This window comes from Mobula hypostoma, chromosome 5 (assembly GCF_963921235.1).
Source record: "Mobula hypostoma chromosome 5, sMobHyp1.1, whole genome shotgun sequence".
Lineage (NCBI taxonomy): Eukaryota > Metazoa > Chordata > Chondrichthyes > Myliobatiformes > Myliobatidae > Mobula > Mobula hypostoma.
The window spans coordinates 5,806,258-5,878,346 of record NC_086101.1 but is presented as its reverse complement, the minus strand read 5'-3'; the positions used below and the strand labels follow the sequence as shown (position 1 = coordinate 5,878,346).

The window sequence follows — 72,089 nt, the reverse complement described above, 5'->3', positions numbered from 1 at the left end:
TATAACTTTTTGAGTAGCGATTGCCTTTGTGTTTAGCATATAAATATCGAGCCCACATTGGGCTCGCAGACCTTTCTACCAAAAGCGTCTCTGTCCGTATGATACCTGCTGTACCTTGTTGTGTTGAATAAAGAAGCTGCTTTGTATCTACCAGTGACTCTGTCTCTCCGGTGATTTCATCCACACTACAACATTTGGTGTCATGAATGAGATACTTCGTGACCCGTCGTGTGGCCAGCGTTCCTAGCAGTCTTAAGCTGGTGACGATTTTTCTAAAATAATACTTACACTTGGATCTGTTCGGTCGGGGGTACACGGGAACACGAGGTATCACGATCGCGGAGAGCTGAACTGGTAGATATAAAAGTAGTGTGTGCGTGTGCATGTGTGTTTATGTAAGTGAGTAATCTTTGCATGTTAACTTGGTTAACTAGGTGAGACTTGGACCACCAGTTGCAAAAGGTGGTAATCGACGGTACAGTTCGAGATGCCAGAAGTTGCATTTTAGTGTATGCGTTTGCAAGTGTGATGCAAGGGAATACAGCAGGCATCATGAGTTCGGGCACTCAAAAGTGGCAGATTGTAGAATACATACTCTGTGGTGTTACCTATGTACTGTTTAACTGCTACCCGTCTTTTATATTTTGCGTAGCGTGGGAATTAGTGCGGGGATATCTCAAGGAGAGGTTTTACCCAGATAGATCTACCAGAATAGCACCTATTGAGGTCAAGCAACGTCAGGTTGAGAACCCTGATGATCCGAGCCTGCCCTTGACCTTGATTACGACTAAGCCCTTCAACCCCGGGGAGAAACAGAACATCTTCTCTGCGTTGCTCTCACTTAAAGTCGCCTGTGGGATTTCATAGAAACATAGAAACATAGAAAATAGGTGCAGGAGTAGGCCATTCGGCCCTTCGAGCCTGCACCGCCATTTATTATGATCATGGCTGATCATCCAACTCAGAACCCCGCCCCAGCCTTCCCTCCATACCCCCTGACCCCCGTAGCCACAAGGGCATATCTAACTCCCTCTTAAATATAGCCAATGAACTGGCCTCAACTGTTTCCTGTGGCAGAGAATTCCACAGATTCACCACTCTCTGTGTGAAGAAGTTTTTCCTAATCTCAGTCCTAAAAGGCTTCGCCTTTATCCTCAAACCGTGACCCCTCGTTCTGGATTTCCCCAACATCGGGAACAATCTTCCTGCATCTAGCCTGTCCAATCCCTTTAGAATTTTATACGTTTCAATCAGGTCCCCCCTCAATCTTCTAAATTCCAACGAATACAAGCCTAGTTGATCCAGTCTTTCTTCATATGAAAGTCCTGCCATCCCTGGAATCAATCTGGTGAACCTTCTTTGTACTCCCTCTATGGCAAGGATGTCTTTCCTCAGATTAGGGGACCAAAACTGCACACAATACTCCAGGTGTGGTCTCACCAAGGCCTTGTACAATTGCAGTAGTACCTCCCTGCTCCTGTACTCGAATCCACTTGCTATAAATGCCAGCATACCATTCGCCTTTTTCACCGCCTGCTGTACCTGCATGCCCACTTTCAATGACTGGTGTATAATGACACCCAGGTCTCGTTCCACCTCCTCTTTTCCTAATCGGCCACCATTCAGATAATAATCTGTTTTCCTATTTTTGCCACCAAAGTGGATAACTTCACATTTATCCACATTAAATTGCATCTGCCATGAATTTGCCCACTCACCCAACCTATCCAAGTCACCCTGCATCCTCCTCACAGCTAAGACTGCCGCCCAGCTTCGTGTCATCTGCAAACTTGGAGATGCTGCATTTAATTCCCTCATCCAAGTCACTAATATATATTGTAAACAACTGGGGTCCCAGCATTGAGCCTTGCGGTACCCCACTAGTCACTGCCTGCCATTCTGAAAAGGTCCCGTTTATTCCCACTCTTTGCTTCCTGTCTGCTAACCAATTCTCTACCCACATCAATACCTTACCCCCAATACCATGTGCTTTAAGTTTGCACACTAATCTCCTGTGTGGGACCTTGTCAAAAGCCTTTTGAAAATCCAAATATACCCCATCCACTGGTTCTCCCCTATCCACTCTACTAGTTACATCCTCAAAAAGTTCTATGAGATTCGTCAGACATGATTTTCCTTTCACAAATCCATGCTGACTTTGTCCGATGATTTCACCGCTTTCCAAATGTGCTGTTATCACATCTTTGATAACTGACTCCAGCAGTTTCCCCACCACCGACATTAGGCTAACCAGTCTATAATTCCCCGGTTTCTCTCTCCCTCCTTTTTTAAAAAGTGGGGTTACATTAGCCACCCTCCAATCCTCAGGAACTAGTCCAGAATCTAACGAGTTTTGAAAAATTATCACTAATGCATCCATTATTTCTTGGGCTACTTCCTTTAGCACTCTGGGATGCAGACCATCTGGCCCTGGGGATTTATCTGCCTTCAATCCCTTCAATTTACCTAACACCACTTCCCTACTAACATGTATTTCACTCAGTTCCTCCATCTCACTGGACCCTCTGTCCCCTACTATTTCTGGAAGATTATTTTTGTCCTCCTTAGTAAAGACAGAACCAAAGTAATTATATAAACCATATAACCATATAACAATTACAGCATGGAAACAGGCCATCTCGGCCATTCTAGTCCGTGCCAAACTCTTACTCTTACCTAATCCCACCGACCTGCTCTCAGCCCATAACCATACATTCCTTTCCTGTCCATATAGCGATCCAATTTGACTTTAAACGACAACATCGAACCTGCCTCAACCACTTCTGCTGGAAGCTCGTTCCACATAGCTACCACTCTCTGAGTAAAGAAGTTCCCCCTCATGTTACCCCTGAACTTTTGCCCTTTAACTCTCAACTCACGTCCTCTTGTTTGAATCTCCCCCGCTCTCAATGGAAAAAAGCCTATTCACGTCAACTCTATCTTTCCCCTCATAATTTTAAATACCTCTATCAAGTTCCCCCACCCCCAACCTTCTACGTTCCAAAGAATAAAGACCCAACTTGTTCAACCTTTCTCTGTAACTTAGGTGATGAAACCCAGGTAACATTCTAGTAAATCTTCTCTGTACTCTCTCTATTTTGTTGACATCTTTCCTATAATTCGGTGACCAATACTGTACACAATACTCCAAATTTGGCCTCACTAATACCTTGTACAATTTCAACATTACATCCCAACTTCGATACTCAATGCTCTGATTAATAAAGGACAGTGTAAGAGCATGTGGAGCACTTGTTCCGCTTACAAGGATAAGTGCAAGGAGGGAGATCAGTGGAGAGGGATGGGGGGGACGAATGGACATGGGAGTCGCTTAGGGAGCAATCCCTGGGGAAAGCAGAGTGGGGAGGGAAAAATGTGCTTAGTGGTGGGATCCCGTTGGAGGTGGCGGAAATTACGGAGAATAATATGTTGTACCTGGAGGCTGGTGGGGTGGTAGGTGAGGACAAGGGGAACCCTATTCCTAGTGGGGTGGCAGGAGGATGGAGTGAGAGCAGATGTCGGATCTACTTTTCTTTTGCTTCAAACGGATGCTCGGAGAACTAAAAATAAACGGAACATTCCTGAAATCCGCAACAGCTATGAATCAGTTCGGTGAGGTGTCATCGACGTGTATCGCCAACTCCGTTACTCCTTCCACTGATCCTGACTGACCTGCAAATTTCCAGCAGGTCCTGGGGGTAAATGTGTCCAAAACAGAATAACTGATTCCACGTGGGAATCTCCCAGGATCCCAACTCCATGTTCCGCCTGTACAGCCGGCAGTCTTGCGGTGTGAACATCAAATTCGCAAACAGTCGACTGTTACTCCCCTTCTGTCACTTTTCCTCTCTCCTCGTGACATATTACCTCCATCGTATGTCCCGCCTCCCCAAGATTCACTTTCACTTCGCTAACCAGTACAACTTGTAGCACTCGTTCTGCTTACAAGCATGCCCTTACACTTCCTCCCTTACCACCATTCAGGGCCCCAGACAGTCCTTCCAGGTGAGGCAACACTTCACCTGTGAGTCGGCTGGGCTGATATACTGCGTCCAGTGCTCCCGATGTGGCCTTCTATATATTGGTGAGACCCGACGCAGACTGGGAGATCGTTTCGCTGACCACCTACGCTCTGTCCGCCAGAGAAAGCAGGATCTCCCAGTAGCCACACATTTTAGTTCCACATCCCATTCCCATTCGGATATGTCTATCCACGGCCTCCTCTGCTATAAAGATGAAGCCACACTCAGGTTGGAGGAAGAACACTTTATATTCCGTCTGGGTAGCCTCCAACCTGATGGCATGAACACTAACTTCTCTAACTTCCACTAATGCCCCACCTCCCCCTCGTACCCCATCCATTATTTATTTATATACACACATTCTTTTTCTCTCTCTCCTTTTTCTCCCTCTGTCCCTCTGACTATACCCCCTTGCCCATCCTCTGGGTTCCCCCCCCCTCCCCTTTTCCTTCTTCCTGGGCCCCCTGACCATGATCCTCTCATATCCCTTTTGCCAATCAACTGTCCAGCTCTTGGCTCCATCCCTCCCTCTCCTGTCTTCTCCTATCATTTTGGATCTCCCCCTCCCCCTTCCACTTTCAAATCTCTTACTAGCTCTTCCTTCAGTTAGTCCTGACGAAGGGACTCGGCCCGAAACATCGACTGTACTTCTTCCTGGAGATGCTGCCTGGCCTGCTGCGTACGCCAGCAATTTGATGTGTGTTGGTTGAATTTCCAGCATCTGCAGAATTCCTCGCGTTAACAATTATTTCGTTGTCGTTTACACTTCTGTACTGAAAATGACATTACTCTACATAGTTTTCAATATCAAATGATGGATGTTTGGAAGTTCAGTTTATTGCGGTGCCGCATTCAACCATAGGGTGGCAACAGCGAGTGGTCCAGAGATCTGCTCAGTTTCACGGTGCCGGACCCCCACCTGCTGGCGGGTAACGGTACAGCAGGAGGAGCGGAAAGAAAATGAGGCAAGAATTTATTGTTTGTGGAATGTGTTACGAGAATACACATAAAATTAAGATGTTTGCTGGCCTGGGCTAGCATCAGTGGCATCAGCAGTTGGTCTGCCACCTGCCCTCAGGGGAAGGAGAGATAAGGAACAATGGAACAGCGTCTGGAGATGTGTAATGAAGGGATGTGGGAGAGAGAGCTGTCTGGAGCGGCTCCCCCCTTTGAACCCTGAACTGTTTGAAGTGATGGACAGGCGATACCCCAGCAGGGGGATAAAAAGGGACAGGTTCGCTAAGACAGACACACACGCCACCCGAGGTAACGAGACCCTGGAAGCGGTGCGCCTCTCACGAGTGGGTGAGAAGTGCCAGACAACGACAAGGGTGGAAAGGTACGATCAGCGGGAACCCGGTGTGTGTCCGCCCTTGCCTGGGTGCCGGGTTCACTGCAGAGGATCGACCGCATCTGGAGGAGGGGTCACAGTCGGTGACCTCAGGTGACATCACCAAGGACCCGCCCAAAAGTTGCTTGTGAGCCATCCCGCTGGTCTGTGAGTGAAGCCGTTCTGAATGATCAGTTGTTCCTATTCTATGTCTCTCTTCCCCCACCTTGTCCATCGCCATGGCAACGATTACTGCGAACTGAACTACTAATTGGACTGAACTTTGAGTAATTTTGAAATTGGTCATTTACCCCTAGACAACAATAGAGCTTGATTGATGCTGTTATCTTAATTCTGTGCACATGTGTGGTTATCATTGTTGAATTGTTGCATTTATTATCCTTTCGATTACTGTGTTGCTTGTTTCTTTAATAAAACTTTCTTAGTTCTAGTACTCCAGACTCCAACTGAGTGATCCCTTTCTGCTGGTTTGGCAACCCAGTTACGGGGTACGTAACATAAGTCGGGGCTCGTCCGGGATTTTGAACGCTAAATTTGGGACGGAGTAAATTGATTGGGTTAAAATTCCCGAAAGAAAGAAAAGACAAACAGCAGAAATGGAGGTTGAGGAATTTATAAAGGCGCCGACCTTGGAGGCATTAGAGGATGCCAGGAAATCGGAATTGATAGCTGTGGCCAAACGGGTGAATCTTGCTAAGGTGAAGTCGACAATGAGGAGAGAGGAGATACACAGAGCTATTGTAGAGCACTATGTATCTAAAGGTGTGTTTCCCCAAGGTGAGCTGGGGGAGGTGTCTATTGAAAAACCTGCTGGAGACGCGGTACAGGTACAGCTTGAAAAACTGAGACTCGAGCACGAGTTCCGGGTACGGCAGTTAGAACACGAAGAGAAGCAGTTAGAAAGGCAGGAGAGAGAGTTAGAAAGGCGGGAGAAAGAGAGAGAGTTAGAAAGGCGGGAGAGAGAGAAAGAGTTAGAAAGGCAAGAGAGAGAAAGACAGTTGGAGAGAGAAGAGAGAGAGAGGGACAGACAGTTGGAGAGAGAGGAGAAACAGAGGGAAAGGGAATTTGAGCTGGAGAAGTTAAAGATAAGGGCCGAGCAGGGGCTCGTGCCGAACCAAGGTGGAGGGTTCCGGGCGACCCAGGAGGTAAGGCTGGTTCCCCCTTTTGACGATACCGATGTGGATCGGTACTTTCTCCATTTCGAAAAAGTGGCCATAAGTCAGGACTGGCCAAGGGATAAGTGGGTTGTTTTACTTCAGAGTGTACTGAAAGGGAAAGCCCAACAAGCTTACTCCGCTTTATCCGCGGAAGATGCCCAGAAGTATGAGGTGGTGAAGGAGGCCATCCTCAGGATTTATGAGTTGGTCCCGGAGGCATACCGGCAGAGGTTCCGGAATGCGAGGAAGCAGTGGGACCGCACGTATTTGGAGTTTGCTCGCGAAATGCAAACATATTGTGAGCGTTGGTGCGCCTCGAAGGGGGTAGAGGGGGATTATGACAGACTGCTGCAGCTGATTCTGATTGAGCAGTTTAAAGGTTGTGTCCCTGAGGGTATGAGACCCTACCTCGATGAGAAAGAGGCAGCCACGTTAGCCGCAACTGCTAAGTTAGCGGATGAGTATGCGTTGACGCATAAAATGAAGTTTGCCCCGAGTAAAGGCTACCAGAAGGGTAGTCAGGACGGAGGGGAGAGTCCGCCGGAAAAGTCAGAAAGTAAGCCGGGGACTAGTGAAAAGGATAAGGTAGACCGGGAGCAGTCTGGTAGGAAGTCTCCTGGGGTCGTCTGTTATAATTGTGGGAAAGTCGGACACTTTGCGTCCAGGTGCTTTGCCCCAAGGAAGGAGACGGGGAAAGGAAAAGCGGAAATTTTGAATGGCTGTATTGAGCTGTTAAGCGAACCGCTAGGGAAGGACAGGTCTGAAAAAGTCCAGGAAGGGCGCGAGAGGTAACCCGGCCGGACTGGTGTCAGTGAAGGAGGGGTTAAAACCAGTTCCAGTGCGGATCTGGAGAGACACGGGAGCGTGTCAGTCACTAATACTGAAGAGTGTATTAGAGTTTAGCTCAGAGACCCAGACTGGGGAGGTAGAGGTCAAAGGTGTTGGGGAAGGGACAGAGTCAGTCCCTTTGCACCAGATACATTTACAGAGCAACCTGGTCTCTGGACTAGTCACGATCGGGGTGAGGCCCGAATTACCGATGAAAGACGTGGAAGTCTTGCTCGGTAATGACATCGCCGGAGGAATCGTGTTCCCAGTCGTGAGATTGACGGGTCAGCCTGCCAGCATGGAGGCCCCGCCCGCGATGGTGAATTTGGCTGAAACATTTCTGCCAACCTTGTATGAGACAGGGTGTAGTGAGATAAGAGGTAGTGAGGGAGCTGGGACGGACGTAGCAGTAGCCAGGAAAGAATTTGTGCAGACGCAGGAGCGAGACGAGGGGCTGATGGTTTTTGCCGAGACCGCTCTCTCTGACACAGCCTTGACAAGCTATTGTGCGGATGAGGAAGTGCTAAGGAAGAAAGGGAAATCAAGTACAGTATCCGCAGATGAGGAGTGGGGGGTGGTGCAAAAGAGTTATGGGGATGAGGTTTTTAACATGGCCCACGAGGTACCCCCCGGTGGACATTTTGCGGTGCTGGAGGAAACAGTTGGTGGAATCATGAAAGAGATTTACCGGCTGCCCAGGGGGAAAAATGTTATTGATCATGACCGACGCGAACTGAGACGGTCACCGGCTTTTGATATGCTAACAAACCTAGTCGGTGTTAGCGTGGAAATCAATGAAGCTAGGGGCCCCCTGCTAAGAGGAAAAAACCATTTTGAAAAGATTAGGATGGGATCGGTCAGATGGGAGAAGGCTATTGTTTTGGCCAGGTCTACTGATAAGGTCTCTCCCTTAATCCCCGAAGGAGTAATTAAACGACTCGCACCCATGTGTTTGATTGTCCCGAGGAAATGCAAAGAACTGGGACGTTGGGTGATTGTGGTTACAATAGGGCAGCCAAGTAAACAACACCCATATTTTTTGAGTAATTCAGTGACTAAAGGGCTGATGAACACAGAGGTGTGTATTGGCAATTTAACACGGCTGTCTGAAGCCAGCTTGATAGTGAACCTTGAAAAAAATGAATTCGGCCACACGAAGGTCACTTACCTGGGAATTGTGGTGACACAGGGGCAGCTGGCAGTGATGCAAGCTACAGTGCAGGCTATCGCTGACCCCCCAACCCCGACAGACAAGAGGGCCCTCAGAAGGCTCTTGGAGATGGTGGGGTACTGCAGGAAGTTTTGCAATAACTCTGCGGTCAATACCCGTCCCCCTCCTACTAAGCCCTTGCGAGAGAAAACTGAGCCGGAATGGGACGACCCTTGTTGTTGTGGTCCGGGACAAAACCAAATGAGAGGTTACATTGGTCGCAATTCATCAGTGTTTTTGGCCACTATGAAGTTTGCTGAGTTGGAGCCTGGTCTAAGGGATTATTAATAACACGTGTAAAAGGAACAGAAAATGTGATGACTGTCTGTCAAGGTGTTGACAGCTTCAAATTCTCTGTATTAGCTAAATAACTGTTAAAGATGTATATTGTGTATGTATCAGATAATGTAGTCATGTTTGTAATTTTTACCTCCCGGTAAAAATCCTTAAAGGGGGGAAGTGTTACGAGAATACACATAAAATTAAGATGTTTGCTGGCCTGGGCTAGCATCAGTGGCATCAGCAGTTGGTCTGCCACCTGCCCTCAGGGGAAGGAGAGATAAGGAACAATGGAGCAGCGTCTGGAGATGTGTAATGAAGGGATGTGGGGGAGAGAGAGCTGTCTGGAGCGGCTCCCCCCTTTGAACCCTGAACTGTTTGAAGTGATGGACAGGCGATACCCCAGCAGGGGGATAAAAAGGGACAGGTTCGCTAAGACAGACACACACGCCACCCGAGGTAACGAGACCCTGGAAGCGGTGCGCCTCTCACGAGTGGGTGAGAAGTGCCAGACAACGACAAGGGTGGAAAGGTACGATCAGCGGGAACCCGGTGTGTGTCCGCCCTTGCCTGGGTGCCGGGTTCACTGCAGAGGATCGACCGCATCTGGAGGAGGGGTCACAGTCGGTGACCTCAGGTGACATCACCAAGGACCCGCCCAAAAGTTGCTTGTGAGCCATCCCGCTGGTCTGTGAGTGAAGCCGTTCTGAATGATCAGTTGTTCCTATTCTATGTCTCTCTTCCCCCACCTTGTCCATCGCCATGGCAACGATTACTGCGAACTGAACTACTAATTGGACTGAACTTTGAGTAATTTTGAAATTGGTCATTTACCCCTAGACAACGATAGAGCTTGATTGATGCTGTTATCTTAATTCTGTGCACATGTGTGGTTATCATTGTTGAATTGTTGCATTTATTATCCTTTCGATTACTGTGTTGCTTGTTTCTTTAATAAAACTTTCTTAGTTCTAGTACTCCAGACTCCAACTGAGTGATCCATTTCTGCTGGTTTGGCAACCCAGTTACGGGGTACATAACAAATGTCATAGTCATAGTCATACTTTATTGATCTCGGGGGAATTTGGTTTTCGTTACAGTTCAACCATAAATAATAAATAGTAATAGAACCATAAATAGTTAAATAGTAATATCTAAATTATGCCAGTAAATTATGAAAAAAGTCGAGGACCAGCCTATTGGCTCAGGGTGTCTGACCCTTCAAGGGAGGAGTTCTAAAGTTTGATGGCCACAGGCAGGAATGGCTTCCTATGACGCTCTGTGTTGCATCTTGGAGGAATGAGTCTCTGGCTGAATGTACTCCTGTGCCCACCCAGTACATTATGTAGTGGATGGGAGACATTGTCCAAGATGGCATGCAAATTAGACAGCATCCTCTTTTCAGACACCACTGTGAGAGAGTCCAGTTCCGTCCCCACAACATCACTGGCCTTACGAATGAGGTTGTTGATTCTGTCGATGTCTGCTACCCTCAGCCTGCTGCCCCAGCACACAACAGCAAACATGATAGCACTGACCACCACAGACTCGTAGAACATCCTCAGTATCATCTGGAAGATGTTAAAGGACCTCAGTCTCCTCGGGAAATAGAGACGGCTCTGTCCCTTCTTGTAGACAGCCTCAGTGTTCTTTGACCAGTCCAGTTTATTGTCAATTCGTATCCCCAGGTATTTGTAATCCTCCATGTCCACCCTCAGCCCCTGGATGGAAACAGGAGTCACCGGTACCTTAGCTCTCCTCAGGTCTACCACCAGCTCCTTAGTCTTTTTCACATTAAGCTGCAGATAATTCTGCTCACACCATGTGACAAAGTTTCCTACCATAGCCCTGTACTCAGCCTCATCTCCCTTGCTGATGCATCCAACTACGGCAGAGTCATCTGAAAACTTCTGAAGATGACAAGACTCTGTGCAGTAGTTGACGTCCGAGGTGTAAATGGTGAAGAGAAAGGGAGACAAGACAGTCTCCTGTGGAGCCCCAGTGCTGCTGATCACTCTGTCAGACATACACAATGTTGCAAGCACACATACTGTGGTCTGCCAGTCAGGTAATCAAGAATCCATGACACCAGGGAAGCATCCACCTGCATCGCTGTCAGCTTCTCCCCCAGCAGAGCAGGGCGAATGGTGTTGAACGCACTGGAGAAGTCAAAAAGCACGACCCTCACAGTGCTCGCTGGCTTGTCCAGGTGGGCATAGACACGGTTCAGCAGGTAGACGATGGCATCCTCAACTCCTAGTCGGGGCTGGTAGATGAACTGGAGGGGATCCAAGTGTGGCCTGACCATAGGCCAGAGCAGCTCCAGAACAAGTCTCTCCAGGGTCTTCATGATGTGGGAGGTCAATGTCACCGGTCTGTAGTCATTGAGGCCGCTGGGGCACGGCGTCTTCGGCACAGGGACGAGGCAGAACGTCTTCCACAGCACAGGAACCCTCCGGAGACTCAGGCTCAGGTTGAATACATGGCGAAGTACTCCACATAGCTGAGGGGCACAGGCTTTGAGCACCCTGGTACTGACACCATCCAGTCCTGCAGCCTTGCTTGGGTTGAGACGTTTCAGCTGTCTTCTCACCTGTTCAGCCATGAAGCCCACCGTGGTGGTTTTGTGTGGGGAAGGGGTATAGTCATGAGAGCAGGGTGGGGGACTGTGAGGAGGGATAGGAGGGGAGAGTGGAATATGTGTTGGTTGGGGGCCGACAACAGATGGCTCATGTGGGGAATTGGCAGGGGCCACAATGTCAAATCTGTTACAGAACAGGTTAAGTTCGTTGGCCCTGTCCACACTGCCTTCAGCTTCTCTGTTGCTAGTTTGCCGGAACCCACTGATGGTCCTCATCCCCCTCCAGACCTCCCTCATTTTGTTCTGCTGGAGTTTCCACTCAAGCTTCCTCCTGTACCTGTCTTTAGCTCCCCTGATCCTGGCTTTCAGGTCCCTGGGCTTCAACAGCAGGACCAACATTTACTGCCACTAAATGTCCTTGAAAAATGAGTGACATAAGCCACTACATTCCGTGTGGTGTCATCCACATGGACTCCTCCGTAGAGATCATAAAGCATACCAAATTTCTTGTTTTCACCTGGCAAAGAATCTCACCTGGTCCCTCAACAAAGCAAAGAAATCCCAGCTGTATCACCGCCTGGTTCGGAAATTGCACCATCTCGGATCGCAAGTCCCTGCAGTGGATAGTGAGGTCAGCTGAGAAGATCATCGGGGTCTCTCTTCCCACCATCACAGACATTTACACCACACGCTGCATCCGTAAAGCAAACAGCATTATGAAGGACCCCACGCACCCCTCATACAAACTCTTCTCCCTCCTGCCATCTGGCAAAAGGCACCGAAGCATCCGGGCTCTGACGACCAGAATATGTAACAGTTTCTTCCCCCAGGTCATCAGACTCCTCAATACCCAGAGCCTGGACTGACACCAACCTACTGCCCTCTACTGTGCCTATTGTCTTGTTTATTATTTATTGTAATGCCTGCATTGTTTTGTGCACTTTATGCAGTCCTGGGTAGGTCTGTAGTCCAGTGTACTTTTGTGTTATTATACATAGTTCAGTGTTGTTTTTGTATTGTTCATGTAGCACCATGGTCCTGAAAAATGTTGTCTCGTTTTGACTGTGTACTGTACCAGCAGTTATGGTCGAAATGTCTTGCCTTGACTTGATAAATCAGTTCCTTAACAATAAGGTTAGCAGTGTTTATTAAGGTTATAAATCTATTACCAGGTGAAGTTATTGGATAATTAATATCCCTCTCTCTCTCTCTCAATTCAAATGGGTGGCCACTGGGAGATGATGTACTGGAATGGGAATGGGAAGTGAAATTAAAATGGGTGACACTTCTGTTGGGGTCATTTACTGTGTTCTGTGCTCCCAGTGTGGCCTCCTGTATATCTGTGAGACCCGACGTAGATTGGGAGACCACTTCACCGAGCACCTACACTCCGTCCACCAGAACAAGCGGTATCACCCAGTGGCCACTCATTTTAATTCCACTTCCCATTCCCATTCCGATACGTGCACCAATGGCCTCCTCTACTGTCGTGATGAGGCCACACTTAGGTTAGAGAAACAACACATTATATTCCATTTGGGTAGGCTCCAACCTGATGGCATGAATATCGATTTCTCCAACTTCCAGTAATGCCCCTCCCCCAACACTTCCTCCTTCACCATTCTCCCTCCCTCAGCTGATCTCCTTGCCCAACCATCGCCTCCCTCCTCCCCCTTTTTCTTTCTTCCATGGCCTTCTGTCTCTTTAACCAATCTCTTCCCAGCTCTTTACTTCATCCCTCTCCCTGCAGGTTTCACCTGTCACCTGGTGTTTCTCTCTCCCCTCCACCCAAACTTTTATATCTAGTCCTCAGCTTTGTTTTTTCTCCAGTCCTGCTGAACGGTCTCGGCCCAAAACCTTGACTGTGCTTTTTTCCATCAATGCTGCCTGGGCTGCTGAGTTCCTCCAGCATTTTGTGTGGGGAAGTCAGCAGGTCATGCGGCATTTATGGAAAGGATTACAGTCAGTGTTTCAGGCTGAAACCCTTCAGCAGGATTGGAAAGAGAGGGGAGAAGTCAGAGTGAGAAGGTGGGGGAATGTGAGGAAGATGAACAAGGTGGCAGGTGATAGGTGGAGATTCCAGGAGAGGGAATTGGCATGGAATACGAACTCCAGGGATTCGGACTGATGTGATGCACGTTTTCTGTATTTCCTCAAACAAAAATAGGTTCGAAACCAACTACCTGATTCCACGTGGGAACCTGCTGGGATCCCGGTTCTATTTGTCTCATTCATCTGGGCAGCCTGCAACCTAGCGGCACGAATATCAAATTCCCAATCTTCCCGTATTTACTCCCTCACCCTCTCTCTCACTTTTCCTTTTTAATTCTCTCTGCCCTCCTGATCCACCAACCCCCATCACCCTGTCTCTTCCCCCTCCTCCCCACACTACCCATCTGCCCATCCCCCAAACACTCCCCCCAACTCCTTCCCTTTATTCTGGGCTCTGCTTTCCTCTCCTAACAGATTCCATCATCTTTGTCACTGCCGCCTCTCACCTCCCAGCTTCTGACACTTGTCCACCCTCTACCCCTCCCTCATCTGACTCACATGGATCCACCCACCACCTGCCAGCTCTTACCCCACCCCTCTCTTCATCATTCCCACCGGTCACCTCTCCTTTTCTTTTCAGCCCAACTGAAGGGCAAAGACCCAAAATGTCAATTATCCATTTCCCTCTATAGATGCTGCCTGACACGCTGAGATTCTCCAGCCTGTTACCATCACATGTCCAGGCTCCCCAAGAGTCACCGTGACCTCCCTCTCCCAGTCAGCACCACCACCACTTGTGCCACTTCACCTGTCCCGGTGCGAGTGGACTTTAGCACCCGGGGGAGCCGGGGAGCTCAGGACCCGCCACCCGCGGCTGCTGCTGAATCCGCGGTGTTTCTGTTCCGTTGACGGATGCGGTGAACGAATTAAAATTAATGGATCGATAATTCTCACATCGTGTTTATTTCACACTCTGCACATTTATATTTACACTGACTTACTCCTGACGCCGGTCCCGGACCCGACCCGTTTACAGACCCGGAGTGGAACCGGAGCAGATTCTAGCCACTGGTTTACATCCCAAGTCCAGAAGAAAGGATAAAGTTTCTCCGTGAATTTATTCCCAGTGAAGGTGTGGAGATGGGACTTGGTCTCCGCGTTGTAAAATGAAACTGTCCCGGACTCGTAACTGAGATAAACTCCCACCCTCCCGGGGATGGGACCGGCAGGGAGACGGGACTCAGGGGAGGTGAGAACCCACATCTCGTCATCATCCCGCCTGATGATCCAGAATCCGGTCTCCGGACTCTGTCTGACCCATCGCTTCCTCTCCACAGACTCTGCGGCGACTCCCAGACCCCAGCCCCGATTCCCCGTCACCTCCACCTCCCAGTAATGTCTCCCCGATGTGAATCTTTCCGATCCCAGCACACATTCCCAGTCTGTGAACCTCTTCCCGGTGTCAGGGAGATCCCTCCGGGTCCTGGTACATCTCACACTCTTCCGATCCTCAGACACCTCGAGCCGCGGACTCGCCGTTTCCACATCCAGGGTGACAGAGACTGGGGGGAGAAGCAGAGAATTTCAGAGTCCCCGGAGATCAGGGGGAGACTTGGGCAGCGCGGTCCCAGAACCAGGGGAGAGGCCGCTTGGCCTCAGGGACAGTCATGTGGCCGATAGGACCCTTTCCCAGGGTTTAACAAAACAAAGCGGATGGACAACCAACATCTTCCCAAGGTTTTTCCTTGACATGGAGAGCGAATTTTTCCTGATCAACACACACAAAATTCTGGAGGATCTCAGCGGGTCAAGCAGCATGTGTTAAGGGAGATGTACAGTTGATGCTTCAGCCGAGACCTTACCTCAAGATTGGAAAGAAAGACGGGAGATAGCAGTGGAAATGGGTATGAGGAAGGGGTGGAACAACAACTGGATCCAGATGAGGATGGGGTGAGTAAACACTAGAGACATTTAAAGAGGAAGTAAGGCAAAATTCATTCCTGCTGACCAACTCACTTTAATGAACTAGTTCCATTTGCCTGTATTTGTCCATTATTCCTCTAAACTTTTCCTACCCACGTACCCGTCCAGATGCCTTTTAAATCATTGTAACTGTTCCCACCTCTACAGTTTCCTTTGGCAGCCTCCCGAGCGCCAGGAAAAAGTCCCAAAATATGCAGCCTCTCCTTATATCCCAAAGTAACATCCTTGTAAATCCGTTTTATTACCCTCTCAGTTAAATGACATTCTTCCTGCAGAAAGAAAACCAGAACTCTACAGTTTTTGTTATGATCCAAATCATAAAGACAAGAAAGTCTGCGAATGCTGGAAATCCAAAGCAACACACACAAAAACTTGGCCCTGAACATCAACTGTTTATTAACTGTTTGTCAACTGACTGGGGACGCCCACGGTGACCGGGTCTCTGGCACTGAGCCTGGCGCTGTTGTGCAGGAGAGAAGGAGGGAGAAGAGGAATGCAGTAGTCATAGAGGATTCCATAGTCAGGGGAATGGACAGGAGATTCTGTGAGCCTGATAGAGATACCCGCATGGTGTGTTGCCTCCCAGGTGCCAGGGTACGGATTGTCTCGGATCGGGTCCAGAATATTCTGAAGGGGGAGGGTGAGCAGCCAGTTGTCTTGGTACATGTTGGTACCAATGACATAGATAGGACAAAGGAGGAGGTCCTGAAGAGAGATTTCCAGGAGTTAGGAAAGAAGCTGAGAAGCAGGACCTCCAGGGTAGTAATCTCAGGATTGTTACCTGTGCCACGTGCTAGCGAGGGCAAGAATAGTAGGATCAGGCAGATGAATGCGTGGCTGAGAGACTGGTGCAGGGGGCAGGGCTTCAGATTCTTGGATCATTGGGATCTCTTCTGCGGGAGGTATGACCTGTTCAAGAAGGACAGGTTACACCTGAACCCGAAGGGGACCAATATCCTGGCGGGAAAGTTTAATAGAGCTGTTAGGGAGGGTTTAAACTAATTTGGCAGGGGGATGGGAACCGGAATGACAGAGCGGAGGAAGGGGAAAACAGAAATAAATGTAAGATAGTGAGCAGTAAAGATGTCAGGAAAGGCAGGCAGGTGATGGGGCAAATTTGTAGCCATTGGGATGAGTTGCAGTGAAATCAAAGCGAAAAGTACCAAATACTGGTCTTAAGGTGTTATACTTAAATGCACGTAGCATAAGGAATAAGGTGGATGATCTTGTCGTACAGCTACAGATTGGCAGGTATGATATTGTGGCCATCACTGAGACGTGGCTAAAGGATGCATGTCTCTGGGAGCTGAACGTCCAAGGATACACAGTGTATCGGAAGGATAGGAAGGTAGGCAGTGGGGGAGGCGTGGCTTTATTGGTAAGAAATTATATTAAATCATTAGAAAGAGGTGATATAGGATTGGAAGGTGCAGAATCTTTATGGGTTGAGCTAAGAAATCGCAGGGGTAAAAGGACCCTGATGGCAGTTATTTATAGGCCTCCAAACAGCTGCAGGGATGTGGACTACAAATTACAACTGGAAATAGAAAAGGCTTGTCAGAAGTGCAGTGTTATGATAATTGTGGGGGATTTTAACAAGCGAGTGGATTGTGAAAATCAGGTCGGCACTGGATCTAAAGAGAGAGAATTTGTAGAATCTCTGCGAGATGGCTTTTTAGAACAGCTTGTTGTTGAGCCCACTAGGGGATTGGCTGTACTGGATTGGGTATTGTGTAATGAACCGGAGATGATTGGAGAGATTGAGGTGAAGGAACCCTTAGGAGGCAGTGATCATAACACGATTGAGTTCACTGTGAAATTTGAAAAAGGGAAGCCAAAATCTGATGTGTCAGTATTTCAGTGGAGTAAAGGAAATTACAGTGGCATGAGAGAAGAACTGGCCAAAGTTGACTGGAAAGAGACACTGGTGGGAAAGACGGCAGAGCAGCAGTGGCTGTAGTTTATGCGAGAAGTGAGGAAGGTGCAAGACAGATATATTCCAAAAAAGAGGAAATTTTCGTATGGATAAAGGATGCAACCGTGGTTGACAAGAGAAGTCAAAGCCAAAGTTAAAGCAAAAGAGAGAGCATACAAGGAAGCAAAAATTAGTGGGAAGAGAGAGGATTGGGAAGTTTTTAAAACCTTACAAAAGGAAACCAAGAAGGTCATTAAGAGGGAAAAGATTAACTATGAAAGGAAGCTAGCAAATAATATCAAAGAGGATACTAAAAGCTTTTTCAAGTATATAAAGAGTAAAAGACAGGAGAGAGTAGATATAGGACCGATAGAAAATGATGCTGGAGAAATTGTAATGGGAGATAAGGAGATGGCAGAGGAACTGAACGAGTATTTTGCATCAGTCTTCACTGAGGAAGACATCAGCAGTGTACCGGACACTCAAGGGTGGCAGGGAAGAGAAGTGCGTGCAGTCACAATTACGACAGAGAAAGTACTCAGGAAGCTGAATAGTATAAAGGTAGATAAATCTCCCGGACCAGATGGAATGCACCCGCGTGTTCTGAAGGAAGTAGCTATGGAGATTGCGAAGGCATTAGCGATGATCTTTCAAAAGTCGATAGATTCTGGCATGGTTCCGGAGGACTGGAAGATTGCAAATGTCACCCCGCTATTTAAGAAGGGGGCAAGGAAGCAAAAAGAAAATTATAGACCTGTTAGCTTGACATTGGTGGTTGGGAAGTTGTTGGAGTCGATTGTCAAGGATAAGGTTACAGAGTACTTGGAGGCATATGACAAGATAGGCAGAACTCAGCATGGATTCCTTAAAGGAAAATCCTGCCTGACAAACCTATTACAATTTTTTGAGGAAATTATCAGTAGGCTAGACAAGGGAGATGCAGTGGATGTTGTATATTTGGATTTTCAGAAGGCCTTTGACAAGGTGCCACACATGAGACTACTTAACAAGATAGGAGCCCATGGAATTACGGGAAAGCTACATACATGGATAGAGCGTTGGCTGATTGGCAGGAAACAGAGAGTGGGAATAAAGGGAGCCTACTCTGGTTGGCTGCCGGTTACCAGTGGTGTTCCGCAGGATCAGTGTTGGGGCTGCTTCTTTTTACATTGTACGTCAACGATTTAGATTATGGAATAGATGGCTTTGTGGCTAAGTTTGCTGATGATACGAAGATAGGTGGAGGGGCCGGTAGGGCTGAGGAAACGGAGAGTCTGCGGAAAGACTTGGATAGATTGGAAGAATGGGCAGAGAAGTGGCAAATGAAATACAATGTTGGAAAGTGTATGGTTGTGCACTTTGGCAGAAATAATAAACGGGCAGACTATTATTTAAATGGAAAAGAATTCAAAGTTCAGAGATGCAAGGGGACTTGGGAGTCCTCGTACAGGATACCCTTAAGGTTAACCTCCAGGTTGAGTCAGTAGTGAAGAAGGCGAATGCAATGTTGGCATTCATTTCCAGAGGAATAGTGTATAGGAGCAGGGATGTGATGTTGAGGCTCTATAAGGCGCTGGTGAGACCTCACTTGGAGTACTGTGGGCAGTTTTGGTCTCCTTGTTTAAGAAAGGATGTGCTGACGTTGGAGAGGGTACAGAGAAGATTCACTAGAATGGTTCCGGGAATGAGAGGGTTAACATATGAGGAACGTTTGTCTGCTCTTGGACTGTATTCTTTGGAGCTTAGAAGAATGACCGGAGACTTCATAAAAACATTTCAAATGTTGAAAGGCATGGACAGAGTGGATGTGGCAAAGTTGTTTCCCATGATGGGGGAGTCTAGTACAAGAGGGCATGACTTCAGGATTGAAGGGGTGCCCATTCAGAACAAAAATGCGAAGAAATTTTTTTAGTCAGAGGGTGGTGAATCTATGGACTTTGTTACCATGGGCAGCAGTGGTGGCCAAGTCATTGGGTGTATTTAAGGCAGAAATTGACAGGTATCTGAGTAGCCAGGGCATCAAAGGTTATGGTGAGAAGGCGGGGGAGTGGGACTAAATGGGAGAATGGATCAGCTCATGATAAAATGGCGGAGCAGACTCGACGGGCCGAAAGGCCGACTTCTGCTCCATTGTCTTATGGTCTTATTCATTTCCACAGATGCTGCCTGACCTGCTGAGTTCATCCAGCAGTTTGTGTGTGTTACTCTGCTCCAAATGTGGCCATCCCAATGTCTTGTACACTCATAACGTGACGTCCCAGCTCCTGTACTCAGTATTCTGACCTCTCGCTGTCTCTGTTCTCCAGGGCCCCACCAATTGCTGTGTAAATTCTGTCCTGGTTTACCTTCCAAAATGCAACACCCATATCTCTCTGAATTTAATTCAATTTCCATCCAATGGCCCAGAGACCCAATCAATCAAGGTCTCGTGGTAATCTTGGATAAACCATGAGCAACGGGTTATGTAGTGAATAACACAATACTATTCCACCTCGGGGCGTTCCAGAGTTCAGAGTTCAATTCTGACACCATCTGTAAAGAGCTTGTACAGCCTCCCCGAGACCTCGTGCATTTCCTCCAGGTGATCCTGATTCATCCCTCAGATTGGGGAGGAGTGGACAGCGAGGAAGACCATCATTACTTGCAGTGGGATCTGGAGCAGCTGGAAAAATGGGCTGAAAAGTGTCAGTTGGAATTTAATGCAGACAAGTGTGAGCTGTTGCACTTTGGTAGGACCCCAGTGTAGGTCTTACACAGTGAATGGCCGGGCACTGAGGACTCTGTTCTGCAGCAGATCTGGGAACACAGGTCCATAATTCATCGAATGTAGATAGGATCATTAAAAAAAGCTTTTCTTTGGCCTTCATAAATCAAAGTATTGAGTACCGGAAATGGGATGTTATGTTGAAGTTGTATGAGATGCTGGTGAGGCCTAATTTGGAATATTGTGTGCACTTTCAGTCATCTACCTACAGGAAAGATGTAAACAAATTTGAAAGAGTACAGAGAAAATTTACAGGGATGTAGCTGGGACTCGAGGAGCTGAGTCATAAGGAAAGATTGAATAGTTTAGGACTTTATTCCTGTAACATAGAAGACTGAGGGGAGATTTGATAGAGGTGGACAAAATTATGAGGGTATAGATAGGGTAAATGCAAACAGGCTTTTTCCACGGAGGTTGGGTGGGAATACAACTAGAGGTCATGGGTTAAAGGTGAAAGATAAAAAGTTTAAGGGAAACATGAGGGGAAACTTCTTTATTCAGAGGGTTGTGAGAATGTGGAACGAGCTGCCAGTGCAAGTGGTACATGCAAGCTCGATTTAAACATTTGAGAGAAGTTTGGACAGGTTCATGGATGGTAGGAGTTGGAGGATGATAGTCCCGGTGCAGGTCGATGGGAGCAGGTAGTTTAAATGTTTCAGTACAGACCAGGTGGGCTGAAGGGCCTGTGCTGTTAGCTTCTATCACTCTGTGACGCTTGTACAAAGACATAATGGTTTGTAGGTTAAATGGTCATTGTCCATTGCCTCATGATTAGGCTAGTTTTTAAATAGTTGGGTTGCTGGGTGGAGCAGGTCATTGGTCTGGGACGGCCTGTTTCACACTGTATCTAAATAAATAAATAACCTCTTCACTGTCCGTGAAACCACCAATTTTAGAGTCCTTCACAAATCTACTAAACATGTCACCTACATTCTCTCCGAATCATTCATATGAATGATGAAAAACAGTGGACCCAGCACCGATCCCTGCAGCACAACCGCTGGTCACAGGACTCCACCCAGACAATTCTGTATCCTATTCCAGATCGTACTGTATCCCATGTGATCTAACTCTCTGCTACCTTGTCAAATCCCTCGCTAAACTCCATGGAGACGATGTCTACTGCACTTTCATCAGCTGTAATTTATTTATTGAGATACAGCACGGAATAGGCCCTTCCGGTCCTTTGACCCCCAGCACCCAGAAACCCCTGATTTAATCCGAGCCTGACCATGGGACAAGTTACAATGACCCCACCACCCAGAAACCCCTGATTTAATCCGAGCCTGACCATGGGACAAGTTACAATGACCCCCACCACCCAGAAACCCCTGATTTAATCCGAGCCTGACCATGGGACAAGTTACAATGAATTGAGGGCCCTGTGGAACAGGCACAGAAGAGGAGTTGAGGCCTGCGACAGAGAAATGATGACAGGGAAGGTTTAGAAGGGTACGAGCTAAATGCAGGTAGATGGGCCGAGGGGTGATCTGACACAAATATATAATGTAATGAAGGGTGCAGATTGAGCAGATGGCAGATCACATGCTCTGAGGTGGGAGGAAGGAGTTTAAAGGTGAGTATTTGAACAGTGAGTGGTTGATGTTGGAACTTGCTGCCAGAGGAGGTGATGGAATCAGATACAATCACTGTGTTTACGAGACACTCAGACAGACACTTCAATAAACAAGGCACAGAAGGAGACTGACCTAAATAGGTCAGAACAGAGGTGATGGGCCAAAGGGCCCATTTCAATACTGTACAACAATAACCCTGTGACTTCAAATGAACTGAATGATTGAGTCCCCACAGCCTCCGGTGCAGAGAATTCCAGACACACCATCCTCTGAGGGTCCATCCCATCCTGAGACAGAGACCCCTGACCCTCGACTCCTCAGACAGGGGAAACATCCTCCCTGCATCCTGCCTGCTGCATTTGGAAAGACAAGGGACAGTCAGCACGGCGTTGTGCATGGAAAATCACGCCTCACAAATTCCAGTTTGTTGAAGAGGTGACAGAGAGGATTGACCAGGACAGGGTGGTAGATACGGGAAGGATGTCATTACACTGGTCAGGAAGCTTCAGGAGGCTGTAACAATGGCTGGAGGGCTGCGGTTAAAAGGAGAGACTGGATAAACTGGGGACATTTCCCTGGAGTGATGGATGTTGAGGGATGACCCCTTACCGAGGAATATAAAATCAGGGTCATGGTCTTTTTCCCCAGAAAGAGGGAGTCCAAAACCAGAGGGCAGAGAGGGAAGGTGAGAGGGGAAAGTTTTTTAAGGGAGCTGCAGGGCAACCAGTGACCGATCGGCATCTGGGATTGATTAGGAAGAGCAAATTAAAGGAAGACGGGCAAACACAGCAGCCATCGTCTGAGTGGACATCGTCAGAGTGGTGATCTTCAGGCTTCAGCTCTTCGAGGCTTCAGTGAAAAGAGACTTCGCACAGATAAAGCAAAGGAAAGAAAAGCTCCAATCTTTTCCTTCTCTTCTTTTTATCTGCTCAGCTAGGACGGTAGAGATGCCAGGCAGGATAGTCAAATACTCCTCTTGCAGTATGTGGGAAGGCAGGGAGACCTCCAGTGTCCCTGATGACTACAACTGTGAGATGTACATCCAGCTGCAGCTTCTAACAAACCACGTTAAGGAGTTATAGCTGGAACTGGATGAACTCTGGATCATTCGGGAGGCTGAACGAATGAGAGACGGGACATACAGAGAGGTAGTTACACCCAAGGTGCAGGACACGGAAACTGAGTGACAGTCAGGAAGGGAAAGGGGGTTAAGGAGCCAGCGAAGAGTACCCCTGTGGCCATCCCCCTCAACAACAGGCATATGAACCAACATGTCGAGGAACCAACCAGAGAGCAGGCTATTCTGGACTGGGTTTTGAGCAATGAGGAAGGGTTAATTAGCGATCTTGTTGTGAGAGGCCCCTTGGGTAAGAGTGACCATAATATGGTGGAATTCTTCATTAAGATGGAGAGTAACATAGTTAATTCAGAAACAAAGGTTCTGAACTTAAAGAGGGGTGACTTTGAAGGTATGAGACGTGAATTAGCTAAGATAGACTGGCAAATGACACTTAAAGGATTGACGGTGGATATGCAATGGCAAGCATTTAAAGGTTGCATGGATGAACTACAACAATTGTTCATCCCAGTTTGGCAAAAGAATAAATCAAGGAAGGTAGTGCACCCGTGGCTGACAAGAGAAATTAGGGATAGTATCAATTCCAAAGAAGTAGCATACAAATTAGCCAGAGAAAGTGGCTCACCTGAGGACTGGGAGAAATTCAGAGTTCAGCAGAGGAGGACAAAGGGCTTAATTAAGAAGGGGAAAAAAGATTATGAGAGAAAACTGGCAGGGAACATAAAAACGGACTGTAAAAGCTTTTATAGATATGTAAAAAGGAAAAGACTGGTAAAGACAAATGTAGGTCCCCTGCAGACAGAAACAGGTGAATTGATTATGGGGAGCAAGGACATGGCAGACCAATTGAATAATTACTTTGGTTCTGTCTTCATTAAGGAGGACATAAATAATCTTTCAGAAATAGTAAGGGACAGAGAGTCCAGTGAGATGGAGGAACTGAGCGAAATACATGTTAGTAGGGAAGTGGTGTTAGGTAAATTGAAGGGATTGAAGGCAGATAAATCCCCAGGGCCAGATGATTTGCATCCTAGAGTGCTTAAGGAAGTAGTCCAAGAAATAGTGGATGCATTAGTGATAATTTTTCAAAACTCGTTAGATTCTGGACTAGTTCCTGAGGATTGGAGGGTGGCTAATGTAACCCCACTTTTTAAAAAAGGAGGGAGAGAGAAACCGGGGAATTATACACCGGATAGCCTAACGTCGGTGGTGGGGAAATTGTTGGAGTCAGTTATCAAGGATGTGATAACAGCACATTTGGAAAGCGGTGAAATGATCGGACAAAGTCAGCATGGATTTGTGAAAGGAAAATCATGTCTGACGAATCTCATAGAATTTTTTGAGGATGTAACTAGTAGAGTGGATAGGGGAGAACCAGTGGATGTGGTATATTTGGATTTTCAAAAGGCTTTTGACAAGGTCCCACACAGGAGATTAGTGTGCAAACTTAAAGCACACGGTATTGGGGGTAAGGTATTGGTGTGGGTGGAGAATTGGTTAGCAGACAGGAAGCAAAGAGTGGGAATAAACGAGACCTTTTCAGAATGGCAGGCGGTGACTAGTGGGGTACTGCAAGGCTCAGTGCTGGGACCCCTGTTGTTTACAATATATATTAATGACTTGGATGAGGGAATTAAATGCAGCATCTCCAAGTTTGCGGATGACACGAAGCTGGGTAGCAGTGCTAGCAGTGAGGAGGATGCTAAGAGGATGCAGGGTGACTTGGATAGGTTGGGTGAGTGGGCAAACTCATGGCAGATGCAATTTAATGTGGATAAATGTGAAGTTATCCACTTTGGTGGCAAAAATAGGAAAACAGATTATTATCTGAATGGTGGCCGATTAGGAAAAGGGGAGGTGCAACGAGACCTGGGTGTCATTATACACCAGTCATTGAAAGTGGGCATGCAGGTACAGCAGGCGGTGAAAAAGGCGAATGGTATGCTGGCATCTATAGCGAGAGGATTCGAGTACAGGGGCAGGGAGGTACTACTGCAGTTGTACAAGGCCTTGGTGAGACCACACCTGGAGTATTGTGTGCAGCTTTGGTCCCCTAATCTGAGGAAAGACATCTTTGCCATAGAGGGAGTACAAAGAAGGTTCACCAGATTGATTCCTGGGATGGCAGGACTTTCATATGAAGAAAGACTGGATGAACTGGGCTTGTACTCGTTGGAATTTAGAAGATTGAGGAGGGATCTGATTGAAACGTATAAGATCCTAAAGGGATTGGACAGGCTAGATGCAGGAAGATTGTTCCCGATGTTGGGGAAGTCCAGAACGAGGGGTCACAGTTTGAGGATAGAGGGGAAGCCTTTTAGGACCGAGATTAGGAAAAACTTCTTCACACAGAGAGTGGTGAATCTGTGGAATTCTCTGCCACAGGAAACTGTTGAGGCCAGTTCATTGGCTATATTTAAGAGGGAGTTAGATATGCCCTTGTAGCTACGGGGGTCAGGGGGTATGGAGGGAAGGCTGGGGCGGGGTTCTGAGTTGGATGATCAGCCATGATCATAATAAATGGCGGTGCAGGCTCGAAGGGCCGAATGGCCTACTCCTGCACCTATTTTCTATGTTTCTATGTTTCTATATCATTTTGGATACTGTCTGAGGGGAATGACCTAACAGAGGAAAGTCACTGTGGTCGGGTCCCTGGTACTGAGTCTGCCTCTGTGACTCAGAAGGGAAGGGGGAGAAGAGGGATGCTGTGGTGACAGGGGATTTGTTAGTTGGGGAAAAGGACAGGAGGCTCTGTGGGCGAGAACGAGATTCCCGGATGAGATGTTGCCTCCCGGGTGCCAGGGTCTGGGATATCTCGGATTGAGTCCTCAGCATTCTTAAGTGTGAGGGTGAACAGCCAGAAGTCGTGCTCCATATTGATACCAGAGACATGGGTAGGATGAGTGACGAGGATCTGCAAAGGGAGTTCAAGGCGTTAGGTGCTGAGTTAAAGGGCAGGACCTCCAGGGTTGTGATCTCAGGATTGCTCTCTGTGCCACGTGCTGGTGAGGCTTGAACAAGCAAGATTATACAGTTTAATATGAGACTAAGGAGTTGGTGTAGGAGGGAGGGCATAAAAATTTTGGATCATTAGGCTCCTTCCAGGGAAGGTGGGACCTGTACAGAAGGGACAGTTTGCACCTGAACTGGAGGGGATTAATATCCTAGTGGGAAGGTTTGTTAATGCTGCACGCTGGAGTTTAAACTGGAGTTGTAGGGGGATGGGAACCAGAGTGTCAGAACAGTTAGTTGAGAGGTTGTGGAGATAAGACCTCAGACAAAGTTAGGAATCAAAAGGTTGAGCATGGTGCAACTAGTGTCCTGAGCTGCGTATATTTCAATGCAAGAAGTATCGTGGGAAAGGTGGATAATAGTGTTGAAGATGAGGGAGCTGGTTTACAAACAGAGGCAATGTGTTGTGAGGAGAGGCTATTGATAGGGCAAAATTGTATTCAACAGGATGATTTGCAACGTAAAATTGAAAAAGGACTGAAGGTGTTGCATCTGAATGCACACAGTATACGGAACACGGTAGGTGAACTTGCAGCTGAGTTGCAGATTGGCAGGTATGATGTTGTAGGCATCACTGAATCATGGCTGAAAGATTACAGCAAGAAGGTTAATGTCCAAGGATAAACATTGTATCCACAGGACAGGCAGGAAGGGAGATGGGGTGCCATTGCTCTGTTGGTAAAAATGAAATCAAATCATTAGAAAGAGGTGACATTGGGTCAGAAGGTGTTGAATCATTGTGGATAAAGCTAAGGAACTGCAGGGGTAAAAAGATCCTGATAGGAGTTGTATACAGACCCCCTAAACAGTAGTAAGGACTTGGCCTACAAATTACAATGGGAGATAGAAAATGCATGCCGGAAGGGCAATGTTACCATGGTCATGGGGGACTTCAATATGCAGGTAGATTGGGAAAATTAGGCTGGTGCTGGATGACAGGAGGGAGAACTCCGAGAGTGCCTATGAGATGGCTTTTTAGAGCAGCTCGTGGTTGAGCCCACAAGAGGATCAGCTACTTTGGATTGGGTGTTGATTAGATTTAATTAGATAACAAGATAAAAGACACAGGGACAATATGATCAAATTCACCCTGAAATTTGCAGGGAAGATAAAGTCAGATACTATACATCAGGATGACAGTGTAGTAAAGGGAACTACAGAGGCATGAGAGAGGAGTTGGCCAGAATTGATTGGAAAAGAACACTGGCAGGGACATCGGCAGAGCAGGAATGGCTGGAACTTTGGGAAGTAATTCAGAAGTCACAGGATATAGACAATTCTATCTCCTGTGATCACAGTTCTATCTCCTTTACTATAGCATTGGCGAGGGATAGGAGCAGGCAAGTTAGGAAAATGTTCAATTGAGTAAGGGGAAATATGAGGCTGTCAGGCAGGAATTTGAAAGCATAAACGTGAAAGCACGGAGGAACATCTGGAAAAATTTCTGAAACGCTCATTTGCTGCTGTCGTTACTGCGTGGTCAGGAATCTTTTGGAAGGTAGGCCTCAAAATCCCCGACCTTGCCTGCTTTTAGTGACCGAGAAAGAAGTCGAATCATTCGTACAAAGATGGCACTCAGTACTCAGAGTCGGAGAGCTGATCAGAGCTCGAAATTTTTGGATGACTCAGAGTTGGACCGTGGTCGGCATGGCAGGGAGAGTTTTTCTTCCTTCTACCGTCTGTGTCAGATGTGGGACATTTGAGAAACGTTGAACTTTACTGTGCTCACAGACTTCTTCATCAAGTTATGGTATTGTGCACTGTTGTAACTATATGTTATAATTATGTGGTTTTGTCAGTTTTTTCAGTCTTGGTTTGAACTGTGTTTTGTGATATCACACCGGAGGAAATAATGTATCATTTCTTAATGCATGCATTACTAAATGACAATAAAAGAGGACTATGTGTCTTCATAATCAATTGGGAACAGATGTTCTCAGGGAAATGTATGGCAGAAATGTGGCAAATGTTCAGGGGATATTTGAGCACAGTTCTGCATAGCTATGTTACAATGAGACAGGGGAAGGATGGTCGAGTACAGGAGCCGTGGTGTACAAAGACTGTTGTAAATCTAGTCAAGAAGAAAAGCTTACGAAAGGTTAAAAAAGCTAGGCAATAATAGAGATCTATAAGATTATAAGACTAGTAGCAAGGAGCGAAAGAAGGAAATTAGGAGAGCCAGAAGGGGCCATGAGAAGGCCTTGGTGCCTTAAGGATTCAGGAAAAGGCTAAGGCAGACTACAAGTGTGTGAAGAGCAAGAGGATAAGGCGTGAGAGAATAGGACCAATCAAGTGTGAGGTGGAAAAGTGTGTATGGAACCGGAGGAGATAGTAGAGGTACTCAATGAACACTTTGCTTCAGTATTCACTGCAGAGAAGGATCTTGGTGATTGTAGGGATGACTTACAGTAGACTGAAAAGTTTGAGCAAATAGATACTAAGAAAGAGTATGTGCTGCAGCTTTTGGAAAGCATCAAGTTGGATAAGTCTCCGAGACCGGACGAGATGTACCCCAGGCTATTGTGGGAGGCGAGGGAGAAGATTGCTGAGCCTCTGGCAATGATCTTTGCGTCATTAAAGGGGACAGGAGAGGTCTGGGAGGATGGGAGGGTTGCAGATGTTGTTTCCTTGTTCAAGAAAGGGAGTAGACTTAGCCCAGGAAATTACAGACCAGTGAGTCTTACTTCAGTGGTTGGTAAGTTGATGGAGAAGATCCTGAGAGGCAGGATTTAAGAGCATAATATGATTAGGAATAGTCAGCATGGATCTGTCAAAGGCCTTATGAGCCTGACTGAATTTTTCGAGGATGTGACTAAACACATTGATGAAGGTAGAGCAGTAGATGTAGTGTATATGGATTTCAAAAAGGCATTTGATAAGGTACCACATGCAAGGCTTAGTGAGAAAGTAAGGAGGCATGGGATCCAAGGGGTCATTGCTTTGTGGATCCAGAAAGGGCTTGCTCACAGAAGGCAAAGTGTGGTTATAAATGGTTACTCTGCATGGAGGTTGGTGACCAGTGGAGTGCCTCAGGGATCTGTTCTGGGACCCTTGCTCTTCATGACTTTTATAAATGACCTGGATGAGGAAGTGGAGGCTTGGTTTAGTAAATTTGCTGATGACACAAAGGTTGGGAGTGTTGTGGATAGTGTGGAGGGCTGTCAGGGGTTACAGCGGGACATTGATAGGATGCAAAACTGGGCTGAGAAGTGGCAGATGGAGCTCAACCCATATAATTGTGAGGTGGTTCATTCTGGTAGGTCAAATATGATGGCAGAATATAGTATTAATGGTAAGACTATTGGCAGTGTGGAGGATCAGAGAGATCTTGGGATCCGAGTCCATAGGACGCTCAAAGCTGATGTGCAGGTTGACTCTGTGGTTAAGATGGCATACGGTGCATTAGCGTTCATCAATCAAGGGATTGAGTTTAGGAGCCGAGAAGTAATATTGTAGATATATAGGACCCTGGTCAGTCCCCACTTGGAGTACTGTGCTCAGTTCTGGTTGCCTCACTACAGGAAGGATATGGAAACACAAAATAATCTGCAGATGCTGTAAAAGATCAAAGCAACACTTTCAGTGTGCTGGATTAACTCAGCAGGTCAGGCAACACCAGGCAGAAATGATGAGTCGACGTTTCGGGCCGGAACCCTTCGTCAGGACTGAAGAATGAAAGATGGGGAAGGATTTGAAGAATACTTGTAGCGTCAGTTGAAAGACCAGTAATTTGAAAGACAAAGGGGTGGGGGAGGGGAAGCATTGACGTCATAGCCCTGAAAACAATGGGTAGCAGAAGAAGGAGGCGGAACCATGAGGGAGCTGGGGGAGGGGGTAGAGTGAAATGGGGATAGAGGAAGGGAGGGGGAGGTAACTACCGGAAGTTGAAGAATTCTATGTTCATACCAAGGGGCTGGAGACTACCTGGACGGTATATGAGGTGTTGCTCCTCCAACCTGAGTCTAGCCTCATCATGGTAGTAGAGGAGGCCATGTATGGATATATCTGAGTGGGAGTGGGAAGCAGAGTTGAAGTGGGTGGCTACCGGGAGACCCTCTCTGTTGTGGCGGACGGAGCAGAGGTGCTCTACGAAGCGGTTCCCCAATCTGCGTCGGGTTTCACCGATGTAGAGGAGGCCGCACCGGGAGCACCGGATGCAATAGATGACCCCAACAGACTCACAAGTGAAGTGTTGCCTCACCTGGAAGGACTGTTTGGGGCCCTGAATGGTGACAAGAGAGGAGGTGTAGGGACAGGTGTAGCACTTACACTTACAGGGATAAGTGCCAGGTGGGAGATCCGTGGGGAGGGACGTGTGGATAAGGGAGTCGCGGAGGGACCGATCCCTGCGGAAAATGGAAAGGGGTGGAGAGGGAAAGATGTGCTTAGTGGTGGGGTCCTGTTGAAGATGGCGGAAGTTGCGGAGGATAATGTGCTGGATCCGGAGGCTGGTGGGGTGGTAGGTGAGGACAAGGGGAACTCTGTCCCTGTTGTGGTTGCGGGAGGATGGGGTGAGGGCTGAAGTGAGCGAAATGGAAGAGATGCAGGTGAGGGCATCATTGATGACAGCAGAAGGGAAACCACGATCCTTAAAGAAAGACAACATTTGAGATGTCCTGGAATGGAAAACCTCATCCTCGGAGCAGATGCGGTGGAGACAGAGGAACTGGGAATTGGGAATAGCATTTTGGCATGTGGCGGGGTGGGAAGAGGTATAGTCGAGGTAGTTATGAGAGTCAGTGGGCTTGTAGAAGATGTCAGTGGACAGTCTGTCTCCAGAGATGGAGACCAAGACATCGAGAAAGGGAAGAGAAGTGTCCGAGATAGAGTAAGTGAATTTGAGGGCTGGGTGGAAGTTTGAGGTAAGTCGATGAAATTGACGAGCTCAGCATGGGTGCAGGAAGCAGCACCAATGTAGTCGTCAATGTACTGAAGGAAAAGTTGGGGAGCAGTACCAGAATAGGTCTGGAGTACAGACTGTTCCACATAACCAATGAAGAGGCAGGCGTAGCTGGGTCCCATGCGACTTCCCACAGCTACACCCTTAGTCTGAAGAAAGTGGGAAGAGCCAAAAGAGAAGTTATTAAGTGTGAGAACCAGTTCCACCAACTGGAGGAGGATAGTGGTATTGGGGAACTGGTGAGGTCTATTATCCAGGAAGGATATGGAAACCACTGCAAGGGTGCAGAGGAGATTTACAAAGATGTTGCCTGGATTGGGGAGCATGCCTTATGGGAATAGGTTGAGAGAACTCGGCCTTTTCTCCTTGGAGTGACGGAGGATGAGAGGTGACCTGATAGAGGTGTATAAAATGATGAGAGGCATTGATCGTGTGGATAGTCAGAGGCTTTTTCCCAGGGCTGAAATGGCTAACATGAGGGGGCAGGGTTCTAAGGTGTTTGGAAGTAAGTACAGAGGAGATGTCAGGGTTAAGTTTTTTTTACGCAGGGAGTGGTGAGTGCATGGAATGGGCTGCCGGCGACGGTGGTGGAGGCGGATAAGATAGGGTTGTTTAAGGGACTCCTGGATAGGTACATGGATCTTAGAAGAATAGAGGGCTATGGGTAACCCTCGGTAAATTCTCAGGTAGGGACCTGTTCGGCACAGCTTTGTGGGCTGAAGGGCCTGTAATGTACTGTAGGCTTTTTTGGATTTTCTCCCCATTTAGAAAATAGTCTGCACATTTATTTCTACTACCAATGTGCATGACCATGCATTTTCCAACATTGTATTTCATTTGCCACTTTCTTGCCTATTCCCCTAATCTAACCGAATCCTTCTGCATCCTACCTGTTTTCTCAACACTATCTGCCCATCCACCAATCTTCGTGTCATCTGCAAACTTGGCAACAAAGCCATCTATTCCATCATCTAAATCATTAATACACAGTATAAAAAGAAGTGGTCTGAACACCAACCCCCGCAGAACACCACTAGTCACTGGCAGCCAACCAGAAAAGGATCCTTTTATTCCCACTCACTGCCTCCTACCAATCAGCCAATGCTCTAACCATGTTAGTAACTTTCCTGTAATACCACAGGCTCTTAACTTGGGAAGCAGCCTCATGTGTGGCACCTTGTCAAAGGCCTTCTGAAAGTCCAAATATACAACATCCACTGCATCCCCTTTATCTATCCTTCTTGTAATCTCCTCAAAGAATTCCAACAGGTACGTCAGGCAGGATTTTCCCAAAAGGAAACCATGCTGACTTTATACTATCTTGTCCTGTGTCACCACGTACCCCATCACCTTATCCTTAACAATTGACTCGAACATCTTCCCAACCACTGAGGTCAGGCTAGCTGGTCTATAATTTCCTTTCTGCTACCTTCCTCCTTTTTTAAAGAGTGGAGTGACATTTGCAATTTTCCAGTCCTCTGGCACCATGCCAGAGTCCAATCATTTTTGAAAGGTCATTTCTAATGCCACCACAATCTCTAACACTACCTCATTCAGAACCGTAGGGTGCATTCATCTGGTCCGGGTGACTTATGTACCTTTAGGTCTTTCAGCTTTTTGAGCACCTTCTCTCTTGTAATAGTAACTGCACTCACTTCTCTTCCTTCACACACTACAACATCAAGCATACTGCTAGTGTCTTCCACAGAGAAGAGTGATGCAAAATAGTCATTCAGTTCACCAGCCATCTCCTTGTCCCCTGTTGTAATTTCTCCTGCCTCATTTTCTGGCGGTCCTATATCCACTCTAGGACCTATTTCTCTTTTAATGTTAACATACTTGGAAAAAACTTCTACCATCCACTTTGATATTATTTGCGAGCTTGCTTTCATATTTCATCTTTTCCCTTCCAATGATATTTTCAGTTGCTCTCTGTAGGTTTTTAAAAACTTCCCAATCCACTATCATCCCACTAATTTTTGCTTTGTTGTATGCCCTCTCTTTTGCTTTTTCAATTGCTTTCCCTTGTCAGCCATGGTTGTACTATTTTACCATTTGAGTATTTCTTCACTGTTGGAAGAAATGAAGAAATACTCATGTCCTGCACCTTCCTCATATTTCCCAGAAACACACATCATTGTTGCTCTGCTGATATCCCTGCCAGCAGCTCTTTCCAATTTACTTTGGCCAACTCCTCTCTCATACCATTATAATTTCCCTTACTCCACTGAAATACTGCTACATCAGACTTTACTCCCTATCAAATTTCAAGTTGAACTCAATCATACTGTGATCACTGGTTCCTAAGGGTTATTTGACCTTAAGCTCCCTAGTCACCTCCGGTTCATTACATAACAGCCAATCTAGTATAGCTGATCCCCTTGTAGGCTCAATCACATACTGCCCTAAAAAGCCATCTCTTAGGCATTCAACAAACTCACTCTCTTAAGATCCATTACCAACCTGATTTTCCCAATCGACCTGCATGTTAAAGTCTCCCATGACTACCATAACATTGCCCTTTTGACACACCTTTTCTATTTCCTGTTGTAATCTGTGGTCCACCTCCCAGCTCTGTTGGGAAGCCTGTTTATAACTTCCATCAACGTCCTTTTACCCTTGCAGTTTCTTAACTCAACCCACAAGTATTCAACATCGTCCGATCCTATGTCACATCCTTCTACTGATATGATGCCATTCTTTACCAGTAGAGCCACACCACCCCCTCTGTCTACCTTCCTATCACTCCGATATAACGTGTAACCTTGGACATTCAGCTCCCAACGACAACCATCCTTCAGCCACAATTCAGTGATGGCTACAACATCATACCTGGCAAACTGTAATCGTGCAACAAGATCATCCACTTTATTTCTTATACTACATGCATTTAGATGCAACACCTTGAGGACGTATTTGCTGTCCTTTCTGATTCTGCATCCCTGATGTTTTGATACTCAGCCTGTTTGCAGCAACGGAGTCTCATCACCTGCCTTCCCTTCCTGACAGTCTGACTGCACGCTGTCTTTACATTTTTACCATCCGTCCTATCCTGAGTCCCTTCAATCCAGTTCCCACCCCTCTGCCAAATTAGTTTAAACCCTCCCCAATAGCTCTAACAAACCTTCCCGCGAGAATATTGGTCCCCTTCGGGTTCAGGTGCAACCCATCACTTTTGAACAGGTCATACCTCCCCCAGAAGAGATCCCAGTGATCGAAGAACCTGCAGCCCTGTCCCTGCACCAGCTTCTCAGCCACACATTTATCTGCCAAATCATCCTGTTTCTACCCTCACTGGCACGTGGCATAGGGGGCAATCTAGAAATTAGTACCCGGGAGATGCTAATTTCTGGATTGGAGAGAGGCAAGAGTGGATATTGGACTGCTGGAAAACAATGCTGGAGAGGTAGTAATGGGGGACAATGAAAGGGTGGATGAACTGAAGAAATATTTTGCATCAGTCTTCACTGTGGAAGAGACGAACAGGATAGTGGAAGTTCCAGATGTCAGGGGGATTGATGTGTGTGAAGTTGCCATTACTACACAGAAAGTTCTTTGCAAACTTGAAGATCTTAAGGTAGGTGTCACCTGGACTAGATGGTGTACATGCCAGAGTTCTGAAAGAGGTGACTGAAGAGATCATGGAGGCATTCGTAATGATCCTTCAAGAATCACTAGATTCTGGAATGGTTTCGGAAGACTGGAAAATTGCAAAAGTCACTCCACCGTTCAAGAAGAGAGAGGCAGAATAAAGGAAACTCTGGGCCAGTTAGTCTGACCTCAGTGATTGCGAAGATGTTGAAGTTGATTATTAAAGCGGACTTGTCAGGGTACTTGGAGGCACAAGATAAAATAGGCTGTAGTCAACATGGATTCCTCAAGGGAAAATCTTGTCTAACAAATCTGTTGGAATTCTTTGAAGAAATAACAAGCCAGAAAAACGAAGGAGAATTAGTTGATGTTGTGTACTTGGATTTTCAGAAGGCCTTTGACAGCATGCCACACATGAGGCTACTTAACAAGCTACGAGCCCACGGTATTACAGGAAAGATCCTGGCAGAGACAAAGCAGTGGCTGATTGGCAGGAGGCAAAGAGTGGGAATAAAGGGAGCCTTTTCTGGCTGGCTGCCAGTGGCTAGTGGTGTTCCACAGGGGTCTGTGTTGGGACTGATTCATTTTACATTTTATGTCAATTATCTGGATGATAGAATTGATGGCTTTGTTGAAAAGTTTGCAGACGATATGAAGATTGGTGGAAGGGCAGGTACTTTTGAGGAAGTAGAGAAGCTACAGAAGGACTTTGACAGTTTTGGACAATAGGCAAAGAAATGGCAGATTGAATACGGTGTCAGAAAGTGAATGGTCATGCATTTTGGTGGAAGAAATGTAAGGCTTGACTATTTTCTAAATGGAGAGAAAATATAAAAAAACTGAGGTGTGAAGGGACTTGGGAGTCCTTGTGCGGGATTCCCTAAATGTTAATTTGCAGATTGAGTCTGTGGTGAGGAAGGTAAATGTGATTTTAGGATTCATTTCAAGAATACTAGAATATAAAAGCAAGGATGTAATGTTGAAACTTCATAAAGCATTGGTCAGGCCTCATTTGGAGTATTGTGAGCAGGTTTGGGCCCTTTATCTCAGAAAGGATGAGCTGAAACTGGAGAGAGTTCAAACGAGGTTCATGAAAATGATTCCAGGTTGAATGGCTTGTCATATGAAGAGCGTTTGATGGCTCTGGGCCTGTATTCACTGGAATTCAGAAGAATGAGGGGTGATCTCATTGAAACCTATTGACTGGTGAAAGGCTTTGACAGAGTGGATACGGAGAGGATGTTTCTGATGGTGGGAGAGTCTAAGACCAGACGACACGATCTCAAAACGGAGAAGCATTCTTTTAGGACGGAGATGTGGAGGAATTTCTTTAGCCAGAGAGTGGTGAATCTGTGGAATTCTTTGCCACAAACTGCTGTGGAGGCCAAGTCTTTATGTATATTTAAGGTAGAGATTGATAGATTCTTGATTGGTCAGGGCATGAATGGATGTAGATAGATAGAGAGATAGATAGGTAGATATACTTTATCAATCCCGAGGGAAATTTGGTTTCGTTACAGCCACACCAACCAAGAACAAAGCGTAAATATAGCAATACAAAGCCCCCCAACAGTCAAACAACAAAATGCAAACTATGTCAGATGGAAAATAAGTCCAGGACCAGTCTATTGGCTCAGGGTGTCTAACCCTCCGAGGGAGGAGCTGCACGTTCAATAGGGAGATGGCAGGAGAGTGGGGCCGAGAGGAAAATTGGATCAGCTACGATGAATTGGCGGAGCAGACTCGATGGGCCAAATGGCCTAATTCTGCTCCTATATCTTAGTCTTATGGTCTATAGTATAATTAAAATATTTTCAAATAAATTTAGACAGGTACACGGATAGGAAATGGTTAGAGGGATATGGGACAAACACACGGAAATGGGACTTACTCAAGAAAACACCCTAGCCCTGATGGATGAGTTGGGCCATGGGTTCAACATCTACTAAACCCCTTCCCAGATCATCCTCCTGAGGAATCTCACCCTGGAGTCTGTCTGTGAACTGTTGGTGTGACGTCAGTCCAGAGGGCAGTTCAGTGCCACAAAAACAGGCAGATTGGATAAAGGTGTCAGATTTCATTCTTAAATGTGTCCCAGTCTGCTGGTGCGTCTGGGTATTTATCACTGTTGTTTTGTGTGTGTGTGTGTGTGTGTGTGTGAGTGTGTGAGTGTGTGTGTGTAATGCTGTGCAATGCTGAGGCTCTGACTACAATCCATCAATCGTCCTTGTGCATGTGTGTGAGGGAGATTTGCCAGGCTGGTTACATGAGGGAGATTTGCCAGGCTGGTTACATGATCCTCTCCCATCATTCACCGAGGTCAATGCTGATCGGTGTGTCCGGGCTCAGTCTGACAATGCGTCAATGTGCTGGTTTGATAACAACAGTGAGACTCGCGAGTCCAGCAGGGGGCAGAGCTGAGTCAATCAGACTGCGGTCACGGACAGGTCAGACAGGGTGAGTGGCACGAAGGACTGGTGTATTTTTCTGACAATCCCTGTCACTACAGTGATACCAGATTTTATCCCCTTTAATGTCATTCATTGAATGTTAATTCCAGAGCTACTGTGTTGGGATTCAAACTCATGCATTGGCGTATTTGTCCAGTGTGAATGGGATCAGGATGCAGTGGTTCACATAACAGTGCCGTGTATTGGTTGTATGTTGCCCCTGTGTCGGTCTGTTCAGGGATTTGACATCTCCAGCTGACCACGTGACAGTGATGCTTCCCAACAGGTAGAGTTGGTGCCAGAATAAACTTCAATTCCAATGACCCAATGCCAGATGCTGGAGTCGTGGGAGACCCAGAGTCTCCCAGTGAACACCATCTGTGTGAAGTGCATCTGGCTCCAACTCCCTGAAGACCATATTGGAGCACAAGACCATAAGACATAGAATCAGAATGAGGCCATCTGGCCCATCGAGTCTGCTCCACCATTCAATGAGAATCAGAGGACAAAAGTTTAGGGGTAACATGAGGGGGAACTTCTTTACTCAGAGAGTGGTAGCTGTGTGGAACGAGCTTCCAGCAGAAGTGGTTGAGACAGATTCAATATTGTCATTTAAAGTTAAATTGGATAGGTATATGGACAGTAAAGGAATGGAGGGTTATGGGCTGAGTGCAGGTCGGTGGGACTAGGTGAGAGTAGCATTCGGCACGGACTAGAAGGGCCGAGATGGCCTGTTTCCGTGCTGTAATTGTTATATGGTTATATAGGTCACTTATAAGTCAATAGCATCATAACATTTTAAGTAATAATTGGATATTAAACGCACAGCGCATATTTTCCCCGTATGAACATATAAAATCATTGCAACACACCAATATCGGTGAATCAGTGGGAGCCCTGGGATTGTTTCCCTGCAACATGACGGTCCCGTCGAGGGGTGATGGGAGACAGCGATACTCGAAGGGGGTTCCTTATGTCCAGTCTATTTCACAATTTAGTTTTCGTTGCATTCATTGCAGAAAACTCTGCTTAGCAGAAAAATGTTGGAAATGAAAGCAACGTTTTCAGTGCTTTCGTGGCTTTCTCAGGATATTTAGCCTTGACTTTGATCCAAAATGCCGACAGAGATGTTATGTCAAACATACTTTTCAGCCCGTCGTCATTTGCAAGCTCGAGGAGTTGATCGCCTTCCCGCCCTGACACGGATGACGCGCAGGTCATGACCTCGCATACGTAATGGCTGATTAGTGGCCGTGACAGGGAATGAGGAATAGTGCAGCTGACCAAATCATATGGCTTCCTCGCGGCCCGGTAGTGCACGCTCTGCGGCCCGGTGGTTGGGGACCGCTGTAGTAGACAGTGAGGTAGGTTTTCAGAGCCTGCAGAGGGACTTGGACCAGCTGGAAAAATGGGCTGAAAAATGGCAGATAGAGTTTAATACTGACAAGTGTGAGGTATTGCACGTTGGAAGGACAAACCAAGGTAGAACAGACAGGGTAACTGGTAAGGCACTGAGGAGTGCAGTAGAACAGAGGGATCTGGGAATACAGATACAAAATTCCCTAAAAGTAGCGTCACAGGTCGATAGGGTCGTAAAGAGAGCTTTTGGTACATTGGCCTTTATTAATCAAAGTATTGAGTATAAAAGCTGGAATGTTATGATGAGGTTGTATAAGGCTTTAGTGAGGCCGAATCTGGAGTATTGTGTTCAGTTTTGGTCATCAAATTACAGGAAGGATATAAATAAGGTTGAAAGAGTGCAGAGAAGGTTTACAAGGATGTTGCTGGGACTTGAGAAACTCAGTTACAGAGAAAGGTTGAATAGGTTAGGACTTTATTCCCTGGAGCGTAGAAGAATGAGGGGAGATTTGATAGAGGTATATAAAATTATGATGGGTATAGATAGAGTGAATGCAAGCAGGCTTTTTCCACTGAGGCAAGGGGAGAAAAAAACCAGAGGACATGGGTTAAGGATGAAGGGGGAGAAGTTTAAAGGGAACATTAGGGGGGGCTTCTTCACACAGAGAGTGGTGGGAGAATGGAATGAGCTGCCAGACGAGATGGTAAATGCGGGTTCTTTTCTTAACATTTAAGAATAAATTGGACAGATACATGGATTGGAGGTTTATGGAGGGATATGGTCCATGTGCAAGTCAGTGGGACTAGGCAGAAAATGGTTCGGCACAGCCAAGAAGGGCCAAAAGGCCTGTTTCTGTGCTGTAGTTTCTATGGTTTCTATGGTTTCTTCTCTCCGTAACCTTTGATGCCATGTCCAATCAAGAACCTATCAATCTCTGCCTTAAATACACCCAACGACCTGGTGTCCACAACTGCATGTGGCAACAAATTCCACAAATTCACCACCCTTTGGTGAAAGAAATTTCTCCTCATTTGTGTTTTGAAAGGGCACACCTCTACAGTGAGGCTGTGCCCTCTTGTCTTAAACTCTCCCACTATGGGAAACATCTGTTCCACATCTTCTCTGTCTAGGCCTTTCAACATTCGAAAGGTTTCAATGAGATCCACCCTCATCGTTCTGAATTCCAGCGAGTACAGACACAAAGCCATCAAACGTTACTTGTGTCATAACCCTTTCATTCCCGGAATCATTCATGCGAACCTCCTCTGGACCCTCTCCAATACCAACACAACTTTTCTAAGATGAGGGGCCCAAAACTGTTCACAATACTCAAGGTGAGGTCTCACCAGTGCCTTAGAAATCCTCAGCATCACATCCCTGCTCTTGTATTCTAGACCTTTTGAAATGAATGCTAACATTACATTTGCCTTCCTCACCACCAACTCAACCTGCAAGTCAACCTTGAGGGTGTTCTGCACAATAACTCTCATCCTTGGGGATGTTAGGGATCTGGACCAGCAGCTGGATGACCTTTGGGTTGTAGAGGAGAGTGAGGAGATAATTGATCAGAGTTACAAGGAAGTTGTCACCCCGAAGCTGCAGGAGGCGAGTAGCTGGGAGATTGTCAGGAGAAATGGAAATGTGAATAGGCAGTTAGCGCAGAGCAAAGAGGTCCTGAAGGGAGAATGTAGAGAGCCAGGAAGAAAGCTGAGAAGCAGGAGCTCCCAGGAAGTAATTTTCCGATTGCTGCCTCTGCCACGCACCAGTGAGTATAGAAACAGGATGACTTGGCAAATTCTGGAGGAACTCAGCAGACCAGGCAGCACCTATGCAAAAAAATACAGTCAATGTTTCAGGCCAAACCCCTTCAGCAGGACTGGAGGAAAAAAAGCTGAGGAGTAGATTTGGAAGATACGGGAAGGAGAGAGAGAAACACCAGGGGATAGGTGAAACTCGGCAGGAGAGGGATGAAGCAAAGAGCTGGGAAGTTGATTGGTGAAAGAGACAGAAGGCCATGGAAGAAAGATGGCTGGGGGTTGAGGGGGAGAGCCCCAGAGGGAGCCGATGGGCAAGCAAGTAGATACCACGAGAGAGGGAAAAGGGATGGGAAATGGTGAAGAGTGGAGAGTGGAGGCATTACTGGAAGTTTGAGAAATCGATGTCCATGCCATCAGGTTGGAGGCTACCCAAATGGAATATAAGTTGTTGCTCTTCTGACATAAGTGTGGCCTTATCTCGACAGTGGAGGAGGCCATGGACAGACATATCAGAATGGGAAATGGAATTAAAGTGGGTGGCACTGGGAGATCACGCTTGTTCTGGCAGACAATTGTTGATGCTCAGAGAAGTGGTCTCCAGTCACCTGGAGTGTCACCTCACCTAGAAGGATTGTTTGGGGCCCTGAATGGCAGTGAGGGAGGAGGTGTAGGGGCAGGTGTAGCACTTGTTCTGCTTGCAAGTATAGGAGCCAGGAACGAAACCAGTGGGGAGGGGCGAATGGACAAGGGAATCATGTAGGGAGCGATCCCTGTGGAAAGCAGAAAGTGCAAGGCGGGGGACAGAAAGATGTGTTTGCTGGCAGATCCAGTAGAACATGGCGGAAGTTGTGGAAAATTATGTGCTGGACGCGGAGGCTGGTAGGGTGGTAGGTGACGACAAGAAGAACCCTATCACTCGTAGCGTGTCTGGAGGATGGGGTAAGAGCAGACATGTGTGAAATGGAAGAGATTGAGGGCAGCATTGATGGTGGAGGAAGGAAAGCCCCTTTCTTCAGAAAAGGAGGACATCTCCTTCATTCTGGAATGAGAAGCCTCATCCTAAGAGAAGATGCGGCAGACACAGAGGAATTGAGAGAAGGAGATGGCGTTTTTAAAAGTAGCAGGGTGGGATGAGGTATAGTCCAGGTCGTTGTGAGAGTCCATTGATTTATAATAGACATCGGTAGATAAGCTGTCTCCGAAGACAGAGACAGTGAGGGCAAGAAAGGGAAAGGAAGTGTTGGAAATGGACCAGGTGAATTTGAGGACAGGGTGGAAGTTGGAGGCAAAGTGGATGAAATCGACAAGTTCAGCACGGACACAGAAAGCAGCACCGATACCAGTTGTTGATATAGTGTAGGAAAAGTGCGGGGCGGTCACCAGTGTAGGATTGCAACATAAACTGTTCCAGGTCACCAATAAACAGGCAGGCATGGCTGGGACCCATGTGAGTGCCCATGGCTATCCCTTTTGTTTGAAGGAAGTGGGAGGACCCAGAGGAGAAGTTATTTAGAGTGAGATGTTCTGCTTGGCGGAGGAGAGTGGTGGTAGAGGGGAATGGATATGTCCATCCATGGTAGGGATTGGTATCCAGAAAGGAACAGAGAGCTTTGAGGCCTTCCTGGTGGGGGATGGAGGTGTATAAGGGCTGGACATCCGCGGTAAAAATAAGATGACGGGGGCCAGGGAATCTGAAAGATCAAGAGTGTGTGTGGAGTCACAGATATAGATGGGAAGGGACTGAACCACGGGAGATAAAACAAGAGTCTAGAAATGCAGTTATGAGTTTAGTGGGGCAGGAACAAGCTGAAACAATGGGTCGACCTGGACAAGCAGGTTTGTGGATTTGGTGTAGGAGGTAGAAACGGGAAGTGCGTGATGTGGGCTGTGAGAGTCTATTGGTTTATAATAGACATCAGTTCCCTTCCTCCATCATCAACGCTACCCTCAACCGCGTCTCTTCCATTTCACACACGTCTGCTCTTACCCCATCCTCCCGCCACGCTACCAGTGATAGGGTTCCTCTTGTCCTCACCTACCACCCCATTAGCATCCATGTCCAGCACGTAATTCTCTGAAACTTCCGCCACCTCCGACGGGATCCCACCTCCAAACACATCTTCCCCCTCCCCACCCCATTTCTGCTTTCTGCAAGGATCATGCCCTCCGCAACTCCCTTGTCCATCCATCTCTCCCCACTGATCTCCCTCCTGACACTTATCCTTCTCCATCCGTCCCTCCCCACTGATCTCCCTCCTGACACTTATCCTTGTCCATCCGTCCTTCCCCACTGATCTCCCTCCTGACACTTATCCTTCTCCATCCGTCCTTCCCCACTGATCTCCCTCCTGACACTTATCCTTGTCCATCCATCCCTCCCCACTGATCTCCCTCCTGACACTTATCCCTGTCCATCCATCCCTTCCCACTGATCTCCCTCCTTACACTTATCCTTGCCCATCTGTCCCTCCCCACTGATCTCCCTCCTGACACTTATCCTTGTCCATCCATCCCTTCCCACTGATCTCCCTCCTTACACTTATCCTTGCCCATCTGTCCCTCCCCACTGATCTCCCTCCTGACACATCCTTGTCCATCCGTCCCTCCCCACTGATCTCCCTCCTGACACTTATCCTTGTCCATCTGTCCCTCCCCACTGATCTCCCTCCTGACACTTATCCTTGTCCATCCGTCCCTTCCCACTGATCTCCCTCCTTACACTTATCCTTGCCCATCTGTCCTTCCCCACTGATCTCCCTCCTGACACTTATCCTTGTCCATCCATCCCTCCCCACTGATCTCCCTCCTGACACTTATCCCTGTCCATCCATCCCTTCCCACTGATCTCCCTCCTTACACTTATCCTTGCCCATCTGTCCCTCCCCACTGATCTCCCTCCTGACACTTATCCTTGTCCATCCGTCCCTCCCCACTGATCTCCCTCCTTACACTTATCCTTGTCCATCCGTCCCTCCCCACTGATCTCCCTCCTGACACTTATCCTTGTTCATCCCTCCCTCCCCACTGATCTCCCTCCTGACACTTATCCTTGTCCATCCGTCCCTCCCCACTGATCTCCCTCCTAACACTTATCCTTGTCCATCCGTCCCTCCCCACTGATCTCCCTCCTTACACTTATCCTTGTCCATCCGTCCCTCCCCACTGATCTTCCTCCTGACACTTATCCTTGTCCATCCGTCCCTCCCCACTGATCTCCCTCCTGACACTTATCCTTGTCCATCCATCCCTCCCCACTGATCTCCCTCCTGACACTTATCCCTGTCCATCCGTCCCTCCCCACAGATCTCCCTCCTGACACTTAACCCTGTCCATCCGTCCCTCCCCACAGATCTCCCTCCTGACACTTATCCCTGTCCATCCGTCCCTCCCCACTGATCTCCCTCCTGACACTTATCCTTGTTCATCCCTCCCTCCCCACTGATCTCCCTCCTGACACTTATCCTTGTCCATCCGTCCCTCCCCACTGATCTCCCTCCTAACACTTATCCTTGTCCATCCGTCCCTCCCCACTGATCTCCCTCCTTACACTTATCCTTGTCCATCCGTCCCTCCCCACTGATCTTCCTCCTGACACTTATCCTTGTCCATCCATCCCTCCCCACTGATCTCCCTCCTGACACTTATCCTTGTCCATCCATCCCTCCCCACTGATCTCCCTCCTGACACTTATCCCTGTCCATCCGTCCCTCCCCACAGATCTCCCTCCTGACACTTAACCCTGTCCATCCGTCCCTCCCCACAGATCTCCCTCCTGACACTTATCCCTGTCCATCCGTCCCTCCCCACTGATCTCCCTCCTGACACTTATCCCTGTCCATCCGTCCCTCCCCACTGATCTCCCTCCTGACACTTATCCCTGTCCATCCGTCCCTCCCCACAGATCTCCCTCCTGACACTTATCCTTGCAAGCAGAAAGGTGCTTCACCCACCCCTACACCTCCTCCCTCACTTACATTCAGGGCCCCAAACAGTCCTTCCAGGTGAGGTGACAATACACCTGTGAGTCTGTTACGGTCATATGCTGTGTTCGGTGCTCCCGGTGTGGCCTCTTGTATGTCGGTGAGACCTGACGTAGATTGGGAGACTGCTTCACGGAGCATCTATGCTCCATCTGCCGGAAAAAGCAGGATCTCCCAGTGGCCACCCATTTTACTTCCAGTTCCCGTTCCCAAATGTCCCTCCATGGCCTCCGCCACCATAATGATGAGGCCGCACTTATGTCGGAGGAAAAACACCTTATATTCCATCTGTGCAGCCTCCAACCTGATGGCATGAACATCGATTTCTCAAACTTCCGGTAATGCCTCCATCTCCACCACTTCACCATTTCCCATCCCCTTTCCCTCTCTCATGTTATCTCCTTGCCCGCCCATCGCCTCCCTCTGGTGCTCCTCCCCACCCTCCTTCATCTTCTTTCTTCCATGGCCCTCTGTCTCTTTCTCCAATCAACTTCCCAGCACTTTGCTGCATCCCTCCTGCTCCGAGTTTCACCTATGTCCTGGCGTTTCCCTCCCTCCTCCAGCCACCTTTCAAATCTACTCATCAGCACTTTTCCTCCAGTCCTGCCGAAGGATTTCAGACCAACACGGCGACTGTACTTTTTTCCATAGATTTTGCCTGGCCTGCTAAGTTCCTCTAGCATTTTGTTTGTGTTGCTCGGATTTCCAGCATCTGCAGATTTTCTCTTGTTTGTGATTTGACAAATTAATGCGTGGCTGAGAAGCTGGTGCAGGGACACGGCTTCAGGTTCTTGGATCATTGGGATCTCTTCTGGGGGAGATATGACCTGTTCAAAAGTGACAGGTTGCACCTGGAACCGAGGAGAGCAATATTCTCGCGGGCAGATTTGTTAGAGCTGTTGGGGAGGGTTTAAACTAATTTGGCAGGAGGTGGGAACCAGAGTGAAGGAACAGAATAGGAAGTACGGTTAAAAAACAAAGAGAGCCGACAGTCAGACTGTCAGGAAGGGCAGGCAGGTGACGGGACATAGTGTCAGCCAACAGGGTGAGTATCAGTACATTAGGAACGCTTGGATCAAAAAGGGTAGCAAATACAGTACTCACGAGTTATATCTCAATGCACAAAGGGTAAGAAATAAGGTGGATGATCTTGTTGCACTATTGCAGATTGTTGGGTATGATGCTGTGGCCATCACTGAATCGTGGCTGAAGGATAGTTGTAGTTGGGAGATGAATGTCCAAGGTTACATGTTGTATCGGAGGGATAGGAAGATAGGCAGAGGGGGTGGCGTGGCTCTGCTGGTAAAGAATGACATAATTTCTAAGGTAAGTATATGTTCCACACAGCTTTGTGGGCTGAAGGGTCTGTATTGTGCTGTAGGTTAAGACCCCATGGTATTACAGGAAAGTTACTGACATATTTAGAGAGTTGGCTGATTGGTAGGAGGCAGCAACTGGGAATAAAAGGATCATTTTCTAGTTGGCTGCCAGTGACTAGTGGTGTTCTGCAGGGGTCGATGTTGGGACCACTTCTTTTTATGCTGTATATCAATGATTTGGATGATGGAATAGATGGTTTTGTTGCCAAGTTGGCAGGTGATACGAAGACTGGTGGAGGGGAAGGCAGTGTTGAGGAAATAGGTAGGCTGCAGAAGGACTTAGACAGATTAGGAGAATGGACAAGAAAGGAGCAAATGAAATACAGTGTTGGAAAATGCACGGTCATGCATTTTGGTAGAAATAAATCTGCAGACTGTATTCTAAATGGGGAGAAAATCCAAAAATCTGAGACGCAATGAGACTTGGGAGTCCTTGTGCAGAACAACCTAAAGGTTAACTTGCTGGTAGAGTCGGTGGTGAGGAAGGCAAATGCAATGTTAGCATTCAATTCAAGAGATCTAGAATACAAGAGCAGGGATGTGTTGCTGAGGCTTTATAAGGTACTGGTGAAGCTTCACCTTGAGTATTGTGAACAGTTTTGGGCTCCTGATCTGAGAAAAGATGTGATGGCATTGGAGAGGGTTCAAAGATGGGCCAGATAGACCAATTCTGCTCCTATGTCTTATTGTCTCTAGTTTCCCTTCAGCCCTATTATTACAGCCATGATTTGTGTCGAATTATAACTTAATTGTGTCTCATAAACAAGGACAAATGAATCTGTATGTTTTACCTCGCTTAATGCTGTCAAACACTTCTTCCGACGCTATGTCGAGCAGATAAGGATGAGCGAACTTTTCAACCAGTAGAGCACCATCTGTCACTGACAAGGTCTGGAGTTCATTACTGATCCTGTAAATATGATACATCTGGTTATAAACTGAGCATCAGTGATATTTGAACTATTTTACAAATCCATCCAGAATTTCAGTATAGACCATGTCCTACCTCCTCTTCCGACGAGTTTCCTCCTGAAATAAATAAAACACAGATCTCAATTGACTGAGACTTGCTGCTGGCATCCGAGCAGCAGGAATCTGAGACAAGTTATTACAAACTGCTGAAAATTCCCACTTACTCCCACTGACACACATGGAGAAGGAAACATAGAAAACCTACAGCACAATACAGGCCCTTCGGCCCACAATGTTGTGCCGAAATTGTCCCTACTTTAGAAATTACTAGGGTTACCCATTGCCCTCTATTTTTCTAAGCTCCGTGTACCTATCCAAAAGTCTCTTAAAAGACCCTATCGTATCCGCCTCCACCAGCATTGCCGGCAGCCCATTCAAAGCACTCACCACCCTCTGTGTAAAAAAAAAACCTACCCCTGACATCTCCTCTGTACCTACTCCCAAGACCTGTGCCCTCTTGTGGCAGCCATTTCAGCCCTGGGAAAAAGCCTCTGACTATCCACACAATCAATGCCTCTCATCATCTTATACACCTCTATCAGATCACCTCTCATTCTCCGTTACTCCGAGGAGAAAAGGCCAGTTCACTCAACCTGTTTTCATAAGGCATGAAAGAGGGACAGAGAACCATGGGAGAAAGTACAAGGAATGTTTATGAAAATTATACCATAACTGAGAGGATGGAACTTACAGGAGAGACTGGACAGGTTGTGTAGTTTCATCTGGATATGATGTCAGGGAGGATCAGATGGAGGAGTTTAAGATTCCGAATGGATTTGATGGGATGGCAGTGGAGAAAATATTTCTGCTTGGGCAGAGACCAAAAGTCAAAGATAAAACATCAGTTGGTCATTAATAAATGCCACAAGAAATGTGGTGAAGAGAACGTGGACTCACTGCCACAGGAGAGGTTGAAGTGGAACAGCAGAGATTGAATGTAATGGGGAAGCTGCATAAACACATGGGGGACCATGGAGTTGGGGTCACTGTTGCTCTGTGTGGTGAAGGTGTGGGAGGAGGCTTGTGAAGCAGGGAAATTGACAGGAGAAGAAGGGCTGAAAGACCTGTCTATGATGGAAAATGGGATATAATCCGAAAAAGAATATATCTGAAAAACAAACCAGATGGTACAAAATTCTCTAAAACAATGAACCTGATACAAAACAGAGAAAGATGGTAAATCTGATGTGTGGGTCACATTCTGCAATTCAACCTCAGTTCACACCGATCGACAGAGAGACCCTCACACCCACCACACCAGACACAATCACAGCCTGTGACTGTAACTGGTTGTTACTCTGAGTATCAGGGATATTATACGTGGGAATCACAGAAACAATCACCAGCTCAGTGCTCTGATCAGAGTAACTCATTCCCGAGAAGGTTGCAGATTGTCCTGTGATGTACAGCTGTTGTGAGAGACTGGTTTGGGGAACGACAACAGTCCGGAACAGTGAAAACATCTGTCCAGTTTAAATCAGTTTACAATGACAGTATATGTAAATACCACACTGATTTAACATACATTATTTTGTTACTGTGCACTTTAACAGAAACAAACTGAAATCTCTCACCATGAGGAATATCACATTGTCCTTCTGATCCATCCGTGTCTGGAACTTAGAGATTTCCTCCTGAATAGAATTTAAATTCTCTTGAATGTCTCAAAGATTTTTCTCCATTGGATTTAGAATCCTCTCCTCTTCTTCCCTGAGATCTCGGAGTGCGCGCTGCTCTTTCTCGGTGATAATCCGGCGCAGTTCATCAAACTGGGATGTGATGTGGGACTGAACGTTGTGTGACTGTTCCTGTCAAATGAAAGGAGAGGCTAGTTTATTATCTGGCCCTGATATATTTCCTTATGATATAGACGGTCTATCCAGCCCATTATCACCCAAGAGGACCACAACCTTGCCATTGGGTTTGGAGGCTTGTGTGCTTCAATCACCCAAAGAACTCTGTTGGCTGGAATGTGGGCTTTATGCTTTGACTCTTGGTCAGATCATCCATGACAAACAGGTCAAAGGGTAAAGGCCAGAGTAAGAGTGGTCTATTGGTCCTCCAGGTTCATGGGTTCACCTCAGGGCTAACAATACTGACTGGTGAAACAAAATTGTTACAGAAACAATGAACCATAGAACCATAGAACACTACAGCACAGTACAGGCCCTTCAGCCCTCGATGTTGTGCCGCCCCATATAATCCTTAAAAAAAATACTAAACCCATACTACCCCGTAAACCTCTATTTTTCTTTCATCCATGTGCCTTTCCAAGAGGCTCTTAAATACTCCTAATGTTTTAGCCTCCACCACCGTCCCTGGCAAGTCATTCCAGGCACCCACAACCCTCTGTGTAAAAAGCTTATCCCTAATGTCTCCCCTAAACTTCTCTCCCTTAACTGTGTATATATGTCCTCTGGTGTTTGCTATTCGTGCCCTGGGAAATAGGTATTAGCTATCCACCCTATCTATGCCTCTCATAATCTTGTAGACCTCTATCTAGTCCCCTCTCATACTTCTACGCTCCAAAGAGAAAAGTCCCAGCTCTGCTAATCTTGCCTCATAAGACTTGGTTTCCAATCCAGGCAACATCCTGGTAAATCTCCTCTGCACCCTCTCCATAGCTTCCACATCCTTCCTATAATGAGGTGACCAGAACTGAACACAATACTCTAAATGTGGTCTCACCAGAGATTTGTAGAGTTGCAACATGATCTCTTTACTCTTTCATTCAATCCCCCTATTAATGAAGCCTAGCATCCCATAGGCCTTCTTAACTACCTATCAACCTGTGCAGTGACCTTGAGGGATGTATGGATTTGAACCCCAAGGTCCCTCTGTTCATCCACACTCTTTACTAACCGACCATTAACCCTGTACTCAGCCTTCTGGTTTGTCCTTCCAAAATGCATCACCTCACACTTACCCGGATTGAACTCCATCTGCCATTTTTCTGCCCAACTCTGCATTCTGTCTATATCCTCTTGTAGCCTTCGACAACCTACAGCTCCATCCACAACTCCTCCAATCTTTGCGTCATCCGCAAACTTACCGATCCTTCCGCCTCTTCATCCAGGTCATTTATGAAAATCACAAATAGCAGGGGTCCCAGGACAGATCCCTGCAGCACTCCACTAGTCACCAACCTCCAGGCAGAATACTTTCCTTCCACAATTACCCTCTGCTTTCTTCCTTTAAGCCAATTTTTTATCCAAACAGCCAAGGTTCCACTGATCCCATGCCTCATGACTTTCTGGATGAGTCTCTCCTGAGGCACCCTGTCAAATGCCTTGCTAAAATCCATGTAGACCACGTCTACTGCCCTACCCTCATCAATTTCTTTTGTTACCTCTTCAAAAAACTCAATTAGACTCGTGAGGCACGATCTTCCCTTCACAAAGCCATGTTGACCATCCTTGAGTAGACTGTACCTCTTCAAATGCTCGTAGATCCTATCCTTAAGAATCCTTTCCAATAGCTTGCAGTCCACTGACATAAGACTCACTGGTCTATAGTTCCCAGGTTTCTCCCTATTTTAAACAAGGGAACTACATTCGCCATTCTCCAATCCTTCGGCACCTCCCCTGCAGCCAAAGAGGATTCAAAGATCATAGCTACTGCTCCCGCGATCTCTTCTCTCAACAACCTGGGGTATACCACATCCGGCCCTGGGGATTTATCAATATTGATGTTTTTAAGAAGATCCAACACTTCTTCTTCCTTAATCTCCACATTATCCAGCACACAGGCCTGTTCTATATCGACCTCACCCTGATCAATATCCTTTTCACTTGTGAATACTGAAGCAAAGTATTCATATAGGACCTCCCCAACCTCCCCTGCCTCCAGACACATGTTCTCCTCTTTATCCTTTATAGGCCCCACCTTCATTCTTGTCATCCTTCTGTTCTTCACATACGCATAGACCGCCTTGGGGTTCTCCTTAATCCTGCATGCCAAGGCCTTCTCATGCCCTCTTCGAACTCTCTGAAGTCCTTTCTTAAGCTCCTTCCTGGCTACCCTATATTTCTCATGAGCCCCTCTTGCTTCCTGTTTTTATATCTAACATATGCTTCCTTCTTCCTCTTGACGAGTTGCCTCACGTGTTTCGTCAGCCACGGTTCACTTTTCCTACCATTTTTTCCTTGTCTCAGTGGGACAAACCTATCTTGAACCCAGCACAAGTAGTCCCTAAACTTCCTCCACATTACTTCTGTGCTTTCACCCTTGAACATCTGTTTCCAATTTACTCTCGCTAGCTCCAGCCTCATCCCTTCATAGTTAGCCCTTCCCCAGTTAAGCAGTTTCCTATTTTGTCTGTTTTTATCCTTTTCCATAGCTATGCTGAAGCTAAGGGAGTTGTGGTCGCTGTCACCAAAATGCTCCCCCACCAAGAGGTCTGCCACCTGACCAGGCTCATTACCCAGAACTAGATCCAGTATGGCCTCTCCTCTCGTCGGCCAGTCCACATACTGTGTCAGGAACCCTTCTTGAACACACCTGACAAATTCGGCCCCATCTATCCCCCTTGCAGCCAGGAGGTGCTAGTCAATATGAGGGAAGTTGAAATCACCCATAACTACAACCCTGTATTTCCTGCACCATTCTAAAATCTGCCTGCTTATCTGCTCCTCGGTGTCCCGAGGGCTACTTGGGGGCCTATAGACTACTCCCAGCACAGTGATTGATCCCTTCCTATTTCTGACTTCCACCCACACCGACTCAGTGGACACTCCCTCTGCAGCGTCCTCCCTTTCTATAGCCGTGATACTATCCCTGACCAGTAATGCTACTCCCTCCCTTTTCTACCTCCCTTCCTATTCCTTTTAAACACCTAAACCCCAGTACTTGCATCAGCCAATCCTGCCCTTCCTCCAGCCAAGTTTCAGTAACAGCCACAACGTCGTAGTTCCAAATACTGATCCATATTCTAAGTTCATCCCCTTTATTCCTAATATTCCTAGTGTTGAAATAGACACATTTCAACCCCTCTAACTGGCTACATTTATGTTTTGTCCCCTGCCTGTCCTTCCTCACCAACTCAGAACACATAGCATCATGCCCTTGTCCTTCTACCCTAATCTCTGCACTCACATTCTGATTCCCACCCCACTGTCAAACTAGTTTAAACCCTCCCCAACAGCTCTAGCAAACCACCCCACCAGGATATTGGTCCCTTTCCAGTTCAGGTGCAGCCCATCCTTTTTGTACAGGTCAGACCTTCCCCAGAAGAGATCCCAATGATCCAGAAATCTGAACCCCTGCCCCCTGCACCAACTCTTCAGCCACACATTCATCTGCCATAACTTCCTGTTCCTACCCTCTCTGTCTCGTGGCACGGGCAGCAATCCTGAGATTACCACCCTTGGGGTCCTGCTTTTCAACTTCTTTCCTAACTCCCTATATTCCTCCTTCAGGACCTCATCCCTACTCCTATCTATGTCATTGGTCCCCACGTGGACCATGACATCTGGCTGCTCACCCTCTCTCCCGAGAATACCGAGAACTTGATCTGAGATATCGTGGACCCTGGCACCAGGGAGGCAACAGACCATCCTTGATCTTTCCCACAGAACCTCGTTTCTGTCCTCCTAACTATCGAATCCCCAGTCACTACTGCTCCCCTCTTTCCACTCCTTCCTTTCTGAGCTGAGGGTCCAGTCTCGGTGTCAGTGATGCGAGCACAACAACTTGTCCCTGGTAGGTCATCCCCACCAATGGTATCCAAAACAATATACTTATTGTTAATGGGAACGGCCACAGGGGTGCTCTGCTCTTTCTGTCTATTCCCCTTCCCTCTCCTGACAGTCACACAGTTAGTTGTCTCCTGATCTTTAGGGGTGACCGTCTCCCTGAAACTCCGATCTATTACTGCCTCTGCCTCCCGAATGATCCGAAGTTCATCCAGCTCCAGCTCCAGTTCCAGTTCCCTAACTCGGTTTGTCAGGAGCTGCAGCTGGATGCATCATTTGCAGGTGCAATCATCAGGCACAATTGTGCTGTCCCTGACTTCCCACATCCTGCAATCAGAGCACTGGACTGCCCTATCTACTGCCTCCATTACCAACTCCTACGTTAATTAAAATAATTAAAGAAACTTACCCGGCCTTACCTCACTAGGAGCAAGCTCGTCCTCTACTCGCCGAAGCTTCTCGAGCCAAAGCCTCAAAGCTCCACTCCTTCACTGGCCCCACTCACTCTGTTTGAGCTACCCCTCTTTTTATTTGTTTTTTGAGCTTTTCAATTTTCGATTGCCCAATCAAACTACTTGGTCACCTGACCGCAATTGCCCAATCAGCTGCTTTCTGCTGAGTCTGAGCTGTTCAAATTTTGATTGACTTGATTGCAGAATCCAACTGCCAAAATGTCCAAAACCTCTCGAGCCAAAGCCTCAAAGCTCCACTTCTTCACTGGCCCCACTCACTCCACTGGCCGCTCTCTACTCTGTCTACATTTGAGTGCCATACTAATCCTCAGTCTTCACTCAGGACCTGCATGACTGACAGTAGTGAAAACCGAGAAGTAGCTACTGACATGTTCAAAGAAGACATGAAAACTGCCAGAGATCGCGGACAATAGACAATAGATGCAGGAGTAGGCCATTCAGCCCTTCAAGCCAGCACCACCATTCACTGTGATCATGGCTGATCATCCACAATCAGTACCCTTTTCCTGCCTTCTCCCCATATCCCTTCACTCCGCTATCTTTAAGAGCTCTATCTAACTCTTTCTTGAAAGAATCCAGAGAATTGGCCTCCACTGCCTTCTGAGGCAGAGCATTCCACAGAACCATAAACCTTTGTGTGAAAAAGTGTTTCCTCAACTCCATTCTAAATTGTCTACCCCGTATTCTCAAACTGTAGCCTCTGGCTCTGGACTCCCCCAACATCGGGAACATGTTTCCTGCCTCTAGCGTGTGCAATCCCTTAATAATCTTATATGTTTCAATCAGATCCCCTCTCATCCTTCTAAATTCCAGTGTATACAACTCCAGTCTCTCCAATCTTTCAACATATGACAGTCCCGCCATCCCGGGAATTAACCTCGTGAATCTACGCTGCACTCCCTCAATAGCTAGAATGTATTTCCTCAAATTTGGAGACCAAAACTACACACAACACTCTAGGTGTGGTCTCACAAGGGCCCTGTACAACTGCAGAAGGACCTCTTTGCTCCTAGACTCAACTCCCCTTGTTATGAAGGCCAACATGCCATTAGCTTTCTTCACTGCCTGCTGTACCTGCATGCTTACTTTCAGTGACTGATGAACAAGGACACCTAGATCTCATTGTACTTCCCCTTTTCTTAATTTGACACCATTCAGATAGTAATCTGCCTTCCTGTTCTTGCCACCAAAGTGGATAACCTCACATTTATCCACATTAAACTGCATCTGCCATGCATCTGCCCACTCACCCAACCTGTCCAATTCACCCTTCATTGCTGTCCTAAACGCCAGCAGCAAAACAGGCAGTAAGAACTTCCACCAGCTTCAACCGGACCCCACCACTAAGCTCATCTTTCCCTCTCCACTTTCCGCAGGGTTCGGTCCCCCCACGACTCCCTGATCCACACATCCTCCCCACGGATCACCCACCCGGCACTTATCCCTGTAAGCATAAGTGCTACACCTGTCCCTACACCTCCTCTCTTGCCACCATTCAGGGCCCCAAACAGTCCTTCCAGGTGAGGCAACACTTCACTTGTGAGTCTGTTGGGGTCATCTATTGCATCCGGTGCTCCCGGTGCGGCCTCTTCTACATCGGTGAAACCCGACGCAGATTGGGGGACCGCTTCGTCGAGCACCTCCGCTCCGTCCGCCAAAACACACAGGATCTCCCGGTAGTCACCCACTTCAACTCTGCTTCCCATTCAGATATGTCCATACACGGCCTCCTCTACTGCCATGATGAGGCTAAACTCAGGGTGGAGGAGCAACACCTCATACACCGTCTAGGTAGTCTCCAGCCCCTTGGTATGAACATTGAATTCTCCAACTTCCGGTAATTCCCTCCCCCTCCCTTCCCCTATCCCTATTTCACTCTGCCCCCTCCCCCAGCTGCCTATCACCTCCCTCACGGTTCCACCTCCTTCTACTACCCATTGTGTTTTCCCCTATTCCTTCTTCACCTTTCCTGCCTATCACCTCCCTGCATCCCCTCCCCCACCCCTTTATCTTTCCCCTTACTGGTTTTTCGCCTGGAACCTACCAGCCTTCTCCTTGTCACCCTCCCCCCACCTTCTTTATAGGGCCTCTGCCCCTTCCCTCTTCAGTCCTGATGAACGGTTCCGGCCCGAAACGTTGACTGATCGTTTCCACGGATGCTGCCCGACATGCTGAGTTCCTCAAGCGTGTTGTGAGGAAGAAAGTGAATCTCAGATCTTCGATCACATTTCCCTGAAACCCAGTCTTCCTCACTGACCCATTAACTCCCACCTCATTCACATACAAACCCCCTTCACGGGGTTAATTACAGTAGCCAATTTACAGTTCAACCATGGAATGTCGGCTAAAAGAAGGTACTGGTTACGGAAAGAACATGCAAACTCCATGCAGACAGCACCAGAGGTCAGGATCGAACCCCGGGCACTGGAGCTGCGATATTCTGCTATTCTGCATTAAAGGGAACAAAACTACACAACGATATTGGAAATTCTGCTCAGGTAGCCTCACCCGAACTCCAGAAATCTTCTATTTCTGTTGCTGCTCCATTTCCTGAAAGTCCGATCTCTTTTTTGTGAGAGAGTCTAAGGAAGATTTAACCCGATCCTGGGAATCAGATAGTGAATGGATTAGACAAAAAAGATGACACTTTTGGATTAGACAAAAAGACAATCGAAAGGGGGTTATTTTTACCTTGTAAATTTTAACGGCTTCTTTAATCGGCAAGAAGTTGTGAGACTTGTGTTCCAATGCATCTCTACAGATCAGACAGATCAGTTTCTTGTCCGTCTCACAAAACAGCTTCAGTTCTTCCTCATGTTTATTGCAGTGAAGTTTACTTTCCTCTTTCGGGTTCAGGTTTAGTTTTCGAGCTTTCTCAGACAGATTTGCTAAGGCCTGATTGACCCTGAGGGTGCGGTCCGCAAACTCCTCTCTACAATGCGGGCAGGAGTTTCTCTTCACCCTTTCCCAACACCCGGTGATACAGGAGCGGCAGAAGTAGTGACCACACTCCCGTGACACCGGATCGGTGAAGAAATCCAGGCAGATGGGACAAAATGCCTCCTCGGTTAAACTCTCGACCTGTCCTTTCGAAGCCATGTTAACTCCCGCAATTCCTGGTTCAGGATCCTTCTGCATTCGGGAGCTGCTGAACCCCTGCAGTACCGCGATTGTCCAGTAGGCGCGCTGCAGTCTCGGGAATGAACATAGTTGCTGCAAGTGTTCTCTGGGAAGGAATCGTCGCAATTTCCACGTCAGGGTGGGATCAGAAACACATTAAAGAAGTCTGAATATAAATGAACTCGGAACGCGGAGCCTGGTTCAGTGTAAGGCAGAACCGGAAGGGACAATTCCTGAAAACCGAGATAGACTGTTGGCCGATTGTCCGACCCTGCTCCTGGGTGCTCTTGCCCCACTGAACTTGTGTCCTCACACATCGACTCCACTCTGTCCCATTCGAGTCAGGCCCTTCCCCCTTTACATCCGCGACACTTCTCACGCCCTCAATCCCCTCAGCAGTTTTCAATTCCCTGGCACTGACCGCCTCATTTTCACCATGGATGTCCAGTTATAACTTCCATTCCCCATCAACAAGGCCTTAGAGCTCTCTGTTTCTTTCTCAATAAAAGAACAAACCAGTTCCCCTGCATCTAGAAGGACTGGTGCTCACCCTCACTAACTTTCCTTCTGCTCTTCCTACTTTCTCCAGACTACAGAGCTATCCACAGGCATCTGCATGAGCCCCAGTAACGCCTGTCTCTTTGCTGGCTACGTAGAACAGTCCATGTTCCAGGTCTTCCCCAGTAATGCTCCCCAAATCTTCCTCAGAAACATTAATGACTGCATTGGTGCTGTTTCATGCACCCACGCTGAGTTTATCAATTTCATCAACCTTAACTTCCACCCTGCACTTGAATTCACTTGGTCCATTTCAAAGACCTCCCTCCCCTTTGCCCTTCTCTCTGCCGTCATCTCTGGAAACAAACTATCAACCAACATATTTTATAAACCTACTGATTCCCACAGGTATCTTGACTATGCCTCTTCCCACCCTGTCTCCTGTAAAAATGCTATTAACTTTTCTAAATTCCTACATTTCCACTGTATCTGTTCCCAGAATGCAGTTTCCCCTTCCAGAACATCAGGTATGTCCTCCTCTGCAAAGAACAGGGTTTCCTTTTCTCCATTATTGATGTTGTCCTTACCTGCATCTCCTCCATTTCCTGAACGTCTGTGCTCACCCCATCTTCACTCTGCCTTAACAGTGATTGAGTTCCTCTTGTCCTAACCTACCAGCACATAAGTGTCTGCATCCAACACATCATCCTCCAAAACCTCCTCCATTTCCAAAGAGATCTGACCACCAAACATATCTTTACCTCCTCCTTTCTCTACTTTCTGCAGGGATCACTCCCTCCATGACTCCCTTGTCCATTCACCCTCCCACTAATCTCACTCCTGACACTTACCCCTGCAAGCAGCCAAAGTACCCATTCACCTCCTCCCTCACCTCCATTCAAGGACCCACAAAGTCCTTCCAGGTGAGGCAACACTTCATCTGCTGGGGTCATTTATTTGGTCTGCTGCTCCCAATGCAGCCTCCTCTACATTGGTGTGTCCTGTTGTAAATTGGGGACTGCTTTGTCAAACACCTCTGCTCCATCTGCCAAAGATGGAACTTCCTGATGGCCAAACATTTTAATTCAAATTCTCATTCTCAATCCAATCTGTCAGTCCATGGCCTTCTCTTGTGCCACGATGAAGCCACCGTCAGGGCAAAGGAAAAGCACTGTATAGTATATCTGGGCAGCCTCCAGACAGATGGCATGAATATTGATTTCTCCTACCAGAAAAAAAATTCCCTCCCTCTCCCCTCTTCTTCTATCCCCCACACTAGGCTCTTAACTTCACTGACCTGACTATCAACTCCCCCTGCGTCCCCTCCTTCCCTTTCTCCTGTGGACCATTCTGCTCTCATATCAGATTCCTCCTTCTACAACCCTTTATCTTTCCAACCTACCTGGCTTCACCTATCACTTTCCAGCTATCTTCCTTTCCGCCCCCCCCGCCCCTCACCTATTATATTCTAGAGACTTCCCCCATCCTTTCCAGTTCTGAAGAATGATCTCAGCCCGAAATGTCATTTCCATATATGCAGTCTGACCTGCTGAGTTCAACCAGTATAGAAGTACAACACAGAAAATCTACAGCACATTACAGGCCCTTCGGCCCACAATGTACTAATAGCCATGTAACATACTCTAGAAGCTGCCTAGAATTTCCCTGCCGCATAGCACTCTATTTTTCTAATGTACCAATGTAAGAGATTTTAAAAGACCTTATTGTACCTGGCTCAACCACCTTCACTGGCAATGCATTCCACACACCCACCACTCTCTGTGTGAAAAACTTATCCCTGACATCCCCTTGTACCTACTTCCAAGCACCTTAAAACTATGCTTCCCCCCCCCCCACCCCGTGTTAGCCATTTCAGCCCTGGGAAAAAGCCTCTGACTACCCACACGATCAATGCCCCTCATCATCTTATGCATTTCTATCAGGTAACCTTTCATCCTCCGTCACTCCAAGGAGAAAAGGCCAAATTCACTCAACCTATTCTCATAAAGCACACTCTCCAATCCAAGCAACATCATTGTAAATCTCCTCTGCACTCTCTCTATAGTATCTACATCCTTCCTGTAATGAGATGACCAGAACTGACCACAGTGTTCTCAGTGGGGTCTGACCACGGTCTGATACAGCTGTAACATTACTTCACAGCTCTTGAACTCAATCCCACAGTCGATGAACTTTCTTAACCACACTGTCAACCTGTGCATTTGCTTTGTGTGTCCTATCAACACAGACCCCAAGATCTCGCTGATCCTCCACACTGCCAAGAGTCTTTCCATTAATATTATATTCTGTCTTCAGATTTGACGTACAGAAATGAACCATTTCACTCTTATCCGAATCGAACTCCATCTGCTACTTCTCAGCGTAGTTCTGCATCCTATCATCCATAGATGCTGCCTGGCTTGCTGAGTTCCTCCAGCATTTTGTGTGTGTTGCACCGTGCACATCGAGTCCTTCCTGGTGACTTGTGGTCAAAGGTGTGGGTCTGGAGGAACTGTGCCCAAGTTCATTAACGCAAAGTTCACATGCACAGGCGATAAACAGAGTTACTGACAGGAGCTTCCTGTGACTCTGTGAACAAACTCGGCGCTTCCATCGGACTGAAATCTGCAGCTCACGGAGACGGTCAGTCAATCGGCAGGACCGGCTCTCATCGGCCGAGGAGTGAGCCCCGCCAGTGGGCCGTCCATTGCCACCGGGAGCAAGTGGCTCCGATCCGGGGACAGGCCGCAAATCGGCAGCTGCACCTTGGGAACCGCTGCGACACCGACCGGGGCTGCGAATCTTTTCCGTGGTGAAGGTGAGGAGATTCCGTGAGCTGTTCCAGCTATACGGAGGGTGCCGGGCCTTTCCCCGCCGGGGATCGGGGCCTGTTGTCTGCAGCTGCCTCCGAAACCCGTCTCCTGCCGCTGGGAGACCGGAGCTGCGTCGCAGCGGCTGCTGATGGGTCGCTGGTTCTCTCACCTCTCTCCTGTGCAATCCGACAGACTGAAGGGCGAGGGAGGACAAGCACCGATGACCCCTTCTCCGGTCTTCAACCCTCCTCCTCTCCCCGGTCACCCCGCTCGGGTCTTCTGCCTTCTCTGGATCTTTACATTGCCAACAGCCGACGGGACATCAACCATCACCACTTCACCACTCCTCTGTCCAATTGCAACCTCACTCCTTCCGAACACTCTGCTCTCCACTCCCTCAGCACTAATCCTCACCTCACCCTCAGACCCGCAGATAAGTGGGGTGCTGTAGTAGTCTGGCGTACTGACCTCCACCGTTCAGACCCAGCGACAATTCTCAGACACCTCCTACTTACTTACCCCTTGAACAGGACCCCGCTAAGGAGCACCAGGCCACTGTCTCCCACACCATCACCAACTTTATAAGCTTTGGCGTTCTCCCAGCCACTGCCTGCAACCTCATAGTTCCCGCACCTCCCCTCTCTACCTCTTACCCAAGATCCACAAGCCTACCTGTACAGTTAGACCCATTGTTTCAGCTTGTTCCTGCCCCACTGAACTCATATCGGCACACCTCAACTCTGTTTTATCCCTCCTGGTCCAGTCCCTTCCTCCCTACAAGTGGCACTTCTCATGGTCTGGATCTTTTCAATGATTTCAGGTTCCATGGCCCCAATCATCCGATCTTCACTCTGGTTGTCCTGTACCTATACACCTACATACACCACCAGGAAGGCCTCAAAGCTCTCCATTTCTTTCTGAATGCTAAAACCACTCAGTCTCCACCCTCCTCTATCTGGCAGAACTTGTCCTCACTCTCAGTAATGTCTCCTTTCAATCCTCCCACTTCCTTCAAACAAAAGGGGTAGCCAAGGGCATATGCAAGGGTCCCAGCTATGTCTGCCTTTTCATCAGCTACATGGAACAGTTTATGTTACTGGTGTCTGTCCCCCACTTTTCCTACGCTACATTGATGACTGCATTGGTGTTGCTTCCTGCAGCTCTTCGACTTCATCAACTTTGCCGCCAAAGTCCACCCTGCCCTCAACTTTACCCGGTCCATTTCCAACACCTCCCTCCCCTTTCTCGACCTCACTGTCTCTGTCTCTGGAGGCAGCTTATTTATTGATGCCTGTTATAAACCCACGGACTCTCACAGCTACCTGGACAGTTCCTCTTCCCACCCTTTTACTTGTGAAAACGCCATATATTCTCTCAGTTCCTTTGTCTCCACCTGCATCTACTCTCACGATGAGGCTTTTCATTCCCGAATTAAGATGTCCTCCTCCAATGAAAGGGGCATCCCTTCCTCCACCATCAAAGCTGCCCTCAACTGCATCACTTCCATTTTACACATATCTGTTCTCACCCCATCCTCCTGCCACCCCACCAGAGACAAAGTTCCTCTTGTCATCACCTACCACCCCACCAGCTCCTGCGTCAGGCACATGATTCTCCATAACTTCCACCATCTCCAACAGGATCCCAATGCCAAGCACATCTTTCCCTCCTCCTCACTTACTGCTTTCCACAGGGTTCTCCCCCTACATGACTCCCTTACCTATTCACCCCTCCCCACTGATCTCCCTCCTGACAAATGGAACACGTGGTATACCTCCTCCCTCACTACCATTCAGGGCCCCAAGCAGCCCTTCCAGGTGAGGCGACACTTTACCTGTGACTCCTGGTGTGGCCTTTTGTACATTGGTGTAGATTGGGAGACCGCTTCGCTGAGCACCTATGCTCCATTTTCCAGAAAAAGCATGATCTCCCAGTGGCCACCCACTTTAATTGCACTTCCCGTTCCCATTCCGACATGTCAATCTATGGCCTTCTCTTCTGTCAGGATGAGGCCACACTCAGGTTGGAGGAGCAACACCTTATATTCTCCTTGGGTATCCTCCAACCTGATGGCATGAACATCGATTTCTCACCCCCTTCTTCACCATTCCCCATTCCCTTTTCCCTCTCTTACTTTATCTCCTTGCCTGCCCATCGCCTCCCTCTGAAGCTCCTCCCCAATTCCTTTTTTCCATGGCCTTCTGTTCTCTCCTATTGGATTTCCCCATCTCCAGCCCTGTATCTCTTTCACGGATCAACTTCCCAGCTCTTTACTTCACCCCTCCCCACTTCCCAGTGTTACCTATCACCCTGTGTTTCTCCCTCCCCTCGCCCAACTTTTAACCCTGACTCCTCATCTGTTTCTCTCTAGTCTTGATGAAGGGTCTCGGCCCGAAACGTTGACTGTACTCTTTTCTTAGATGCTGCCTGGCCTGCTGAATTCCTCCAGCATTTTGTGTGTGCTGCAAAGGTAAACTTATGTTTTAGAACATAGAACATAGAATAGTACAGCACAGTACAGGCCCAACGGCCCACAATGATGTGCCGACCCTCAAACCCTGCCTTCCATATAAGCCCCCACCTTAGATTCGTCCATATACCTGTCTAGTAGTCTCTTAAACTTCACTAGTGTATCTGCCTCCACCACTGACTCAGGCAGTGCATTCCACGCACCAACCACTCTCTGAGTAAAAAACCTTCCTTTAATATCCCCCTTGAACTTCCTACCCCTTACCTTAAAGCCATGTCCTCTTGTATTGAGCAGTGGTGCCCTGGGGAAGAGGTGCTGGCTATCCACTCTATCTATTCCTCTTATTATCTTGTACACCTCTATCATGTCTCCTCTCATCCTCCTTCTCTCCAAAGAGTAAAGCCCTAGCTCCCTTAATCTCTGATCATAATGCATACTTTCTAAACCAGGCAGCATCCTGGTAAATCTCCTCTGTACCCTTTCCAATGCTTCCACATCCTTCCTATAGTGAGGTGACCAGAACTGGACACAATACTCCAAGTGTGGCCTAACCAGAGTTTTATAGAGCTGCATCATTACATCGCGACTCTTAAACTCTATCCCTTGACTTATGAAAGCTAACACCCCATAAGCTTTCTTAAATACCCTATCCACCTGTGAGGCAACTTTCAGGGATCTGTGGACATGTACCCCGAGATCCCTCTGCTCCTCCACACTACCAAGTATCCTGCCATTTACTTTGTAAATTAAGAAATTAAACTTTATTTGCAATAAACTACCTGCAAGGGATTTAAACAGTTCAAATAATATTTGACATTCTTAATGTCATATGGCCAATACATTCAGCTGTGTTAACTCTGTTTGAACCACTGCCATTCAGATCGCCGCGGGGATGTTGCAAATTTCAGAGTTCACGGGGCTTCTCCACCTGACCCAGGCCCTCCGTGTGTGGTAGCAGAAGAAGTCTTGACTGTGGTCCTCTCCCAGAGACTTTGCCCTGACTGCGCCAATATCCACCGTGTCCCTCAGCACGTCCTCCTGCAACCTGGACTGTGCTTGTCGACAGCGTTCCCTTCGCGACATCTGGTTGTGCTGGGAGACCAACAGGTTTCGGGCAGAACAAAGAGCGTCTCTCACAGAGTTGATGATCTTCCAGCAGCAGTTCCCGTGCTGAATGACTCAATGGAGAACGTGGTGAGTCAGTGTGGGTGGAAGTGAGAAACAGGAAGGGGGCAAGACCTCTGTTCGAAGCCAGAGGATTGGGAAGCCTGTATTGGGCTGTAGGTTTTCTGTGTTTCTATTAAACGCGCAGCAAATTCAGAAATCAGAGGTGGAGAGGAATTTGGGAATCCTTGTGCAGTGTTATCCAAAGCTCAACATGCAGTCTGAGTCAGTAGTCGGGAAGGCAAATGCAATGTTAGCATTAATTTGAGGGGACCAGAAAAGATGTAATGCTGAGCCTTGATAAGGCATTGGTCAGACTCCATTTGGAGTATTGTGAGCAGTTTTGGCTCCTCGTATCAGAACGGATGTGGTGACATTGGAGAGGGTCCAAAGGTAGTTCAGAAAAATGATGCCAGTAAAGAATGGGTTAATTAGAAGAAGGATTTGATGATTCTGTGCCTGCATTTGCTGGAGTTTAGAAAACGAAGGAGTTATTTCATTGTGATCAATCAAATATTGAATGGCCCAAAGAGAGTGGAGTTGGAGAGGATGTCTTCAATAGTGGAAGAGTCTAAGACCAAGGCGCACAGACCCATAATACAAATACATCCCTTTTGTACAGTGGTGAGGGGGAATTTCTTTAGCCAGAAGATTGTGAAACTGGAATTCATTGTCACAGAGAGATGTGGGGGACAAGTCATTGAGTATATTTAAAGTTGAGGTTGATGGGTTTGTGATTAGTAAGGGTGTCAAATTATCGGGAGAAGGCGGCAGAATAGGATTGAGAGGGTAAATGAGCCAGCCATGATGGATTGACAGCATAGACCTGATGGGCCAAATGGCATAATTCTGCTCCTATGCTCTATGGTTTTCTGGTCACACTCAGTCTGATCCTGTCTCTCAGAAATTTTCCCATCACAGATGTTAGGCTCAGCAGCCTGGAGTTTTCTGGATTGTCCTTCCAGCCCTTCTCAAGTTGTGCCCTTGAGACACCCGCCAGTCGTCCGGCCCCTCACCTGTGGCAAAGTATAAAGTAAATTTCTCTGCCAAGGGCACCTGCAATTTTGAACTGGTCCTCATGTCTTCGCATGCCCTTGATCAGATTCCGGAGATTTGTCCACCTTAATTGGCGTTAAGATCATCAGCACCTACTCTCTTGTAATGTGAGACTTTCCAAGATGTTAATGTTCATTTTCCTTCATTCCATGGATTCCATGATGTCTTCCCTGGGAAGTAGAGATGGGAAATATTGATTTCAGACCACTCCCCTCCTGAGCTGTTCCATCGGTTGATAGCCACATCAGTGCTTAAGAAAATCTATTCTCTCACTAATTACTCTTTAAATCTCAAATGTGCCTGTAGCACCTCATGAATGTCATTCAAATTATCTGACAGAGCTGTCACATGTTCTCCTCCTATTGTCTTGATTTCTCTCTTCACTGTACTCCTCCCTCTGCCTGATACTCCTCGGGTCAGAGAGCAGTGACCAGGGGTTTCTCACAGAGAGTTGAATCCACCCTTGTTTACTATTTGTGGTCAGAGCCTTCACAATGTATTTTCCCAGTTCCCTCAGTAACCTGGTCCCATTGTGTCTGTGCTGACCATGAGACCAAATTAAACTAACCCCACCTTTCTGCATACACTCTGTATCCGGCACACCCCGCCTCCCTTTTCCTGCCTCCTCATGGGCAGCCATAAAATAAAGAAACCCAATAGAACCCAAAAGAAAGAAGACCGTCAAACACCCAATTCGCAGTACTGCAAAGACAAAAAGAAGCCGATAGAGGAACTCAGCAGATCAAGTAGCATCTCCACAGAAAAAGTGATAGTCGACGTTTCAGGCTGAGATTCTGCATCAAAGCCCTGTCTCTGCTGCCTCTTGTGTCTCCACAACACCCCAAATGTGACCTCACCAAAGCCTCAAGCAAGAGAAAATCAGATCTTCGTCAGGACTGGAGGAAAAAAACGAGAAGTCAGAGGAAGAAGGTGAGGGGAGGGAAAGAAGAAATACAAGGTTGTAGGTGATCAGTGAAACCGGGAGAGGGGGAGTGGTGAAGGAAAGAGCTGGGAAGTTGATTGGTGAAGAAGATAAAGGGCTGGAGAAGGGGGAATCTGATAGAGGACAGAAGGCCATGGAAGAAAGGGGAGGTGGAGGAGCACCAGAAGGAGGTGATGGGCAGGAAAGGAAATAAGGTGAGAGTGTGAAATGAGAATGGGGAATGGTGAGGGTGCAGCCATCACCAGAAGTTCAAGAAATCAATGTTCATGCCATCAGGTTGGAGGCTACCCAGATGAAATATAGGGTGTTGTTCCTCCAACCTGACTGTGGGCTCATTGCGGTCGGAGAGAGGGTCAAGGGACTGACAAGTCAGAATGAGAATGTGAAGTAGAATTTAAACTGGATGGCCACCAGGAGATCCGGCTTTTCCTGGCGAATGGGGCTAAGGTGCTTGACGAAGCAGACTCGCAATCTAAGTTGGGTCTCGCCAATATACAGGAGGGCAACACCAGGAGCACCAGATACAGTAGATGACCCCAACAGACTCACAGGTGAAGTGTTGCCTCACCTGGAAGGATTGTTTAAGGCCCAAATAGTAGTGAGGGAGGAGGTGTAACACTTGTTCCACTTGCAAGGATCAGTGCCAGGAGGGAGAGCAGTGGGCAGGGACGAGTGGACAAAGGAGTTGTAGAGGGAGCGTTCCCTGTTGAGAGTGGGAGGGAAGGATGCTGGGATCCCACTAAAGATGGCTGATGTTACGGAGAATTATGTAATTGTGTGCTGGACACAGAGCCTGGCGGAGTAGTATGTGAGGACAGGAAGAACCCTGTCCCTGGTGGAGTGGCAGGAGGATGGGGTGAGGGCAAGCATGCACAAAATGGAAGAGATGAGGCTGAGGGCAGCATTGATGGTGGAGGAAGGGAAGGCCCTTTCTTTGAAGAAGGAAGATATGTCCCCAGTTCTGGAATGAAAAGCCTCATCCTGAGAGCAGATGAGATGGAGACAGGAATTGAGAGAAGGGGTTGACAATTTTACGGGTATTACGGTGGGAAGAGGTATAGTCCAGGTAGTTGTGAAAGTACGTGGGTTTATAAAGTATATCAGTAGCTAAGCTGTCTCCAGAGACACAGATAGTGAGATCGAGAAAGGGGAGGGAGGTGTTGGAAATGGACCTGGTAAATTTGAGGGCAGGGTGGAGGTTGAATGCAAAGTTGATGAAATCAACAAGCTTAACATAGGTGTAGGAAGCAGCACCAATGTAGTCATTGATGTAGTGTCAGAAAAGTGGGGGAGTCACACCAGTGTAGCCTGGGAACATAAACGACAAAAGCTAGGACCCATGCGAGCGCACATGGTTACACCTTTTGTTTGAAGGAAGTAGGAGGAGCAGAACGAGAAATTATTGAGAGCGAGGACCAGTTCTGCCAGATGCAGGAAGTGGAGGGGAAGTAGTTGGATCTGGTGTCCAAAAATAAATGGAAAGTTTTGAATCTTTCCAGTTGGGAGATGAAGGTGATTTGGAACTGGACATCCATGGTGAAAATAAGATGATTGTGGCCAGGGAACCTGAAATCACTGAAAAGACCAAGAACGTGTGAAGTGTCACGGATGTACAGTGGTATGCAAAAGTTTGGGCATCCCTGTTCAAAATTTCTGTCACTGTGAATAGCTAAGCGAATAAAAGATGAACTGATTTCCACACTATTTAATATTTGAAGCAAGAAAGCTTTTTTAATTTCCATCTTCTACAGTTTCAAAATAATAAAAAAGGAAAAGGGCTCGAACCAAAAGTTTGGGCACTCTGCATGGAAGTACAGGTCCACAATCCCTTATCCGAAATCCTTGGGGCCAGTTGCATTTCGGGATTCAGAAATTTTCGGATTTCAGACCACCACCCCCACCCCAGTTACCAAAAAACACGTATGCTCAAGTCCCTTATTTAACCTGTTTCAGTGCGGTGGACATTAAGACCCAGCGGCGCACCAAACCTACACACATCCTCCCGTATACTTTAAATCAGCGGTCCCCATCCACCGGGCCACAGAACATGTGCTACCGGGCCGCGAGGAAACGATATGGGTCGGCTGCACCTTTCCTTCCCTGTCACACACTGTTGAACTTGAACATAGGGTTGCCAACTGTCCCGTATTTGCCAGGACATCCCATATATTGGGCTAAATTGGTTTGTCCCATACAGGACTGCCCTTGTCCTGTATTTCCCCCGCCAAGGTAGAGTGTTCCTATGAAACCTTTCGTGCTGAAATGGCGTGAAGCGAAGAAGCAATGACCATCAATTTATATGGGAAAACTTTGTCAGCGTTCCTAGACCCAGAAAATAACCTATCAAATCATACCAAGTAACACATAAAACCGAAAATAACACTAACATATAGTGAAAGCAGAAATGATATGATAAATACACAGCCTATATAAAGTAGAAATAATGTATGTACAGTGTAGTCGGGAAGATTAAGTCAAAACCGATGTGTTGGAAAAAAATCGACAAATCAACACGTATGTGCATGTCACGCATGCTCACAAAAAGTGGTAGTGGAATACAGTGTTGGGAGATGTATGACAATGCATTTTAGTGAAAGGAGCAATAGTGCAGACTATCAAATAAATCGGGAGAAGGTTCAAACATCAAAGGTGCAGAGAGACTTAGAAGTCCTCGTGCAAGACTCCCAGAAGGTTAATTTACAGGTTGAGTCTGTGGTAAAAAGAGCAAATACATTTCCTTTTCTGTAAAGACACCGTTACAGAATATGTAAAATTGTTAGATTGATGCGAGAAGGGGGTAAGACAGGAAGGGAAGGAATTATATTGACTCGACTTAGAATTCGGCATACTATGCTTAATTATTCCTTGTATCAACACCAGCCCAAGCCACAAAAGCTTTCAGTGACTAGGTGAAGTGACTTTGGCAGAGTTTCCCTGAGTTGTTTCAGCTAAACAGAGGGTGCCCGGTCTCTGCCTACCATAGATCGGGGCCTGTTGTCTGCAGCTGCCTCCTGCTGTTGGGAGACGGGAGCTGTACTGTATTGGCTGCTGATGGATCTCTGAAGCTCTCACCACTCTCCTGTGCAATGAGACAGAGTGAAGGCCAAAGGTGAACAAGGCGCAAAGGTAAACGTGTTTAATTAAACACAGACTAGGCCTGTGCACTGTGTTCTTTGCTCTTATATTCAAATGTCATTCACCTTCATTTAATACACAAATGAAACAGTGAACAGACAAAACACACCCTCAGCCAGGAATTTAATGGACAGGTATTGTAACAGTTTGAGCTTCATACCTCAGGCCACATACAGAACAAAAAGAAAATCTCACTGGATCTACTACACAATCCTCGTTGAGGTGATGAGTGTCCCAGTTTATCATGGTGACAGATGGAGTGAAAGAGACACTGGAAGACAGATGGGGGGTGGGGGAGGGGCAGAAAGAAAGCCACACTGACATCGGAGTGTGAAGACCTTTGACCTTCACTCCCTGGAGTGAATCTTTTTCTGAACCCTTTCCAGCTTAATGACGTTCTTTCTCAGCTGGGCAGCCAGAATTGCTACAGTACTCTCATTGTGTTATCACCAATGTCTTGTCTAGTTTTAACATGAGATGCCAACTCTTGAACTTCATACCCTGACTGACGAAGGGAAGGGTGCCATGTGCCTTCTTCACCACTTTGTCTGCCTGTATCTTCACTCTCAGGGAACTGTCAATTTGTTCCCTCGTGTATCTCTGTTCTACAACAGTTCCTGTGCCTTGCTATTCACTATGTATATCCTTCCTCAGTACAACTTCACAAAAAATATCACTTCATACTTATGTGATTTGGATACCTTCTGCCCTTCCTTTGCCCACTTTCCCAGTTGACTGAAATCCTGTTGTAACTTTAGTGAATCTTCTTCATCATCCACCAGATAACCAGGTGTGGTATCATCTGTAGGTTTACTAATCACACCACCCACATTCTCATCCAGATCATTATCTGTGTACATATCACACCACAGAAGAAATAGAATTGTGATTTATTATTTGATAATTAGATTAATATAATTTCAGTGAAATAAATATTTAAATCCACTTACAATAAATGCCAATATACTTTTACTTCCTAACTGTTGCTGTGAATTATACATTTCAAATTCCAATATTATGGTCTGAATTACTGTCATACAACCGTTGTGAATTTCATGAGTGTCTCACCAGGACAACATAAGGTTGTTTTTGGATTCAATCCCAGCATCATTAAAGTCAAAGGCTAATTGCTGCCACAATTTCTTGATCAAATTTGAATCTTCATTGATATCAATTGAATGCAGAAATCAGACTGTGTTTACATAAAACACACTGACACCCAGTGTTTAAAATGGATGGTGTTAAAACATCACATTGTGTAGACCAAGCTGTCTTTAGTTATTGAGTGATTGAGTCAGGCAGTAGGGTAAAGGGCCCCTCAGCCCATTGATCCGTACTGACAGCACCACCTACCCGCTAGACCCAGATAGCCCATTGGCCCATACTGACCTCACTGCCTACCCGCTAGACCCAGATAGCCCATTGACCCGTACTGACCACACTACCAACCCGCTAGACCCAGATAACCCATTGACCCATACTGACCACACTACCTACCCGCAAGACCCAGATAGCCCATTGGCCCGTACTGACCACACTACCTACCCGCTAGACCCAGATAGCCCATTGGCCCGTACTGACCACACTACCTACCCGCTAGACCCAGATAGCCCATTGGCCCGTACTGACCACACTACCTACCCGCTAGACCCAGATAGCCCATTGGCCCATACTGACCGCACTACCTACCCGCTAGACCCAGTTACCCGCTAGACCCAGATAGCCCATTGGCCCGTACTGACCACACTAACTACCCGCTAGACCCAGATAGCCCATTGGCCCGTACTGACCACACTACCTACCCGCTAGACCCAGATAGCCCATTGAACCGTACTGACCACACTACCTACCCGCTAGACCCAGATAGCCCATTGGCCCGTACTGACCACACTACCTACCCGCTAGACCCAGATAGCCCATTGGCCCGTACTGACCACACTACCTACCCGCTAGACCCAGATAGCCCATTGGCCCGTACTGACCACACTACCTACCCGCTAGACCCAGATAGCCCATTGGCCCGTACTGACCACACTACCTACCCGCTAGACCCAGATAGCCCATTGGCCCGTACTGACCACACTACCTACCCGCTAGACCCAGATAGCCCATTGGCCCGTACTGACCACACTACCTACCCGCTAGACCCAGATAGCCCATTGGCCCGTACTGACCACACTACCTACCCGCTAGACCCAGATAGCCCATTGGCCTGTACTGACCACACTACCTACCCGCTAGACCCAGATAGCCCATTGGCCCATACTGACCACACTACCTACCCGCTAGACCCAGATACCCCATTGACCCGTACTGACCTCACTACCTACCCGCTAGACCCAGATAGCCCATTGACCCGTACTGACCACACTACCTACCCGCTAGACCCAGATAGTCCATTGACCCGTACTGACCACACTACCTACCCGCTAGACCCAGATAGCCCATTGGCCCGTACTGACCACACTACCTACCCGCTAGACCCAGATAGCCCATTGACCCATACTGACCTCACTACCTACCCGCTAGACCCAGATAGCCCATTGGCCCGTACTGACCACACTACCTACCCGCTAGACCCAGTTAGCCCATTGGCCCATACTGACCACACTACCTACCCGCTAGACCCAGATAGCCCATTGGCCCATACTGACCACACTACCTACCCGCTAGACCCAGATAGCCCATTGACCCATACTGACCTCACTACCTACCCGCTAGACCCAGATAGCCCATTGACCCGTACTGACCACACTACCTACCCGCTAGACCCAGATAGCCCATTGACCCATACTGACCTAACTACCTACCCGCTAGACCCAGATCGCCCATTGACCCATACTGACCACACTACCTACCCGCTAGACCCAGATAGCCCATTGGCCCATACTGACCACACTACCTACCCGCTAGACCCAGATACCCCATTGACCCATACTGACCACACTACCTACCCGCTAGACCCAGATAGCCCATTGGCCCGTACTGACCTCACTACCTACCCGCTAGACCCAGATAGCCCATTGGCCCGTACTGACCACACTACCTACCCGCTAGACCCAGATAACCCATTGACCCATACTGACCACACTACCTACCCGCTAGACCCAGATAGCCCATTGGCCCATACTGACCACACTACCTACCCGCTAGACCCAGATAGCCCATTGGCCCGTACTGACCACACTACCTACCCGCTAGACCCAGATAGCCCATTGGCCCGTACTGACCTCACTACCTACCCGCTAGACCCAGATAGCCCATTGGCCCATACTGACCACACTACCTACCCGCTAGACCCAGATAGCCCATTGGCCCGTACTGACTACACTACCTACCCGCTAGACCCAGATAACCCATTGACCCATACTGACCACACTACCTATCCGCTAGACCCAGATAGCCCATTGGCCCGTACAGACCACACTTCCTACCCGCTAGACCCAGATAGCCCATTGGCCCGTACTGACCTCACTACCTACCCGCTAGACCCAGATAGCCCATTGGCCCGTACTGACCACACTACCTACCCGCTAGACCCAGATAACCCATTGGCCCGTACTGACCTCACTACCTACCCGCTAGACCCAGATAGCCCATTGACCCGTACTGACCACACTACCTACCCGCTAGACCCAGATAGCCCATTGACCCATACTGACCTAACTACCTACCCGCTAGACCCAGATCGCCCATTGACCCATACTGACCACACTACCTACCCGCTAGACCCAGATAGCCCATTGGCCCATACTGACCACACTACCTACCCGCTAGACCCAGATAACCCATTGACCCATACTGACCACACTACCTACCCGCTAGACCCAGATAGCCCATTGGCCCGTACTGACCTCACTACCTACCCGCTAGACCCAGATAGCCCATTGGCCCGTACTGACCACACTACCTACCCGCTAGACCCAGATAACCCATTGACCCATACTGACCACACTACCTACCCGCTAGACCCAGATAGCCCATTGGCCCATACTGACCACACTACCTACCCGCTAGACCCAGATAGCCCATTGGCCCGTACTGACCACACTACCTACCCGCTAGACCCAGATAGCCCATTGGCCCGTACTGACCTCACTACCTACCCGCTAGACCCAGATAGCCCATTGGCCCATACTGACCACACTACCTACCCGCTAGACCCAGATAGCCCATTGGCCCGTACTGACTACACTACCTACCCGCTAGACCCAGATAACCCATTGACCCATACTGACCACACTACCTATCCGCTAGACCCAGATAGCCCATTGGCCCGTACAGACCACACTTCCTACCCGCTAGACCCAGATAGCCCATTGGCCCGTACTGACCACACTACCTACCCGCTAGACCCAGATAGCCCATTGGCCCGTACTGACCTCACTACCTACCCGCTAGACCCAGATAGCCCATTGGCCCGTACTGACCACACTACCTACCCGCTAGACCCAGATAACCCATTGGCCCGTACTGACCTCACTATCTACCCGCTAGACCCAGATCGCCCATTGGCCCGTACTGACCACACTACCTACCCGCTAGACCCAGATAGCCCATTGGCCCGTACTGACCTCACTACCTAC

General features: G+C 47.6%; 1 pseudogene; it reads right to left on the bottom strand.

The window, feature by feature from the left end:
* Positions 1-14,450: 14,450 nt before the first annotated feature.
* On the bottom strand, positions 14,451-55,403 carry LOC134346524 (zinc-binding protein A33-like; annotated as a pseudogene).
* Positions 55,404-72,089: the final 16,686 nt, after the last annotated feature.